Source organism: Caretta caretta, chromosome 13 (assembly GCF_965140235.1).
Source record: "Caretta caretta isolate rCarCar2 chromosome 13, rCarCar1.hap1, whole genome shotgun sequence".
Lineage (NCBI taxonomy): Eukaryota > Metazoa > Chordata > Testudines > Cheloniidae > Caretta > Caretta caretta.
In genome coordinates, this window is record NC_134218.1 from 34,629,313 (window position 1) to 34,698,137 (window position 68,825).

General features: G+C 53.6%; 5 protein-coding genes and 2 pseudogenes across 6 annotated transcripts; all 7 read right to left on the minus strand.

Annotated features, from left to right (window-relative positions):
- Window positions 1-5,553: 5,553 nt before the first annotated feature.
- LOC125622648 (ribonuclease-like) lies at window positions 5,554-6,382 on the minus strand. The gene has a single exon (XM_048820777.2). It carries the CDS (start codon window positions 6,365-6,367, stop codon window positions 5,933-5,935), a length of 435 nt encoding a protein of 144 aa, XP_048676734.2. The 5' UTR covers window positions 6,368-6,382; the 3' UTR covers window positions 5,554-5,932.
- A 6,044-nt stretch (window positions 6,383-12,426) lies between these two features.
- LOC142068285 (ribonuclease) lies at window positions 12,427-14,460 on the minus strand. The gene is made up of 2 exons (XM_075118554.1): window positions 14,318-14,460; window positions 12,427-13,399 (listed from the first exon to the last, which is right to left on the minus strand). The coding sequence occupies exon 2, from the start codon at window positions 13,374-13,376 to the stop codon at window positions 12,945-12,947; it is 432 nt and encodes a 143-aa protein (XP_074974655.1). The 5' UTR covers window positions 13,377-13,399; window positions 14,318-14,460; the 3' UTR covers window positions 12,427-12,944.
- Window positions 14,461-17,007: 2,547 nt separating this feature from the next.
- On the minus strand, window positions 17,008-19,391 carry LOC125622639 (ribonuclease-like). The gene is made up of 2 exons (XM_048820768.2): window positions 19,282-19,391; window positions 17,008-18,699 (listed from the first exon to the last, which is right to left on the minus strand). Exon 2 carries the CDS (start codon window positions 18,691-18,693, stop codon window positions 18,256-18,258), a length of 438 nt encoding a protein of 145 aa, XP_048676725.1. The 5' UTR covers window positions 18,694-18,699; window positions 19,282-19,391; the 3' UTR covers window positions 17,008-18,255.
- Window positions 19,392-22,562: 3,171 nt separating this feature from the next.
- LOC125622638 (ribonuclease) lies at window positions 22,563-24,759 on the minus strand. Its single transcript, XM_048820766.2, has 2 exons — window positions 24,718-24,759; window positions 22,563-23,899 (listed from the first exon to the last, which is right to left on the minus strand). Exon 2 carries the CDS (start codon window positions 23,873-23,875, stop codon window positions 23,432-23,434), a length of 444 nt encoding a protein of 147 aa, XP_048676723.1. The 5' UTR covers window positions 23,876-23,899; window positions 24,718-24,759; the 3' UTR covers window positions 22,563-23,431.
- A 4,950-nt stretch (window positions 24,760-29,709) lies between these two features.
- LOC125622640 (ribonuclease-like) lies at window positions 29,710-30,396 on the minus strand (annotated as a pseudogene).
- A 3,429-nt stretch (window positions 30,397-33,825) lies between these two features.
- On the minus strand, window positions 33,826-38,316 carry LOC125622642 (ribonuclease). 2 transcript variants are annotated; one of them, XM_075118555.1, is made up of 2 exons: window positions 38,274-38,316; window positions 33,826-34,593 (listed from the first exon to the last, which is right to left on the minus strand). In XM_075118555.1, exon 2 carries the CDS (start codon window positions 34,568-34,570, stop codon window positions 34,139-34,141), a length of 432 nt encoding a protein of 143 aa, XP_074974656.1. In that variant the 5' UTR covers window positions 34,571-34,593; window positions 38,274-38,316; the 3' UTR covers window positions 33,826-34,138. The 2 variants fall into 2 exon arrangements, with proteins under 2 accessions (XP_074974656.1, XP_048676728.1); XM_048820771.2 differs by lacking the exon at window positions 38,274-38,316 and adding an exon at window positions 35,807-35,865.
- A 19,735-nt stretch (window positions 38,317-58,051) lies between these two features.
- On the minus strand, window positions 58,052-68,465 carry LOC125622512 (ribonuclease-like; annotated as a pseudogene).
- Between the last annotated feature and the right edge of the window lie 360 nt (window positions 68,466-68,825).

Sequence of the window (68,825 nt, forward strand, 5' to 3'; positions counted from 1 at the left end):
CCTCTAGGGGTGCTCACCGCATCCTGTATTGGAGAAGCTGCAGAACCCAGCCAGAGCAGCCGTTTGTGTATGTGTGTGTGTGTATGCACATGCGTGTGTGTGCCCCAACCGGGCGTATTTGTGTGCAGTTAGTTAAGACGGCTGTTTGGGACCCAGCTGGCCCCGTGTGTGTTCTCCATGTTGTTGCTGTGTAAAAAGCAAATGACCCAATGGTGTCCAAATCCCCTAGGCAACTTCAGGAACCTCGCCCGGGGGGCTAGTCTTTGTGGGGTGGTTTGAATCTTCAGGGAGTGGGTTTGAGCAGCTGGGAAAGCGGAGAAGATGAGTCCAGGGTGAGGTTAATAAGGGGAACAGCTAGGGTTAGAGGGAGCTATTATCTGTCCCTCGCTGGCTATTTGGTCCTATCCCTGAGCCTTGCATTGGGGCAGTTAGGTACCCCTGCCCTTAGAGTCCATTTGCCAGCAATGTGCTGGAGAGGTCCTGAGAGAGGGAGGGAGATGGGAAGAGACTAGGAGAGGCAGATGGATAGAAGGGGAGGGTGGAGAGAAGGGAGAAGGGAAAAAACAGGAGACGAAAGATAATTAAGAGTGGAGAGTGGAAGGGAGCTCAGGGAAGGGAAGGAAAGGAGGGGGAAGTGGAGGGGAGACAGAGAACTAAAGAGAGAGGAGGGGGACCCAGAGGCTATAACCCATGGGCCAGGTTCTTGAAGGGCTGGGGTGCAAGTGTCTGGGGTCCCTCCTGGAGAATCACCAAACTGGTCCAAGCCCCCTCCAGAATTCTGGGGAGGTGGGCAGGGAAAGACACAACCCTGTTTTTCTCTTCCCTCTTACAGGTTGGTTTCCCAACTCGTCCGTTGGGCCCCAGGGACCAGCTGAGCTGCTGGGAACATGAACACACATTGCATCCACCCCCAGACTGAGCTGAAAGGAACGTCAGGGCCTGATTTCATCTCCTCCTTAGCCTTGAAAGGCCCAGTCTGTAGTTGATCTGCATGGTGGTGTAGGATCATAAAGAAAGCTAGCTTCTCGAGCTGGCTAGGAAACATTTTGTTGTTGTTGTTTTTTCCTCCTATGGAAAATGTTGACCTTTCACCATAAAACATGGAACAGATCAAAATTTTGGCCAAAATAATCCCAAAAAAACCCACAAATAATTTTCAGCTGAAACCAGAAAAAAACCTTTGGCTGAAAACAACAAAACCCAAAACAAAACAGTTGGCCCAAAAATGATAGCTATTGTCCATAAACAGTGAGAAACCAAAACGTATTCCGGTAGGGGCTACAATTTTTCAGTTTTGTGGACTGTCAGTGTCTCAACAAGAAGCTGGAAATGTTCTTGGGAAGCAGAAACTTGTGTGCTAATCATTTCAACAGCAGTGTAACCTGTCTGATGGTCCCGATGCAGGTGCTTCTTCTGGCCCTCGGCGGGGACCTAGCCATTGGGGCTGTGAAGGCAGCGCTTGGACTGTACCCAGAGCCACTGCCCGGAGTCGGAGATGTTGCAGAAGGACACGTGGGCAATGACAGCTGTGAATGCCAGGAGAGGCTGGCCAGAATCAAACCAGATGGTGAGAGGTCCCCCGCAGCAGGCCCGGATCATCGAGTGCAGCCAGTCTGTGCATCTAAACAGCCAGGCCAGCCTATGAGATATTCAGAGGTTATTAAATATGACAAACCTCAACGTTAAAAATAGTGATTTCCTGAATCAGGTGTTTGTGGGGGGAGGGGTGGACAGTGATGCTCAACATCATCCTGGTTATAACAGACAAGCAAGGGCCAAATCACCAGCTGGTGTCAAGAGCCGTCCACACCAACTCAGGGCTGGATCCACTGACATTCATGGGACCACTGTACATCTCCACCGACTGGGGACCTGACCCCTATCGTCTGTAATGGCCATTCACCTGCTAGCTTTCTATGCAGGGCCGGATTTACACATCACTGGGCCCTAGGTGACACTGCTCAGCTTTGGTCCGGCCGCCCCTCCATCATAACAGGGGCGACTGGGCCAAAGTTTAGTGAATGGCATCGCCCAGGGTTACCAGGTCTACCCAAGCGTTCCTGTGCGTTGATCTGTCCCTGTCCCCACGTGTGGATAATCTGCCTCGGTTCTTCAGTATCTCCTATTCCCCTGCACACCCTGAAGGCTGCTCAGTGAAAGTCATTAGATTTAATCCAAGAGTGTAGGGGCCACAGCCACCATATTTAGAGGAAATACAGCCCACTGTGTTTGCTTCGCCATTTAAATACTTGTTGCTCTCTAGACATGGGATGAATTATGTGGCGGGAGAAGAAATATGGAGAGGTATGAACAGTGACTAGGACACAGGATTGGAACTCAGGACCCCAAATTCTATTCCTGGCTTTTCCACTGTCCTGCTGGGTGACCTTGAATCAGTCACATTCCCGCTCTGTGCCTCAGTTTCCTGACCTGTAACTTGTTACTGACTTCCTTTGGAAAGCGCTTTGTGCTCTATTGATGTGAAGCGCTAGAGAAGAGCTTGGGATTGTTATTCTATTAACATGATTAGTTTTGAAATGTTAAAAGAAATTGCTTGAAAGGGGGAAACCTATCAACAGTCCCAGCTAATCCAGAAGCAACTACAACTGAAATGAATAACGCATTAATAATCCCACTAGGCAAACGATCAAATGCAACATGGCTTTCACCATCGCCATCTCTCGGCTATCGGTGGAAGTAGCTGGTAAGCAGAGGAAGCAGGTATCTCAGAGTCCATCAGCAAGTGTCCAGTAGGGTGTAGATCCCCGTTTGCTGTCCAAGAAGCTGCAGAACTGGCAAAGTGCTGCTGGGCCCTCAGACAAGCCTCTTCCTCCCCAGGCCTTCGAAGAAGTGGGGAGGCTTCATAGCGGAGTGTGCGTGTCTCTTTAGTTTGATTTGATCTGAGTGGTCCCTTGCTGAGTCTGCAGGCTTCCTAGGAAGACCTGGAGGGACCGGACCGAGTGATGCTGGGTGCGAGTTTCTCCTCCGTCAGCCCAAGCACACTGGTCTGAGAGAACCTCAGCAAATGACTTGTAAGCAATTTCTTCTGATGCTTTAAACCAGTGGCTTTCAAAGCAAACACTAGCAATAACAGGGGCTGCCTTGTGAGAGGCCCTCAGACACAGCACAGGATCACTACTTAGGGAGCGGCCTGGCCCGTGAGAATGGGGTTAGGGATACAGGACTGGTGACCAATGATTATAATAAATGGAATGAAAAATCATGGGGATCTGTTGCTCTGGGGTATAGCCACTTGATGTTAATTGCTGGCCATTGCTGTGCCTGGTTCATGCCTACAAACTTTGGTGCCCACAAACTAGATCTGCAAATCTCTTGATTCTCAAACTTTGTGACTCTTGATGAATGAATAAACCTTATGGATCGGATCAAAATCACTCTGTGTCTGGGCTCAAGCTGTGGTGAAAGGGCCCAGACCAACTGACCCCCGACACCGTGCAGGCCTGGGCTCTCTCCTGCACCTCCAAACCCATCTCCTGAGCTCTCTACTGAACCAGGAGCACTCTCCAAATTCCCCCCTCCCACGACGCCTCCTTCTTCTCTCATGCAACCTCACCATCTCCCATCACCCTTTCTTGCATCCCCTCTTTCTCTGGCACCATCCAACTGGCCTCCTGCATCCCCAGGTGTGTTCCCAACTCCCCTGGGAGACAGGAGAGGTGACTAAGTGTGGGGGGAGCCTGTGTGTGTGTGGGGGGGGGCTTTACATTGCTGAAGTTGATTTAGGACAAACTGATGAGAGATTTACCTGCAAATTCCCACAGTCTGATTTTTTTTTTGTCCACCCAACCTGCCTTCTACAAAGTACATTTTACCCACTCCCACTATGATGGCAACAGGTCCTGTGGGACGCACGGGATCCCAGTCCCACTGCAGGGCTCTCCACTGGGCTCCCACCTCCAGCTTTCAAGGCCCCAGCTCCCCTGAGTTAGGCTATTATAGGGGGCTTAGGAGCCTGCAGGGATTGAAAGGGGCTGGCTGGTGCTTGCAGGGGGGCTGGGCTAGGGGGAAATGCAGGAGAGGGGAGCCAGCAGGCATTGAGATGGTGGGGGGATTGTGGGCACAGCAGAGGATAGAGACAAAGAACGGGGGAGACTGACAGTCCCCCAGACTGTGTGGGGAGGGGGTTGAGGGAGTCTGGATCTCAGCTGTAGGCTCCCCAGTCTGAAAAACAAGGGATTGCCCCAGTCACCCCTAGAGAAATGAAGCCAGCAGCGAGGCAGGCAGGGAAGTAGCCCCTGCTTCATCGGATTGGCAGTGAACTGGTCCCTGGCGGAGCACTCAGAGGTGGTGATTGGCTAGCTCAGCGGCTGACCCACTGGCCTGACACGCCATTAAGAGCTGGAAGCTCACTAAAATCTTGTGATTTTTAACAGTGGGGAGAAAGCCAGCTAATTCTTCTGCACACCACCTCCCCAAACACAGGGGCCAGGCTGCATGGGCAGGAAGTGATTTATTGCGAGAAACAGCAAGAGAATGTGAGCCCAGTAACAGCACCCAGGGCTAAGCCTGAGACACACTTCTCCCAACATCAACCCCACCACCGCATGGGTAAGGGATGGGGAGGGGCGGCTATACTGTATACTGGGCACTAGGGGGCAGCAGAGGGTGGGGGTGGGGAAGGGGCGGCTATACTGTATACTGGGCACTAGGGGGCAGCAGAGGGTGGGGGTGGGGAAGGGGCGGCTATACTGTATAATGGGCACTAGGGGCAGCAGAGGGCGGGGGTGGGGAAGGGGGGGCTATACTGTATCATGGGCACTAGGGGGCAGCAGAGGGTGGGGGTGGGGAAGGGGTGGCTATACTGTATCATGGGCACTAGGGGCAGCAGAGGGCGGGGGTGGGGAAGGGGGGGCTATACTGTATCATGGGCACTAGGGGGCAGCAGAGGGTGGGGGAAGGGAAGGGGCGGCTGTACTGTATCATGGGCACTAGGGGGCAGCAGAGGGCGGGGGTGGGGAAGGGGTGACTATACTGTATCATGGGCACTTGGGGCAGCAGAGGGCGGGGGTGGGGAAGTGGGGGCTATACTGTATCATGGGCACTTGGGGCAGCAGAGGGCGGGGGTGGGGAAGGGGCGGCTATACTGTATCATGGGCACTAGGGGCAGCAGAGGGCGGGGGTGGGAAGGGGCGGCTGTACTGTATAATGGGCACTGGGGGGCAGCAGAGGGTGGGGGTGGGGAAGGGGCGGCTGTACTGTATAATGGGCACTGGGGGGCAGCAGAGGGCGGGGGTGGGGAAGGGGCGGCTATACTGTATACTGGGCACTAGGGGGCAGCAGAGGGTGGGGGTGGGGAAGGGGCGGCTGTACTGTATAATGGGCACTGGGGGGCAGCAGAGGGCGGGGGTGGGGAAGGGGCGGCTATACTGTATACTGGGCACTAGGGGGCAGCAGAGGGTGGGGGTGGGGAAGGGGCGGCTATACTGTATAATGGGCACTAGGGGCAGCAGAGGGCGGGGGTGGGGAAGGGGCAGCTATACTGTATAATGGGCACTGGGGGGCAGCAGAGGGCGGGGGTGGGGAAGGGGCGGTTGTTCTATAATGGGCACAAGGGGCGGCAGAGGGTGGGGTGATTACCCTGAGTAGCTGCAGAAGGATCAATGGGGATTACAGTTGATCCTGGGGCACTAGACATCCAGGAGGGTTTTTTTTGCACTGGGGACTCAGTGGAAGTCGTGCTAGCCGAGCGCTCGCCATGGTAGGTCACTCTGCTGTCAGGGTCCTCACCGTGGACTCGGACGCCTGGCTTGAGCCCCCCCCGGTTCCTGGATCTCATGCCGGGTGCCTTGTGCGGAGGGCGGATCCAGGAGGGGGCAGGGACAGAGCCGGGGAGCCCCAGCCATGGAAGTGTTCGTGGAGAGTGAAAGCAGCAGGACGCCCTGGCTCCCGCCCCAGGCCTGGCCACCCCGCTCTAGAGGGTCTTGTCGTAGTGCACGGGCAGCCTCCTGACACAAGCCACACGGATCCGACGGGTGCTGCTGCCCCCTCGGTAGTTGCAGGGCGGGCGGGGTGACCCCCTAGCCAGTCGGCAGGTGGTGATGCGATAGCGGTTGTTGCTGTTGTGCAGATTGCGGCCGGCGCGCTGGCCCGCCCGGCCACAGATGCCTTGGAGCTGTCTGGCGGGGGCATGGACGAAGGTGTTGGTGCGTTTGCAGGGGCTGGCCATGCCCCGGCGCCGCATCATCATGTTGCAGTAGGTCCGGTCATCCCGAGCCCTGGTCTTGGGGTTGTCAACGTGCTGCCTCAGGAACTGCGGGTAGCTGGCTCCTTGGCCGAGCCGGGCCAGCCAGCCAGCCAGCAGCACCAGGGCCAGCAGCAGCATTGGGTGGGGTCCCTTCACAGCCATCGCTGCACCTGGCCCGGCGTCTACCTGCAGAGGAGAGGGAGGGGGACATAGACAGGTGGGACTCGAAAGGACAGCCGGGGTCTCTGTCGCAGGCTACCCACTGTACCATCCTCGTCGTAATGGATCAAGTGCCCTCTCCAAACCAGTTAGGTCATTCGCCCCCGGGCTGTCCCTTAACCCTCTCCCCTGCTGCTTAGAACCCGTCTCATTTCCAGCCAATGGTGCTTCATGGCCAGTTTCTACCCATTTGCTCTCGTGCCAGCGTTGTCCTTTAGCTGCAATAGCTCCTCTCCCTGCCTGGTATTCTCTGCCCCCTGCCCCCAAGGTATTCTAGTTTCCTCTCAGAAGATTGGCCCTCTGCTCTGCTGAGCATCCTAGCAGCCCTGCTCTTGCTACAGTCTGAAGTCTTCTCTCTTGAACAAGGGTGACCAGAATTGTCAGTGGGATTCCAGACGAGGTCTCACTGGTGCCGTGTACAATGGCATTAATACTTCCCTACCTTTCCTGGAAATGCCTCACCGGATACGTCCTGGGATCGCGTTTGCCTTGCTCGCAGCTGCATCACACTGGTGGCTCATAGTCCTGTTGTGATCAACCTGTGCACCCGGGTCTTTCTCCTCCTCTCTCATTTCCAAGTGATGAGCCCCCCGCTTACGGCAGAAATTCTTGTTAGTCCCTACATGCATGACCGTGCACTTTGTACCATTGAACTTCATCCCCTTTCCGTCACTCCATTCCTCCAGGTCATCCAGGTCTTCCATTAGGATATTCCAGTCTCCTCTTCGCTGACTTTGTGTCATCAGCCAATTTCAGTAGCACACCCCTGCTTTTTGTGCCAATGAAAATATTAACTAAGATTGGTCCCAAGGCCAATCCTTGAGGCGCTCCTCCAACCTAATCTTTCCCCTTTCAGCACAGCCCTTGTCATCTCCCCTTCAGCCTGTTCCTTACCCACCCTACAGTTTTGAACTGAGCCCCAACTTTGCTAGTTTAGTTAATAATTTCCCAGGTGACACCATGTCAAATGCTTTACTGATGTCCAGACAGATTGGATCTGCCGCATTTCCCTGGTCTAGTGAATCAGTTTTCTTCTCAAAGAAAGACATCAAGCTAGTCTGGACCGAGCTACATTTGATAAACCCATGTTGTGTTACATCCCCTTTTCCTTTCACCTCCGTGTCTTTAATGATTGTTTCCTTCAAAATTTGTTCTAAAGCCTTCCATGCTCCTGAGGTCAGACTAATGGGCTGGGAGCTGCCTGGATCACTTTTCTCCCTTTCTTAAATACGGGTGGCACATTTACTGATCTCCAGTCATACAGCATCACCCCAGATTTGGTAGATTTATTAAAATCTTTGCTACTGGACTTGTAATCTCACGTGCCAGTGTTCTGGGATGGAAATTACCCAGTCCCCCCAACCTGAGTGTCTTAAACTCTATGAGTTTTGCTTCCACAGGAGATACACTCATACACTCATTCCCATTAGCCATCCTGGCTGCGTCCGCATCATCATCCTTACTGAAAACTGAGGCAAAGTATTCCTTTGGTTTGGGGCCATCCCTGGACTGTTCCTAACCTTGACATCCTCATCTTCGTCCACCCTCCCTGCAGAGCAGTCCCACATCTTCTCTTCTCGTTCTCTTTTTATGGATGTGGCTGAAGAACCGGCTACTAGCTGTTTTCATTGCGAGTGTAACTCATCCAGCCTTTTGGCAATTCTCTCTATCCCTGCATCCCCTTAAATACCAGTGTTCCAGCTATTCCGCCGTGGTTCTGTTACTCCTCGAGTGTCCGGTCTCATCTCCTGCACCACTTGGTCCAGTGCTTCCCCCCAGGCCCCTCCCATTCACATTGCGGCTGTTTCTCTCTGCCCTTGCCCGGGGTTCTAGCCAGATTGGGCACTGTCCCTCGGTTGCCTGTGTTCCTGCCCTCTGGGGTTCTTTACTAGAGCCTCATCTGCCTGATTTTCCTCTCCCTGTGTAATAAAACCGGGAGACGTGTCTCTATGTCCTAGTTTAACACTCGCTATCAATCAAGGCGAGAGGACATGGAGACAACGTGAGCTGGGAACCTGCTTCCACCATTCATGGTACCAAAGCTGCTCCAATTCCCATCACCCCCTCATGCACCCCTGTGCCCCTCTTTGGCCCCATCCCCCGTCCACTCCACATGGCTCCAACCCCATCCCCCTGTCACTCTGACCTTCTCATCAACTCTGCTCTCCCGGTGTCTTCACCCCCAGCTGGGGAGATGAACCCAGCCGCTGATGGAGCAGAGAGTCCCCTGAATCTCCTGCTGCTCCTGGCTCCATTATATTGGCCCCAGCAGGGCAGGGCAGAGTGGGGTGGAGTAGGGGCAGCTGACTGGGCAGCACATGTGTCTACATGGCAGCAAGGAGCTATCAGGAGGGGTGTTAAACAATCCCCCGCCTTCACTGACTGGTCTTATTGTCCTGGCCCAGGAGCCAGAACAGGCTGCAAGTACTCCAAGGTCTTGTAACCTGCCCCGAACACCTGGGTTCTCTCCATGCAGCTTGGCAGCTCCAGGTGGGACTGGAGCCAGCTTGATCTGTGTTGTCTGGCCAGGGACCAGCGGCTCCAGGGTTTATGGGCAGCAGGACTGGGTGAATTGCACTGAGCAGGGAAGGCCTGGCTGGCTCAGAAGGGCCTTTGATGGGGGAACATGAAAGCGACGGGGCTGGGGCATTTATGGGGGCAGAGAGGAATAGGCTGATGGCTGAGCACCTGATAGGTGTGGGGGCATCTTGGACACTTGAAATCCAGCTCCTGAGGATGAGCCATCCAGCCTCCCACCGACAGGGAATGTTCACAGTGTGGCTAATGTTAGCCCAGCTACAGTCAGTCTTGAAAGAGAGACCATTGCCTAACAGTGAGGGGAGTTCAATGCTGGTATAGCGTCCCCGGGGACACACCAGCTGGGGGAGTCTTTATGACACAAGATGATATCTTTCGAACAGATCCAGCTGCTGGAAGAAATTTGCCAGGGGTCAGGCTGGGTGATTGTGGGGTCCCGTCTGGCTCTGAAATCTGAGAACCTCAGTCTCTCTGTTCAGCCCCTTCTGTTATGGGCCATGGGGAGAACAGCACCTCTGCATTGCCCACAACATCCTCACTCACAGCACAGCATCCTCACTCACAGCACATAACATTCACAGCACTGCTGTAGGATCACAACTATCATCCAATCTCAGACTTCAGGGCTTCAGCTTGCAGGGGTCAGGAAGGCTTGGTGTATTCTGGGGATTTGAGTGCGTGTGTTGGGGGGGATGGGGAGGGGGGCCCATCTTCTTCTGAAGCATCAGGGATTGGCTATAGCTGGAGAAAGGACCTCGGATGGTGTGGTCCAGAGACTTCTGACTGGCTGGTGGGTTTTGCTCCCATGCACAGGTCCGACCGACGGCCAGCTTTGGGTTAGGGAAGGAATCTCCCCCCTGTGGGGGATGACATCTGGGCATGTCTCAGTTAATCAATTCCCTGCCACGCGGGGTCCCCTTGGTCTCCTCCTGGTTCACAACACTTCAGTCTCCCAAGGACGACAATGTTTTCCTCTCATTAAAGTCTTTAGCTTCAATGCAAGGGCACCTGGCTGGCGTTTAACAGCCTGTGCTGTGCAGGAGGTCAGACGAGGTGATCTAATGGCCTCCCCTGGATTTAAACCCTGCAGAACTGTGAATCTCTGCCAGTCTAACTCTCCATGTGGGCAATCTTATTCCCAAATGAGTCTGCCTTTTTCTGGCTTCTCAGGCCCCATCTGGGCTTGGACGAGCACAGAGGTGGAAGCGTACAGGGGCTTAAAGCAAAACAGCATGATACCGGGCGCAAGCTACCAACATGTGCTTTAGTTAGGCTTGAGAAAACACAATATTTATTTGTCTGTAATGTTGACAGATAATCTCAATGTTTATTTGTTAGCAAATTTTCTATATTTATTTAAATTTTCACAGTTGCTTAAAATTATGGATTTTATTTTTATCCATTTCCATTTCTCCAGTTGTGGGAAATTAGATGGGGTCAGACATTCAGTTTGGGGGTGGGGGTGGGGGTCAGACAATAATTGTTTAATGCCAGAAGTCACTGCGATTCAAAAAGCTCAAATTTATCACCATTAAAACACAAATTGGCAGAATCACATGTGAAAATGTACAGAGTAAATCTCCTTAAATCAAACACCCAATAAGGTCTCAAGCTGCATTTTTCTTACTTTTACCTGTTTGTACATTTTGATTGTTGTTGATGGCTGGAAGTTGGAGCTAGACAAATTCAGCCTGGAAATAAGGGGTACATTTTTAGCGGGGGGGGGAGTAATTAATCAATGGAACGATTTACCCAGGGTCCTGGTGGATTCTCCATTGCTGACGATTTTTCAATCAAGATGGGATGTTTTTCTCAAAGCTCTGCTGTAGGGATTATTGTGAGGCAGATCTCTGGGCTTGGCTATAGAGGGGATCAGACTGGAAGATCACAGTGGTCCCTTCCGGCCTTGGGATCAACACCTGCCCCCAGTCTTCTGGTGTGTCTCTCTTCCATGGGGAAACAGCCACTTTGCTCCTTGAGACATTCTGTCTCCAGTCTGTAGGGGTGGGATTAGACACCCCCCCAACCCTAGAGAGACGGGTATGTTAAGCTCCTGCCTTAGCCCACTCCGCCAGCTGCAGCAGGTTCTCGGGGCTACCTCCTGGTGGTCTCTCCTTCCCCAGCCCCTCTCCCTGGCACATCCAGCTGCAGCACCGACCCCAGAGGAGTTTGCTACTGGGGGAGCCCAGTTCCTGCTCTCCATTTCAATGGGCATGCCCCCCGCAGCAGGGGATCCCTGAGACACCACGGGGTGGAAGTGCAAAGAGGGCTCAGCCGAAACACAGGCGGCTGTGGTTGTAAGGGGGACAGCAGGAGATAAGGGCGGTGCTTGCGACTCCTCCCAGTTTCCAGTACCGGGTTTACAATGGTGCCAAGGGGGCCGTGGCACCAGGCCCACACTCAAAAGGGGCCCCGCCACCCAGACTGGGGCCCACCCTCCTGCTCCACCCCAAAGCCCTGTTTCTGCTCGGCTTCTTCCCCCAAGACCACACCCACTGCTTGGTCCTCTCTGCCCCTTCCCCCCCCTCACCCCCTGCACACTCCTCTCCAACCCCTCCCTTCATGCAGGGCCTCAGGGGGAAGAAGCCGAGTGGGGGCAGGGCCTTGGGGCAGATGACGGGCAGGGCCTCGGGGGGAAGAGGCCAAGTGGGGGAAGGGCCTCGGGGCAGATGACGGGCAGGGCCTCAGGGGGAAGAGGCCAAGCAAGGGTGGAGTTGTGGGGCGTAGTGTGGGGCAGGGCCATGCCAGCTTGGCATCATCCATAAATGTTATCAGCACACTCTCCGCTCCATTACCCCAGTCATTAATGAAAATATTGCCTAGCACCGGACCCAGGACTGAGCCCTGCTGGATACGCCCTCCCAATTGGACAGTGACCCATTGATAACTGCCCTTTCAATCAGGTCTTCCCACCAGATGTGCACTCACTTTATAGGAATTAAATCTAGACCCAATTTCCCTTGTTTGCTTGGGAAAACGTCATGTGGGACTGTGTCCCAAGCCTGACTTAAATACTTATTAAAAGCAGGTGTGGGGGGTCCCTTCTAGCCCTATGGAGACTTGAAGTGGAAGCAGAGGTGCCATAAATCTCAGACAATCTCATTCCCAGAGCGCCTTCCCTGACACATACCCCTGGAACCAGCTTAGCTGGGACCAGATGACACTTGGCGTTCCAGAGCCAGAAGGAACTGAACCCTTTCCCCCAACCCCACTGGTGCCCTCAAAGGGGAAAAGCCCCCCTAACTCATTCTTTGGCCCCCTGAACCACACGTCCAACAGACAAGGGGTTGGACCGGAACCAGAGCCCACTAGAGAGCCAAACACCTGTATCTGATGCCCCAACACCTCCTAGCCCTGCTGTCTGCAGAACTTGGAGGAGACTAGACAGGTGAGGATGGAGGAAGAGACACAGAGAGAGAGACAGAGGGCAGACTAATTACGCTGCATCACCTTCCAAGCCAGGCTGCATTTGCTGTGCTTTATTGCAGGAAATAGCAAGAAAATCCAGGTTGTAACAGCACCCAGGGGACATCTGGAAGCAATCGTCTCCCCACAGCATGTTCACAGGACAAAGACTGAAAAAGCACTGTAATGCACTATGCCGGAGAGTGGGGGCAGGTTATGGGCAGCTATACTGTATAATGGGCACTAGGGGGCAGCAGAGGGTGGGGGTAGGGAAGGGGCGGCTATACTGTATAATGGACACTAGGGGGCAGCAGAGGGTGGGGGTGGGAAGGGGCGGCTATACTGTATCATGGACACTAGGGGGCAGCAGAGGGCGGGAAGGGGCGGCTATACTGTATCATGGGCACTAGGGGGCAGCAGAGGGCGGGGGCGGGAAGGGGCGGCTATACTGTATAATGGACACTAGGGGGCAGCAGAGGGTGGGGGTGGGAAGGGGCGGCTATGCTGTATCATGGGCACTGGGGCAGCAGCGGAACAGGGTCTGGGGGGACTGACAGTGCTGTGCAATGGGCCCGAGCTATATCGCTCCGTCGTAGTGCACAGGGAGCCCCCCATCACAGGCGATGCGGATGCGTTGGGTGCTGGTGCCCCCGTTGTAGTTGCAGGGCGGTCTCTGTGATCCCCCCTGCAGCCGGCAGGTGGTGAGGGCGAAGGAGGCTTTGCTGACTCGCAGGTTCCCACCTGCCGGGGTCCCCCCAGGGCCGCAGATGGTGGTGATGCTGGCAGCGCTGTCATGGATGAAGGTGTTGGTGAACTTGCAGACTGGCGAGGTCATGCCCCTGCGCTGCATCATCTGGTTGCAGTAGGTCCTGGCGTCCGGAGCGGCAGTCCTTGGGTAATCGACGTGCTGCCTCAAGAACTTCTCATAGCGCGTCTCCCCCCTGGCCAGAGCCAGGCACGCGGCCAGCAAGACCAGCAGCAGTGTTGGGTGGGGTCCCCTCTGGGCCATGATACCTCTGCTGCTGGCTCGCCCTGCAGTGGGGAGGAAATGGAGGAATGGACAAGGGGGAGGGGACCTGTTTGCACCATGGAACCTGCACCCACTCATCCCTTCCAGGCCTTCCGCCCCGCCGGGGAGCTCCTTGCAGATTGCAGGCTAAGGCTGGCAGGCAGGCAGTCGCTTCGTGCCAAACTCCAGAACCTTATTTGCAGAGCATTAAAGTTACCCAGAATTGCCTCATCCTCTGCCAGAACGTCAAATGCTCCTGAAACCGCTAATTAAAGAATTAAGTGGAGCACACCAGCTCCGCCCCACAACCATCACTCAAAGAGGGCAGAGTTAAGGGTACAGGGCTGGGCTGCATTTACTAGGTTCCAGAAATTTGAGGGCTTTCTTTCTTTCTTTCTTTCTTTCTTTCTTTCTTTCTTTCTTTCTTTCTTTCTTTTCCCATATCTATCTATCTATATATCTATCTAGCTGAAGACACCCTTCCCAGCAGCCTGGTTCTGTGATACTGCCCTTCTCCATGGATTAAGGCAGCTCTCTCTTTCTGCCACGTGGATTCTGATTGGCTAGTGGCCAGTGGAGAATAAGAGAAGAGGGATTCCCACATTAGACCAGCTTGAGGGTCCAGCTAGCTCAGTATCTCCTCCCAACCTGTGGCCAATACCACCTGCTTCAGAGGAAGACCTCTGCCCTCTCCTCTCTCTTCTCCCCCACCTCTCATAGACTTTACAGCCAGAAGGGACCATCATGATCTCTGCACATTGCAGTCTGACCTGCAGGCCACAGAACCTCACCCACCCACCCCTGTGATAGACCCCAAATTTCCAACTGAGTTACTGACGTCCTCAAATCATGGTTTAAAAACTTCAGGTTCCAGAGAATCCTCCATTTACACTAGTTTAACCCCTCAAGTGACCCATGCCCCATCCTCCTGCGGTTCTGACCTTGTCACAGACTCTCTGACCTTCTCAGCTCCCAGTGCCTTCGCCCGAGCCTGAGAGATGGACCCAGTCGCTCACAGAGCTGAGAGTTCCCTGAGCCTGCAGCTATCCAGGTTCTGTTATACAGCCGCGGCCAGGTGGGGTTGGAGGAGCAGCACCTCTGGCTACGTGGCGGCACGGACCCAAGGCATCCGGGAGCAACAGGAAGAACCAGCTGGGTTGCAAACAATCTCATTCTTCCTGGCTTGGTCTCCGTGCCCTGACCCATGAGCTGGAACAAGTTGGAACTTCTCCAAGGTCCATGTGTGGATAAGGTCGTGGTCACACTGGACTCCCAGCTCCTCTGATCAACCCATGACACCTGGGTTCGTTCCATACAGCCTGGCAGCACCAGGTGTGCTTGGAGCTAGTTCAAGCCTTGCTATTCAGGGAGGAATGATTGGAGTATAAAAATATTTATCTTAAACAGGGAAATAATTAAGTTATCTGGCAGCTCTCAAGCCACTTCCTTAACAAATTCAGAAAGCCAGGAGTGACCTCTCCAAAGATTGTTGAGAAAACTCCATATGTTTACAGCCTGTCCAAGTATCATTTAAGTTTTAAAAGTCTTTAAAAAAAAGAAAGCTGAAATACTTTTAAATGGAAAAGAGGAAACTGAGTTTCAACTCCTGGTAAAAATGGCAGGGTAGCTCAGGTGATGAAATGAATACAAGACAGAGTTACAACTTTCACTTGAAAGAAGTTCTGAACATTTCCTGCTCCAGAGACAAAAGCCACATAGCCGTCAAGTTGGAGAAGATGTACTGTTGCTAACACATTAGCAGGTTTAATAGATTCATAGATTCCCATGCCAGAAGGGACCATTGTGATCATCTAGTCTGTGACAGGGTGTGCATACCCCGCACTAGGCAGGAGAGGGTTAATCCCACACTTTGGGCAGACGAAGTCCCACCCCTCTGACCATGCTGGGCATGCTCCAACAGCTGTGCTAGTATAAAGAAGAGCAGCCCAGCTCAGTCTGGACTGACTGCTGAGGAGGAAGGATGCTTGGTGGAGGCTCTAGCCCAGGAGCCATTACAGCTCTTACATGCGGGAGCTGGAGATCGTGAGATTTAGACGGGACACCTGTTGCCTACAGATGATTGGCAGGTGTTGGAATCCCAGGGAGTAACCTGCATCAAGGAACCCTGACACCACATGGATGAGAGCTGCAGGAAGTAGTCCAGGGAAGTGGAGTGAGTAGTATTTGCTGCCCATGGAAGGTCAGCGTGTTGCAGTTGAATTCCCCACTGACCCAGTGGTGGACCACTCTGCCACTATTAGGGCCCTAGGTCAAGAAGTGGTGGAGTCAGGTGGGCCCAGGTCCTGCTATCCTGCCTGCCACACCCATTCTGGTAGAAGCCCCCCAGATCTGGCCACTAGACCACGCTGCCCTGCACTCGAGGGCTGCTGTGTTGACTCTGGCCACTAGGCCATGCTGCCCTACACTCGAGGGCTGCTGTATTGTCTCTGGACATTGGGCCGCACTGTTGTGAGGCCCAGAACAGTCTGATAGACTGTAACCACGGTGTCACCACACCCACGATACACCCCACAGGGGGACGGGGTGTGCAAACACAGCCACATAGTCTGCCCTCTTGTAGAACATAGGCCAGAGGACTTCCCCAAATAGTTCGTAGAGCAGATCTTATACAAAAACATCCAGGCTTGATTTAACAATTGTCAGTAATGGAGAATCCACCACGACCCTTGGTGAATTGTTCCAATGACTAAATACACCTCCTTTGCCTCTGCATCACCATCTCAGAACTGCCCCTGGAACCCCTGGAGATTCACAGGTCTGTAGGGAAAACCCAAAGCTTGGCACTTGGACCCCCATCTCTGAAGAGAGTGGAACCTAAATCCACACTCCCCGCTGCTGCAAAGTCTCTTCGAATCATAGAATCATAGAATATCAGGGTTGGAAGGGACCTCAGGAGGTCATCTAGTCCAACCCTCCGCTCAAAAGCGGGACCAATCCCCAATTAAATCATCCCAGCCAGGGCTTTGTCAAGCCTGACCTTAAAAACTTCTAAGGAAGGAAATTCCACCACCTCCCTAGGCAACGCATTCCAGTGTTTCACCACCCTCCTAGTGAAAGTTTTTCCTAATATCCAACCTAAACCTCCCCCACTGCAACTTGAGACCATTACTCCTTGTCCTGTCCTCTTCTACCACTGAGAATAGTCTAGATTCTAGTCTAGAATCCCGGCTGCTCAGCCCTTTCCCCTCCCAGACGCCAGCGGAATTCTCCACTGGCTCAACCAACCTGGCTCACTGTCCAGTTTTTTATCCCATGTGGAAGGATCTGGGTGCAACAGGGTGTGGAAGCATGTCCAGGACTGTGGGAGAGAACTGAGCTGGGAGTCCCAGCTCCCTGAGTCAATGAGTACCCCAAGGGCTTACTCTCCACTGATTCCCGAGTAGACCAAATGGATCCTGCTGCTCTTGGCACAGACAATATTTCCCCACGTGCCAGGAGATGATAGCAAACAGCTGCTCCTGTAGCTTGGAGACTAGATTGCTAAACAAAGGGCTGTGGGTTGAAATCTCACTGCAGGATTTCCCCAAGGCATTTCATGCTGAGTGCTCTTGTTACACTTCCTGACTTTCCCCTAGGACACACAGATCCCCATAAACACAGACCACAGCCCTTTCTAGCAAAGTGCTTTATTGGAGGAAGCAGCAAGAGACTGAAACTCAGGAAAGGAAATTCCAGGATTCAGATCGATACATCTCTCTGATTATTTATTAATTGTAGTGGGTTAGTGCCTAGACGACCTGGTCACTGACCATGGCCCAAGTTCTGAACAAGCACAGAACAAAAAAGATGCGCCCACCCCCGAATAACTGATACGATTTGAATGACAGTACCACTTAGAGACCTCAACTGAAACAGAGGCATGTTTGTGGTCTAGTTATGGTACAGACACAAGATGAGAGCCAATCCGTGCCACAAGGAGCTTCCATGCTAAAGAGACTTGATGGACAACATATGGGGAAACTGAGGCACAGAGACTTCAAGTGATTTGTGCAGAGTCACAGAATTGGGTCAGAGGAAGAATAAAAAATAAGACTCAGGTATCCTGAGTCCCAGGTTTGTCCTTGAGCCACTGTACCAGCAGCACATAAAGGATGGGGAAGGGGTGGCTATACTGTATAATGAGCACTAGGGGGCAGCAGAGCGTGGGGGTGGGGAAGGGGCGGCTATACTGTATAATGAGCACTAGGGGGCAGCAGAGTGTGGGGGTGGGGAAGGGGCGGCTATACTGTATAATGAGCACTAGGGGGCAGCAGAGTGTGGGGGTGGGGAAGGGGCGGCTATACTGTATAATGAGCACTAGGGGGCAGCAGAGTGTGAGGGTGGGGAAGGGGCGGCTATACTGTATAATGAGCACTAGGGGGCAGCAGAGTGTGGGGGTGGGGAAGGGGCGGCTATACTGTATAATGAGCACTAGGGGGCAGCAGAGCGTGGGGGTGGGGAAGGGGCGGCTATACTGTATAATGAGCACTAGGGGGCAGCAGAGCGTTGGGGTGGGGAAGGGGCGGCTATACTGTATAATGAGCACTAGGGGGCAGCAGAGCGTTGGGGTGGGGAAGGGGCGGCTATACTGTATAATGAGCACTAGGGGGCAGCAGAGTGTGGGGGTGGGGAAGGGGCGGCTATACTGTATAATGAGCACTAGGGGGCAGCAGAGCGTGGGGGTGGGGAAGGGGCGGCTATAGTGTCGAGTGGGCAGTGGGGCAGAAGAGGGTGCGGGTGGGGTAGGGATCTAAGGGATTTAAGCTGCTGAACTCCCAGTCGCACCAGCGAGGGACCTGGCCCCATTGGGTCCTAATTTCTTTAAACTCAGATGAAATTGCCAACCTCACTGTCCCTCCCCCCTCTCGCCTCCTTGCCCCTAGAGCTGTGTTTTATAGTGCACGGGCAGCCCTCCCACGCATGCCACGCGGATCCGCTGGGTGCTGGTTCTCCCGCGGTAGTTGCAGGGGGGTCTCTGAGCGCCCCCTGCCACCCGGCAGGTGGTGATCTCAAAGGGCGCGTTGCTGTCGTAGTAATTCTCGGTGCTGGGGGTGCCCCCTGAGCTACAGACGCCGTCCACCTCGGCTGGCCCCGCGTGGATGAAGGTGTTGGTGGGTTTGCAGGCATCAGCTGTCAGGTTCCTCCGCGGCATCAGGAGGTTGCAGTAGCGCCGGGCGTCCGGGGCGCTGGTCTTCGGGAAGTCCACGTGCTGCCGGTGGAATTTCTCGTGGCGCGTCTCCCTCCGGCCCAGAGCCAGCCAGGCGGGCAGCAAAACCAGCAGCAGCAGCAATGCTGGGCGGGGTTCCTTCAGAGCCATGGCTGTCTGGGGGGGGGAAGCATGGGCAGAGGTGGAGGTCTAGTGGATGAGAGCAGGGCGGGCTGGGAGCCAGGACTCCTGGGTTCTCTCCCCAGCTCTGCGAGGAGAGTGGGGGCTGGTGGGTTAGATCGGAGGGACTCCGGGGTTGTATGCCTGCCTTGGGGAGGAGAGGGGTCTACTGGTTAGAGCAGGGGGAGCAGGGAGCCAGGACTCCTGGGTTCTCTCCCTAGCTTTGGGAAGGGAGTGAGTTCTAGTCAGATTGCAGGGCAAGGCGGGGAGTTAGGAGCCCTGGATCTGGGGCGACTGCTCTCTTTCACCCCTAGTTTCCTCAGGTGTACAATGGAGCTAAACCCATTGACCCCAGCTGGGGATCTGCCCCCACCAATTTTAAACTTCAACTCATGGAGCTGTTTCTTCTCCACACAGTGAATATTACGTGACAGGCCTTTTGGATCCGTGTTTCACTCTTTAGACCTGTTCCATATTACTCTATTTAGCACACTTCCTACGGATCATCTACAATACGAGGTTCCCTGAGCCTTCTTGCCTAAATACACTGGTCAGCTTAGGCCCCGATCTTCAACTCACCCCAGTCCTGATGCCTCGGTTTCCCTTGGAGTATGGATCAGCTGCCTGCAAAGTGTCTGAGGCTCCGTACTTTCTGGGTGGGTGTTATATACCGAGCCTGGCTGGAGAGAAAGACACTGCGGGGGCAGCTGCACTCAGAGAAATATCCTACTGGCCAGCGTTGCACAATCCGTGACCCTGGGAAACACTGAGGCACCAGCCCAGGGGGAAGCTGAATAAACAATGCTGCTAATGAGGGTCAAATTCTTCTGTCTGTTACATGGGAATCTGGCTTTGGCGCTGTGTAATGGTCTCCTACTGCAGCCACCTCTAGGGTGGAGCCTGGAAAATGGGGAACAGCTGCCCAGGTCAGGGCTGGAGGTGAAGATATCCTCTTGACAACACGGCAGGAATTTGGGGAGGGGTAATGTTCTGCCCTGAGCTGGGAGCTAGCCAGGACACTGGGCTTTGTCTAGGGGATTTGGGAGCCCCAATCTCATTCATTTTAATAGGAATTGGGGCTCCAAATCCCTGTAGCAGCTTTGGAAATAGCCTGAATCACCGTTCTTCAGTTTCCCCACTGGCCAAATCCCATGGCAAGGATACTCTCAGCTTGAATGGCCGCAAACAGAGACGAAGGCCTACCGGAAATGCAGCATAGCACCTCTCCGGGGCATTGAGGTCAGTGCTGATTGTGCAGGGAGAGCTCCCCCTACTGAGTCACTTGCACCATACAGTCCAATATTTGGTTGTCCCATCATGACACCGATCCAGACTGCACCTGGCCTGTCGTAAAAACCAACTCAGCAGAGGAGAGATCATCAGCCCGCTCTGAACCCCTGGGAAAAGTTCACAGGGAAGAAATGTTTGGAAATGTGGCTATTTGCGAGGCCCTCTGGCAATGTGGGCTCGTCCCCCGGCCAAGTGAGGCCCCACCGGGAAATCAGTGTTTTGAGAAAGCAGAGATAATTAATTCCAAACTTCCCAGAGCTGGGACTTGCTTTCTGCGGAGAATCCTGGGAAATGGAAGGAACACAGTCCAGCCGCCAGTGCGGCGATTAATGGTGGGGTCATAGCAGGACTCTGAGTCCCTCCTAAGACACTGGATCTGGGGGGGTTGGTCTGTGTGGGGAGTGTGGGTCCCACTTGGGAGGTGAAGGGATCCGGGGTGGGCCGGCCCGGTGACACAGAACAGCTGTGCCTAGAGAATGGAGGGGGACAACGGGTCTCTAGCAGCTGAGACATAGCTGGCCATGTGGCAGAGCTGTGTCCAACTGGGGCTTTGTCTGGTTGCTTATAACAGGGCTACCCATTCCCCTGAGTCCCCGAGCCAGTCACGGGCAGAGGATTGGCGAAGGGGGGAGTGGGTGCCAGAGGGAAGGGCAGGGGTTCACTCCAGTGCCATGAGGCTGTATTGTCACAGTGAGGTGCTGTGTAGTTAATGCTGCTCAGGGGTCTGTCCGAGATGGGTACGGGGCCCCAAGGGAGGGATCAGGGCAGTACCAGGGTGGCGGGACAGCTCCTGAAAAAAAGGGCCAGGCCGGTGGTCCAGAGTGTCCTGGCACCACATGAGCACTGGTAGGGATACATGCTGTGTATGGGGGCTCTAATCAGTAGGGGGCAGTCTCCTCTGGCAGTCAGTGCTGACCCCCATGCCCCAGCATGGCATTAGTGGGTGCTGTGCTGCAGGGAGCGGGGAGGGAGATCATTAGAAGGCGCTCTCCCCTGGCGGTCAGTCCTGGCCCAAATGCAGGGTTAGGGGGCACTGTGCTGCAGGGATTAGGGCAGGGGGCTCAGTAGGGGGTGCTGTCCCCTGGCAGTCAGTGCTGGCCCCAGTGCAGTGTTAGGGGCCTGTGCTGCGGGGAGTGGGCAGGGGGGATCAGTGGGGGGTGCTGTCCCCTGGCAGTCAGATCTGGCCCCAATGCCCCAGCATGGCACTAGGGGGAGCTGTGCTGCAGGGAGTGGGCAGGGGGATCAGTGGGGGGTGCTGTCCCCTGGCAGTCAGATCTGGCCCCAGTGCCCCAGCATGGCACTAAGGGGTGCTTGTGCTACAGGCAGTGGGGCAGGGCCTCAGTAGGGCGCGTTCTCCTGTGGCAATCAGTGCTGGCCCCAATGCACTAGGGGGCGCTATGTTGCAGGGAGCGGGGTTGGGGGCTCAGTAGGGGGAGCTCCCCACTCACATTCACTGCTGGCATTACTGACCAGGTCCACTTGCCATCCCCCTCCACTCTAACCAGGTGGCATATCCCTCCGTGGCACATGCCAACTCCCAGGGGTGGGCACAATCCCCCCCCCCCCGGTGCCTTATATAATTCCTCATCCTTTGTCTCCCACTTTGCTGTGACTTGGCTATAGTGGGCGGGTTCTCCTCTGCCTGGCTCCTTGGGCTGGGGTACCAGCCACATGTGTGTCCGCGATGCAGAATTGCTTTAGGGTGTGATGGCACCCAGCATGGGGGGTGCTGTGGGGGCAGTGGGTGCAGAAGGGGAGTCGCAGGAGCAGGAGGGGCTGAAATGGGGGGAATGTGGCAGAGAACCACAGGAGAAGGGCTTGGGGGGTGTGTGAGGGACTCCAGGGTGGGGGGAACTGAGTCTGATGTCTCAGCACGTTGGTATCTTCAATGAAATCCGTGAAATCTCCAAGAGTTTCCTCTGCCCATGGCCCAGAGTCGAGTGCGCATGGTGGGGCAGCACCTGGCAGGGGAGGGGTGAATGACCCTAGGAGCCCTGGCTCTGTGCTCAGGGGTTAACACCCAGGGCTGCTAAACCAGGGGTTGGAAATTCAACTCTCCAAGGAGCCCTGTGTCGCCCTTCAGTGAATTTGTCTAGTCCATGTTGCCCTCCACCCAGAACTGGCAACAATCCCAGCCATGCCCGTGCCCTTGGCACCATGCTTTGCAGATACAGAGCATGTGACATTGCAGATCATGCTTCCAGGGTCTCCCTCTGTAAGTGGCCTCCCCACTGGGAGAGGGAAATATAGGCTGAGCTGGGGTGGGGGGGGAAATAGCTCCCCAACCTTCAAAGGGCGATCTCAAGCCAATCGCCCGCTGTGGGGCTGGATTGTAGCTGGTGCCCCCTGAGCCAGCCAGTGCCCCCTGATCTGGGGCTGGATTGGAGCCAGCGCCCCCTAGAAGGGAAAGACCCTGTGTCCCATTCCCTGCCAGCCAGTCCCCTGGCCTGTGGCCAGATCAGAGGTTGGGCCCCCTAAATAACCCCACGACAATCCAGCCGTGCTCTCTGAAGGTCATTGGGGCAGCTGTTCACCCCGTGCCAAGTGCCCCACAAACAGGCGCCAGGCCGTTCTGCGTTGGCAGCATTGTATTGCTAGTGGCAGCCAGAGAATCGAATTCCCCAACAGCATCACCCAATGCCACCACAGAAATAACCTCCCCTTCCGCTTTCCCCTTCAGCTCAGGTCACAGCCTCATCTTATACCCACATGAGAGATGTCAGAGCCAGGGACGAGACCCCAAGCGCCTCCCAGTTCTGCCCTAGCTCCGGCCTAGCAAATCTCATTGCCTGGGGAGCTCCGGGGGGAAGGGAGGACAACGGAACAGGTGTTAACCTCTCCCACAGTGCCCCCCATTTCTACCCGGACCAGCAGCCCCCTTCCCATCTTAGTCCTGTGGTGTCTGGCCACACAAGGCTCAGCTGGTTCCACATCCCCCAGTGACAGGGCCAGATCCAGTCATGCAGATTTAGACAAATCCAAGGGGGTTGTGGGAATTTTGATCATATTTGGGGGGCTAAAACTGGCCCCTCAATGAAATGGGTCTGAGGTTTCAGAGCTGCTCGGCCTCTTCCACTCCTGGTGGGTTCGGGGCAGCTCCAGCCCAAGTCCAGGCCAGTTGTGTTTGGATCCTGCCCAGTGAGGTGGGTCCTGGGCTCAGACTGAGGGTCTCTGTGCCAGCTGAGGGGGCTGGCACCCGGATCTTCATTTGTGTGGATGGAGACTGGGCACCCAGCGTGGGAAATCCCCCCCCGCAGGCCCCAAGCTGCTGACCTGTGGGATAAGGGGAGGCACTGAATGTCCCTGTGGAGACCCATGGCGGGCGTTGCCCAGGAGGGGCAGGTAAGGGCAGGTATGGGGACAGGGAGCCCCCAGCAACAGAGGGCTGCTCAGGATCAAAGCGGGGGTGGGGGGAAGAAGGGGGATCCCTGCTCCCCGCTCATGGCAGGTACGTTGGCTGTAAGTGCACAGGCAGCCCCTTGGCACAGGCCACGCGGATCTTGGTGTTGCCGATTGCAGCCCTGTATCTACAGTGCCCCGGACGGGAGCGGGGCAGCGCCCGGCACGTGGTGACGTTGAAGGACTCCAGGCTGTCGTAGAGGTTGAGGCTAACGTGTGTCCCTCCATGGGCACAGATGGCCTGGAGCTGGCCAGCGGGGGCATGGATGAAGGTGTTGCGGAGCTTGCAGAAGACGCGGGTCAGGCCCCGGCTCTGCATCATGCGATTGCAGTAGATCCGGTCGTTGGCAGCCCTGGTCTTGGGGCTGTCGAAGTGTCGGATCACGAACTGCCGGTAGCTGGCACCTTTGCTGAGCTGGGCAAGGCTGGCAGCCAGCAGGACCAGGGTCAGGAAGAGCAAGGGGCGGGGTCCCTTCAGGGCCATGGCCGTGTCTGTCACTGGATCGACCTGCAGTAGGTAGTGGAGGGAGATGAATGGAGAGAGCGCTGGGTGGGGATCTGCCTCCTCCATGGAACCACCTGGGCCGAAACCTCACCCCCTGCCAGTCCATTCTACCCTTAAAGCCTCATTAACCTGACCAAGATCAGGGCCCACATTGTGCCAAGCACTGCACATATCCAGAGAAAAACTCTTACAGTCTAAATGGGCAAAGCACACCAAGAAAGGGTTGTTCTTCCCATGTTACAGATGGGGAAACCGAGGCACAGAATGGTTAAGGCTCAGTTTTGCAGCTCTAATTTGGAGGCTTGGGTCCCAGGGGTGTACATGAGGGTTTGGCCTCAAGACTCCTTTAAGGGGTTTGAAAATCCCATCCTAAGACACAGAGAATGAAACCCAGGTCCCCTAAACCCCAGTGGGAAGCCTTGGCCACAACCCCAGCCTGCCACTAACTCTCTGCTTTACCTGTTTGTCCACAGTGCATCCTTCGTCCGCACTCCCAGCTCTCCCACTTCTGCGACCCTAGATCCTACTCCTCTCCCAGAGTGGGAGAGAGAACCCAGGAGTCCTGGCTCCCAGCCTCCCACTTCTAACCACTAGACCCCACTGCCCCAGGAGAGATTCAAAGGAGTGCTGACTCTGGATCTCACCTCCTCGTTCTTTTACCGTCTTGCCAAGATTGTGATCTCAGCTGCCTGGGGGTCAATCCAGAGTCACCCCTGCGTACAGTGAGATCAAGGCCGGATTCTGTGCCCAGCCCCTCTGGGGTCAATCTGCAATGACCCTCCCTCTGCATTTCCCCCCGGCTGGGTCTGTTCTCAGCTCACCCAATTCCTGGGGCTCCCGTCAGAGATGGATCCAGCTGCCAGCAGAGCTGAGAGTTTCTGAGTCTCCTTCCCCTTCGGGTGTCATTATATAGAGCACGGCCAATCAGCTGTGGGTGGGATGGGGCAGCTCCTCCCACCCAGGGCCCCAGAGATTCTGGGTGTGGCATGGAGTTAGGGGGGAAGTGGGCACAGGGCAGGGTCCTGAGACACTGTGAACCCCACAGCCACAGTGCCTGGTGCATCTCCCCCTGTTATCCTCAGCCCAACTCCAAACTGTGGAGAGAACCCAGGAGTCCTGACTCCCAAACCCCCTGTTCTAACCCACTAGCTGCCACTCCCCTCCCCGAACCAAGTTAGAACCCAGGATTCCTGGCTCCCAGCCTCTCTAACCACACAGTCCTGGTGCCCTGTTACAGGTTTTGCCCCTAATTGGGTGCCCTGGATACCCCATAACCACAACCCCCAGCCCTGGCCAGTCCCTGGGAGCTGCAGAGCCAGCACTTGGGTGCCCTCGATACCCGCTAACCAAAACCCCCATCCCTGGCCAGGTCCCTGGATAGGGTCCCAACTTTCTAATTGCACAAAACCGAACACCCTGCCCCACCCCCTGCCCCAGCACTTCCCTGAGGCCCTGCCCGCCTTCTACAAGGCCCCACCCCCAACTCATACCTTTCCCCCTCCCTCCATCGCTGACTCTCCCCCACCCTCACTCACTTTCACCAGGCTGGGGCAGGGGGTTGGGGTACAGGGGGAGCATGAGGGCTCTGGCTGTGGGTGCGGACTCTGGGTGGGGCCAGAAATGAAGGGTTCAGGGTGCGGGAGAGGGCTCTGGGCTGGGGCAGGGGGTTGGGATGCGGGGGGGGGGTGATGGCTCTGGCTGAGGGTGCTGGCTCTGGGGTGGGGCTGGAGATGAGGGACTTGGGGTGCAGGACGGGGCTCCGGGCTGGGGCAGGGGGTTGGCATGCAGGGGGGGCGAGGGCTCCAGCTGGGAATGAGGGCTCCGGGGTGGAGCCGGGGTTGGGGAGTGGAGGGTCCGGGGTGCAGGCTCTGGGAGGGAGTTTGAGTACAGGTGGGGACTCCGGGCAGGGGGGTGGGGTCCGGGGTCCGGCGGCACTTACCACAGCTCCCAGGAAGCACCCACCTGGTCTCTGTGGCCCCTAGGCACAGGGAGGCTCCGTCCAGGAGCTGCCCTCACACCTGCAGGCGCTGCTCCCACAGCTCCCACTGGTCACAGTTCCTGGCCAATGGGAGCTGCAGAGCCGGCACTCGGGTGGGGGCAGCGCGCGGAGCCTCCCTGCACCTAGGGGCTGCAGGGACCTGGCGGCCGCTTCCTGGAACCATGAGGAGCCAGGGCATGCAGGGAGCCTGGCACCCGCCTTAGGCCCGGGCCCCTGCTGTGCCACTGACCGCACTTTTAACGGCCCAGTCCGCCAGGGTCCCTTTTCGACCGGGTGTTCCAGTCGAAAACAGGACAACTGGCAGTCCTAGCCCTGGGCGTCGCAAGGGGCAGCGACCCAGCCAGGGGAGGGACAGGCCTGGCTGCTGGAAATGCCCGTGCCCAGCAGAGCCAGTGGGAGCCGGGGCCTGGCTCCCCCAGTGCCACCTGAGCCCCAGGGCCTGAGGGAAGGGTGAGGGCATGTAGAGGGGGGGACTGGCTGCCAGCACCAGCCTGGCCTTGGAGCTTGGAGTCATCTCTCCTGGGTCTGGGGCCTGCCCACTGCTGGTGAGGGCTGGGAGCCAGGACTCCTGGGGTCTATCCCAGCTCTGGGTGGGCAGTGGGGTCTCGTGTGTGTTTGGGAGGTTATGAGACAATGTCCCTTTGGGGTCACCTGCTCATCGCCCTCTGTGCTGTCACAGCGGCTGCCAGCCCTGCTACAGCGAAGGTTAAGGCCAGCTCCCCGTTCAAACCTCAGCTCTCTTAAGTGCTCTAAAATCCACACAGGTACTTGGTGTGGGCCCCTGGGGACGGGGGGAAGCTGGGGTGACTGACCCAAACTTAGGGTCTTTTGAGGAAGGGGTTCCTCATCCCTGAACAAAACAGCCTGGCTTAAAGTGCCTGGATTGCCCAACTTGGTGCGGAGCTGGGGCTCAAACCCAGACCATGACCATAACCCTAGGGTCTCGGGGCCCCCCAAACCCACAGAGCAGGCCACACACTAGCCCTTTGTGGGGACAAAACTGAGAATGGTACGAGACAGAGAGTTTGAATCTCATGACAGGCAACGAACACACCTAACGCTCATGCCCCAGACGGATCACACGGAACGTGCAGAGAGGGCTGAGCTAGCCAGCCCTGCCATGCGCTGGCTGGGCCCAGGAGCAGGCTGGGCTGGGCTGGGCTGGGCTGGCTGGGCCCAGGGGGATCCGGTGCAGGTAGGCTGGGCTGGCTGGGCCCAGGGGGATCAGGGCCCAGGAGGGATCTGTCTCCACTGGCACCAGCTATGGGGGTCCTGCCAGGCCCCTCTGTGCCAGATCCTGTCCCAATCACCCTGCAGTGTCTCAAGGTGCTCATGGGCTCGGGGCTTTGACACCCCCCAGTCCCCTGGCCAGCCCAGATCTGGCCCAACAGGGCTGACCACGACCCTGTCAGCCTGGACCGGCCCCCTCCCAATCTGCACTGCCCAGCCCGCTGGCATGCTGGGTGTCGATTGATGGTTTGGCCGTTGCTGGATCCCTCCCTGTGGTCTGGGGCAGGCTGCTCTCCCTGGGACTCGGGGGAGGGGGGCAAAACCCTGCATGTACAGAGGAAGTTTCAAAACCTGGGATGGGGCAACGGGCTAACGGGTGGTGACTCCATAGGCCGGTGGGATGTGCCAACGGCTGCTCGTTCCCCGCTGTTAACGGCAGAGCCCTGCTCCCACGTGGAGTGTCGTTGTGGTGTTGGGAGCGGGGCAGAGGAGGGAATGATGCCAGGTTAACAATGTGATGCAGTGGCAGGAAAGGCTGGTGTCCTCCTGGGGTGGATTACCAGAAGTGTCATTTGGAAGACACGGGAAGGAATTTTCCTGCTCTACTCGGAATTAGTGAGGTCCCACTTGGGGTCCTGTGCCCAGTTCTGGGCACCAAACTTTAGGAAAGATGTGGACAAACTGAAGATAGTCCAGAGGAGAGCAACACAAATGATCAAAGGGTTAGAAAACCTGACCTGTGAGGAAAGGTTAAAAACTAGGCAGGTTTAGTCCTGAGAAAAGAAGACTGAGGGGGAGCTGAGAACAGCTTTCAAATCTGTGCAGGGCTGTTCTGGAGGAGACAGACATCCATCATTCTCCGTTTCCAGTGGGGACGGGACAAGAAATAATGGCCTGAGTCTGAAGCCAGGGAGATGTAGGTTGGATATTAGGAAAAAGTTTCTAATGCTCAGAGTGGTGAAGCTCTGGACCAGGCTCCCAAGGGGGGTGGGGGTTTGGTATCACTGGATAACCCCCTGTCAGGGCTGGTCTAGGGTTACTTGGTCCTATCTCTGCACAGGGGTCTGGGCTTGATGCTCTCTCAAGGTCACTTCCAGCCCCACATTTCTGTGCTTCTATGGCTGCTCTGCTTGCCCTGCTGTTTGGGGGAGCTGCAGGGCAGTGGGTGAAGGGGGAAGGGGTAGGAGATGCCAGCTGTGCCTCCGTGCTGTAAACCCCTTGGGGACAGAGCCTTGTAGATGGTCATGAGTCCCAAGGAAACATCGAGCCCCATACAGACTTTGGCTACAACTAGATGAGCCATTCACTGGAAAACCTCAGATGAAACCTCTTTGCTCCCGGATCCCCCTCCCTGACACACACCCACAGCTAGCCAGGCCCTGCAGAGCTGGGCCCAGACTGTACCTGGTGCTCCAGAAATAAACATTTCCTGTGCCCCATTCCCCAGCGGCCACTGAGCAGCCCAATCTGGGGCCACGCTGGAGCCCGTAACCCATGGGGACTGGTGCCCCCTTGTGGGGAATGGCCCTGTGCTGCATTCCCCGTCCTATTCCCTCACCTGCATCTGGACTGGAGCCAGATTCCCCTAAAGAGAAGAGGCCCCGGAATCCAGTCCCCAAACCCCTGAGTGAGCCAGGACCCCTGATCTGGGATTTGATCATGGTCACTGCACCGCAATGAGTCATATCTGCTCCTTCACTCATCCCTTTAAATAACTTAGCCATGTTCCCAAAATAGCCCGAGGGTTTGAGATCTCCAGATGCAGTGACTCTGCCCCAGCCCCCCAAACACACCGACTTGTTCTGCATTGGCAGGAAAGTGTTTTATTGCAAGAAGCAGCAAGGAAACAAAACTCAGGGACAGCTTCCAGGGCCCCGCCTGGGACAATCTTCTCCCCACAACCTGCCCCCAATACTTAGTAGATGCGGGATGGGAGTGGGGTGGCTGTACAGTATAATGGGCAGTAGGGCAGCAGAGGGTGGGGGTGGGGAAGGGGCGGCTGTACTGTATCATGTGCACTGGGGCAGCAGAGGGTGGGGGTGGGGAAGGGGGGGCTATACTGTATCATGGGCACTAGGGGGCAGCAGGGGGCGGGAAGGGGCGGCTATACTGTATCATGGGCACTAGGGGGCAGCAGAGGGCAGGGGCGGGAAGGGGTGGCTATACTGTATAATGGACACTAGGGGGCAGCAGAGGGTGGAGGTGGGAAGGGGCGGCTATGCTGTATCATGGGCACTGGGGGGCAGCAGAGGGTGGGGGTGGGAAGGGGCGGCTATACTGTATCATGGGCACTAGGGGGCAGCAGAGGGCGGGGGCGGGAAGGGGCGGCTATACTGTATCATGGGCACTAGGGGGCAGCAGGGGGCGGGAAGGGGCGGCTATACTGTATCATGGGCACTAGGGGGCAGCAGAGGGCAGGGGCGGGAAGGGGCGGCTATACTGTATAATGGACACTAGGGGGCAGCAGAGGGCGGGGGCGGGAAAGGGCGGCTATACTGTATAATGGGCACTAGGGGGCAGCAGAGGGTGGGGTGGGAAGGGGCGGCTATACTGTATCATGAGCACCAGGGGGCAGCAGAGGGGAAGGGGCGGCTATACTGTATAATGGGCACTAGGGGGCAGCAGAGGGCAGGGGCGGGAAGGGGCGGCTATACTGTATAATGGACACTAGGGGGCAGCAGAGGGCGGGGGCGGGAAAGGGCGGCTATACTGTATAATGGACACTAGGGGGCAGCAGAGGGTGGGGGTGGGAAGGGGCGGCTATGCTGTATCATGGGCACTGGGGCAGCAGCGGAACAGGGTCTGGGGGGACTGACAGTGCTGTGCAATGGGCCCGAGCTATATCGCTCCATTGTAGTGCACAGGGAGCCCCCCATCACAGGCGATGCGGATGCGTTGGGTGCTGGTGCCCCCGTTGTAGTTGCAGGGCGGTCTCTGTGATCCCCCCTGCAGCCGGCAGGTGGTGAGGGCGAAGGAGGCTTTGCTGTCTCGCTGGTTCCCACCTGCCGGGGTCCCCCCAGAGCCGCAGATGGTGGTGATGCTGGCAGTGCTGTCATGGATGAAGGTGTTGGTGAACTTGCAGACTGGCGAGGTCATGCCCCTTCGCTGCATCATCTGGTTGCAGTAGGTCCTGGCGTCCGGAGCGGCAGTCCTTGGGTAATCGACGTGCTGCCTCAAGAACTTCTCATAGCGCGTCTCCCCCCTGGCCAGAGCCAGGCACGTGGCCAGCCAAGACCAGCAGCAGTGTTGGGTGGGGTCCCCTCTGGGCCATGATACCTCTGCTGCTGGCTCGCCCTGCAGTGGGGAGGAAATGGAGGAATGGATAAGGGGGAGGGGACCTGTTTGCACCATGTGACCTGCACCTACTCATCCCCTGCACAGCAATGGGGCATATAAGTGGCAAACAGCAGAGAGGCTAACAGAGGGAGTTTTCCTTAGAGCTGGCCCGGGGAGTGCCCACAGAGGCTTACATCTTGCCGGCTTCTCTGAGTAGTTATTACAACTCCTGAGGAAGCTCGTAGAAGGAAGGTAATATGGATGGGGAACGTTCAGCTGTTGTGACCTGCACTGGATGTGCCATGTTTGTCTTTCTTCCACAGGACAGAAGCGACTTTATCTGTACAAAGTGCAAGCTGGTCTCCATACTGGAAGTGAAGGTTCGAGGTCTGGAGAAACAAGTGTCGACCCTGTGTTGCAAAAGAGAAACTGAAGATTTCCTGGATGGACGTCAGGATATGCTTCTATGGGCACAATGTTCTGAAGATTCAGAGCAGGCTGTGCAGCGGGGAGAGGATAATGGTGAAGAAATCTGGCAGCATGTGACCTCCAGAAGAAGAAAGGGGAGTGTCCATGTACCAGCAGATACAGGTAAACAACCATTTTCATGTTCTCTCTACAGGTACTAATGCGGAGAATGGACTAGATGATACATCTGAGGGAAGGGAACAGAAGGAGACTCTGCCAATTGGAAGGCATTCACCAAGGACAAGTCATGCCTGACTAATCTAATTGCCTTCTAGGACGAGATAACTGGCTCTGTGGATGAGGGGAAAGCTGTGGACATGTTGTTCCTTGACTTTAGCAAAGCTTTTGACACGGTCTCCCACAGTATTCTTGCCAGTAAGTTAAAGAAGTATGGGTTGGATGAATGGACTATAAGGTGGATAGAAAGTTGGCTAGATTGTTGGGCTCAACGGGTAGTGATCAATGGCTCCATGTCTAGTTGGCAGCCGGTATCAAGTGGAGTGCCCCAAGGGTCGGTCCTGGGGCTGGTTTTGTTCAATATCTTCATTAATGATCTGGAGGATGGCGTGGATTGCACCCTCAGCAGGTTTGCAGATGACACTAAACTGGGAGGAGAGGTAGATACGCTGGAGGACAGGGATAGGATACAGAGGGCCCTAGACAAATTAGAGGAATGGGCCAAAAGGAATCTGATGAGGTTCAACAAGGAGAAGTGCAGAGTCCTGTAATTAGGACAGAAGAATCCCATGCACAGATTAGGGACCGAATGGCTAGGCAACAGTTCTGCAGAAAAGGACCTAGGGTTACAGTGGACGAGAAGCTGGATATAAGTCAACAGTGTGCCGTTGTTGCCAAGAAGGCCAATAGCATTTTGGGATTGTGACGAAGCGGGACTGTTCTTAATGTTTCCTCTGAATATTGTGGTGTTGCCTCAGTTTCTCCTAGGCAGTTCTTAAGTATCTAGGTGGTGGGATAAGGGTGTATGATCATTGCAGAGCCCTAGAGGGCAGGTGTGTGCAGGGGTCTGGACACAGAATGGCCGACACCCTGTTTCCTGGCAACTGATGGCCTTGGCCCTTCCCCCCTGCAAGATAAGAGCTAAAGGGTTGGAGAACAAAAGACTCAGGTGACCTCCTGGCCTGGGAAAGGGACAAAGCCCGGGGGAGGGGCGGGGGGGGCTGGAGAGAGTTTCAGTTTGGGGCTGGCTGGGGAGGAGGAGTGAAGTGCAGACGTGATTCTCTGGCTCACAGCCCCCCAAAATGGAGCCAGCTGAGGGGTCCTGTTCTCTGCACCTACAAGCTCTGTGTTAGGCCATGTTCCTGTCATCTAATAAACCTCTGTTTTACTGGCTGTCTCAGAGTCACGTCTGACTGCGGAGTTGGGACCCTCTGGCTTCCCCAAGACCCTGCCTGGGCGGACTCGCTGTGGGAATAGCACGAAGGGGCAGAGGATGCTGAATGCTCTGAGGTCAGACCCAGGAAGGTGGAAGCTGTGTGAGCTGTATGTCCTGAAGACAGGCTGCTCACAGAAAGGAGACTTCCCCAGAGTCCTGACTGGCTTCATGGGGAGCAGTTCCAGAGCATCACCCGGGGACTCCTTGACAGGGATGTATAACTAGGGGCATTGCCAACAGATCGAGGGACGTGATCATTCCCCTCTATTCAACATTGGGGAGGACTCATCTGAAGTACTGTGTCCAGTTTTGGGCCCCACACTACAAGAAGGATGTGGAAAAACTGGAAAACATCCAGCGGAAGGCAACAAAAATTATTAGGGGACTGGAACAGATGACTTACGAGGAGAGGTGAGGGAACTGGGATTGTTTAGTCTGCAGAAGAGAAGAATGAGGGGGCATTTGATAGCTGCTTTCAACTACCTGAAAGGGGGTTCCCCTAGATTGTTCTCGAGTGGTAGCGGATGACAAAACGAGGAGTAATGGTCTCAACTTGCAGTGGGGAAGTTTAGGTTGGATATTAGGAAAAACTTTTTCACTAGGAGGGTGGTGAAACACTGGAATGCATTTTTAAGGTCAGGCTTGACAAAGCCCTGGCTGGGATGATTTAGTTGGGGATTGGTCCTGCTTTGAGCAGGGGGTTGGTCTAGATGACTTCCTGAGGTGCCTTCCAACCCTGATATTCCATGATTCCATGTCTGCTCCTTCATTCATCCCTTTAAATAACTTAGCCAAGTTCCCAAATAGGCCGAGGGTTTGAGATCTCCAGATGCAGTGACTTTGCCCTAGCCCCCCAAACACACCGACTCGTTCTGCATTGGCAGGAAAGTGTTTTATTGCAAGAAGCAGCAAGGAAACAAAACTCAGGGACAGCTTCCAGGGCCCCGCCTGGGACAATCTTCTCCCCACAACCTGCCCCCAATACTTAGTAGATGCGGGATGGGAGGGGGGTGGCTGTACTGTATAATCGGCACTAGGGGCAGCAGAGGCTGGGGGAGGGGAAGGGGGCAGCTATACTGTATAATAGGCACTAGGGGCAGCAGAGGGCGGGGGTGGGAAGGGGCGGCTATACTGTATAATGGGCACTAGGGGCAGCAGAGGGCGGGGGTGGGGAAGGGGAGCTATACTGTATCATGGGCACTAGGGGGCAGCAGAGGGGGGGGTGGGGAAGGGGTGGCTGTACTGTATCATGGGCACTAGGGGGCAGTAGAGGGTGGGGGTGGGGAAGGGGGGGCTATACTGTATCATGGGCACTAGGGGGCAGCAGAGGGCGGGGGCGGGAAGGGGTGGCTATACTGTATCATGGGCACTAGGGGGCAGCAGAGGGCGGGGGCGGGAAGGGGCGGCTATACTGTATAATGGACACTAGGGGGCAGCAGAGGGTGGGGGTGGGAAGGGGCGGCTATACTGTATCATGGGCACTAGGGGGCAGCAGAGGGCAGGGGCGGGAAGGGGCGGCTATACTGTATAATGGGCACTAGGGGGCAGCAGAGGGTGGGGGTGGGAAGGGGCAGCTATACTGTATCATGGGCACTAGGGGGCAGCAGAGGGCAGGGGCGGGAAGGGGCGGCTATACTGTATAATGGGCACTAGGGGGCAGCAGAGGGCGGGGGCGGGAAGGGGTGGCTATACTGTATCATGGGCACTAGGGGGCAGCAGAGGGCGGGGGCGGGAAGGGGCGGCTATACTGTATAATGGACACTAGGGGGCAGCAGAGGGTGGGGGTGGGAAGGGGCGGCTATGCTGTATCATGGGCACTGGGGCAGCAGCGGAACAGGGTCTGGGGGGACTGACAGTGCTGTGCAATGGGCCCGAGCTATATCGCTCCATCGTAGTGCACAGGGAGCCCCCCAGCACAGGCGATGCGGATGCGTTGGGTGCTGGTGCCCCCGTTGTAGTTGCAGGGCGGTCTCTGTGATCCCCCCTGCAGCCGGCAGGTGGTGAGGTCGAAGTAGGCTTTGCTGACTCGCAGGTTCCCACCTGCCGGGGTCCCCCCAGAGCCGCAGATGGTGGTGATGCTGGCAGCGCTGTCATCGATGAAGGTGTTGGTGAACTTGCAGACTGGCGAGGTCATGCCCCTGCGCTGCATCATCTGGTTGCAGTAGGTCCTGGTGTCCGGGGCGGCAGTCTTTGGGTAATCGACGTGCTGCCTCAAGAACTTCTCATAGCGCGTCTCCCCCATGGCCAGAGCCAGGCATGCGGCCAGCAAGACCAGCAGCAGTGTTGGGTGGGGTCCCCTCTGGGCCATGATACCTCTGCTGCTGGCTCGCCCTGCAGTGGGGAGGAAATGGGGGAATGGACAAGGGGGAGGGGACCTGTTTGCTCCATGGGATCTGCACCCACTCATCACCTCCAGGCCCCCCGCACCGCCGGGGAGCTCCTTGTAGATTGCAGGCTAAGGCTGCCAGGCAGGCAGTCGCTTCTTGCCAAACTCCAAAATGTCATTTAAAGTTACCCGGAATTGCCTCAGCCTCTGCCAGAACGTCAAATGCTCCTGAAACCGCTAATTAAAGAATTAAGTGGAGCACACCAGCTCCGCCCCACAACCATCACTCAAAGAGGGCAGAGTTAAAGGTACAGGGCTGGGCTGCATTTACTAGGTTCCAGAGATTTGAGGGCTTTTCTTTCTTTCTCTCTTTCTTTCCCCATATCTATCTATCTCTGTGCCTAGCTGAAGACACCCTTCCCAGCAGCCCAGGTGTGTGATATTGCCCTTCTCCATGGATTAAGCCAGCTCTCTCTTTTTGTCACGTGGATTCTGGTTGGCTAGTGGCCAGTGAGAAACTCTTACAGTCTAATTGGGCAGCGCACACCGAGAAAGGGTTGTTCTTCCCTTGTTACAGATGGGGAAACAGAGGCACAGAATGGTTAAGGCTCAGCTTTTCAGCTCCCATTTGGTGACTTGGGTCCCACGGGGGTACATGAGGACCCCTTTAGGGGGTTTGAAAAATCCCATCCTAAGACAAAGAGAATGAAACCCAGGTTTCCTAAACCCCAGTGGGGAGCCTTGGCCACGACCCCAGCCTGCCACGAACTCTCTGCTTTATCTGTTTGTCCACAGTGCGTCCTTCGTCCGCATTCCCAGCTCTCCCCCTTCTGCGACCCTAGATCCTGCTCCTCTCCCAGAGCGGGGGAGAGAACTCAGAAGTCCTGGCTCCCAGCCCCCCTTGTTCCAATCCACTAGACCCCACTACCCCTGCCGAGCCAGTAGAAAACCCAGGAGTCCTGGCTCCCAGCCTCCCGTTTCTAACCACTAGACCCCACTGCCCCAGGAGAGATCCCAGGAGTGCTGACTCTGGATCTCACCTCCTCTTTCTTTTACCCTCTTGCCAAGATTGTGATCTCAGCTGCCTGGGGGTCAATCCTGAGTCACCCCTGAGTGCAGTGGGATCAGGGCCGGATTCTGTGCCCAGCCCCTCTGGGGTCAATCCGCAGTGACCCTCCCTCTGCATTTTCCCCCTGGCTGTGTCTGTTCTCAGCTCACCCAACTCCTGGGGCTTCCGTCAGAGATGGATCCAGCTGCCAGCAGAGCTGAGAGTCTCTAAGTCTCCTCCCCCTTCGGGTGTCATTATATAGAGCACGGCCAGTCAGCTGTGGGTGGGATGGGGCAGCTCCTCCCACCCAGGACCTCAGAGATTCTGGGTGTGGCAGGGAGTTAGGGGAGAAGTGGGCACAGGGCAGGGTCCTGAGACACTGTGAACCCCACAGCCACAGTGCCTGGTGCATCTCTCCCTGTTATCCTCAGCCCAACTCTATCCCCAAGCTGTGGAGAGAACTCAGAAGTCCTGACTCCCAAACCCCCTGTTCTAACCCACTAGCCGCCACTCCCCTCCCCGAGCCAAGTTAGAACCCAGGATTCCTGGCTCCCAGCCTCTCTAACCACACAGTCCTGGTGCCCTGTTCCAGGTTTTGCCCCTAATTGGGTGCCCTGGATACCCCATAACCACAACCCCCAGACCTGGCAAGTCCCTCTGTGCGTTCCCTGCCCAGGTCCCAGGGTAGGGTTGCCAACTTTCTAACTGCACAAAACCGAACACCCTGCCACACCCCTCACCCCCTGCTCCAGCCCTTCTCTGAGGTCCTGCCCCCCTTCTACAAGGTCCCACCCCCGACTCGTACCTTTCCCCCCTCCCTCCATCGCTGACTCTCCCCCACCCTCACTCACTTTCACCAGGCTGGGGCAGAGGGTTGGGGTACAGGGGGAGCATGAGGGCTCTGGCTGTGGGTGCGGACTCTGGATGGGGCCAGAAATGAAGGGTTCAGGGTGTGGGAGAGGGCTCTGGGCTGGGGAAGGGGGTTGGGATGCGGGGGGGGGGTGAAGGCTCTGGCTGAGGGTGCTGGCTCTGGGGTGGGGCTGGAGATGAGGGACTTGGGGTGCAGGACGGGGCTCCGGGCTGGGGCAGGGGGTTGGTATGCAGGGGGGGCGAGGGCTCCAGCTGGGGGTGAGGGCTCCGGGGTGGAGCCGGGGTTGGGGAGTGGAGGGTCTGGGGTGCAGGCTCTGGGAGGGAGTTTGAGTACAGGTGGGGACTCCGGGCAGGGGGATGGGGTACGGGGTCCAGCGGCACTTATCACAGCTCCCAGGAAGCACCCACCAGGTCTCTGTGGCCCCTAGGCGCAGGGAGGCTCCGTCCAGGAGCTGCCCTCGTACCTGCAGGCGCTGCTCCCACAGCTCCCACTGGTCACAGTTCCTGGCCAATGGGAGCTGCAGAGCCGGCACTCAGGGTGGGGGCAGCGCGCGGAGCCTCCCTGCACCTAGGGGCTGCAGGGACCTGGCGGCTACTTCCTGGAACCATGAGGAGCCAGGGCATGCAGGGAGCCTGGCACCCGCCTTAGGCTCGGGCCCCTGCTGTGCCACTGACCGCACTTTTAACGGCCCAGTCCACCAGGGTCCCTTTTCGACTGGGTGTTCCAGTCGAAAACAGGACGACTGGCAGTCCTAGCCCTGGGCATCGCAAGGGGCAGCGACCCAGCCAGGGGAGGGACAGGCCTGGCTGCTGGAAATGCCCGTGCCCAGCAGAGCCAGTGGGAGCCGCGGCCTGGCCCCCCCAGGGGGGAATGGTGAGAGCTGGACAGGACATGTAGGGGGCAGGGCCTGGCAGCCGGCACCAGTCTGGCCTTGGGGATTGGAGTCGTCTCTCCTGAGTCTGGGGCCTGCCCACTGCTGGTGAGGGCTGGGAGCCAGGACTCCTGGGGTCTATCCCAGCTCTGGGTGGGCAGTGGGGTCTCGTGTGTGTTTGGGAGGTTATAAGACAATGTCCCTTTGGTGGCACCTGCTCATCGCCCTCTGTGCTGTCACAGTGGCTGCCAGCCCTGCTACAACGAAGGTTAAGACCAGCTCCCCGTTCAAACCTCAGCTCTCCTAAGTGCTCTAAAATCCACACAGGTACTTGGCTTGTGTCAAGGTTCCTTCCCCACTTTGAACTCTAGGGTACAAATGTGGGGACCTGCATGAAAACCTCCTAAGCTTACTTTTACCAGTTTAGGTTAAAACTTCCCCAAGGTACAAACTATTTTACCCTTTGCCCTTGGTTTTCCACTGCCACCACCTAACGTTAATCTGGGTTCCTGAGAAAGCGTTGTTTGGAAAAGTCTTTCCCTCCAACCCTTGCACCCTACTTCTTGGGGGCGGTTTGGTAAAAATCCTCACCAATTTGTATAGGTGACCACATACTCAAGCCCTTGGATCTTAGATCAATGAAAAAAAGCATTCAGTTCTTGAACAGAAACATCTTAATAGAAGAAACAGTAAAAAGAAAAGGATCACCTCTGTAAGATCAGGATGGTAAATACCTTACAGGGTAATTAGATTCAAAACATAGAGAATCCCTCTAGGCAAAACCTTAAGTTACAAAAAGACACAGAGACAAGAATATTCATTCTATTCAGCACAACTTATTTTCTCAGCCATTTAAACGAACAGACTCTAAAGCATACCTAGCTAGATTACTTACTAAGTTCTAAGACTCCATTCCTGTTCTGTCCCCGGCAAAAGCTTCACCCAGACAGACACAGATCCTTTGATGTTCTCCCTTTTCCCAGCTTTTGAAAGTATCTTGTCTCCTCATTGGCATTTTGGTCAGGTGCCAGTGAGGTTATCCTAGCTTCTTAACCCTTTACAGGTGAAAGGGTTTTTTCCTCTGGCCAGGAGGGATTTAAAGGTGGTTAGCCTTCCCTTTATATTATGACAGCTTGCCAAGAAATTTGCTGTGGGCCCCGAGGGAGCGGGGGAAGCTGGGGTGACTGACCCAAACTTAGGGTCATTTGAGGAAGGGGTTCCCCATCCCTGAACAAAAGAGCCTGGCTGAAAGTGCCTGGATTGCCCAACTTGGTGCGGAGCTGGGTCTCAAATCCAGACCATGACCATCACCCCAGGGTCTTGGGGCCCCCCAAACCCACAGGGCAGGCCGCACACTAGCCCTTTGTGGGAACAAAACTGAGAATGGTACGAGACAGAGAGTTTGGCTCTCATGACAGGTAACGAACACACCTAACACTCATGCCCCAGACAGATCACACGGAACGTGCAGAGAGGTCTGAGCTAGCCAGCCCTGCCATGTGCTGGCTGGTCCCAGGAGCAGGCTGGGTTGGGCTGGCCTGGGCTGGCCTGGGCTGGCCTGAGCTGGCTGGGCCCAGGGGGATCCGGTGCAGGCTAGGCTGGGCTGGCTGGGCCCAGGGGGATCTGAGCCCAGGAGGGATCTGTCTCCACTGGCACAAGCTATGGGGGTCCTGCCAGGCCCCTCTGTGCCAGATCCTTTCCCATTCACCCTGCAGTGTCTCACGGTGCTCATGGGCTCAGGGCTTTGACACCCCCCAATCCCCTGGCCAGCCCAGATCTGGCCCAACAGGGCTGCCCACGACCCAGTCAGCCTGGACCGGCCCCCACCCAATCTGCACTGCCCATCCCCGCTGGCATGCTGGGTGTCCGTTGGTGGTTTGGCCGTTGCTGGATCCCTCCCTGTGGTCTGGGGCAGGCTGCTCTCCCTGGGACTGGGGGGAGGGTGGCAAAACCCTGCATGTACAGAGGAAGTTTCAAAACCTGGATGGGGCAACGGGCTAACGGGTGGTGACTCCATAGGCCGGTGGGATGTGCCAACGGCTGCTCGTTCCCCGCTGTTAACGGCAGAGCCCTGCTCCCACGTGGAGTGTCGTTGTGGTGTTGGGAGCGGGGCAGAGGAGGGAATGATGCCAGGTTAACAATGTGATGCAGTGGCAGGAAAGGCTGGTGTCCTCCTGGGGTGGATTACCAGAAGTGTTATATGCAAGACACGGGAAGGAATTGTCCTGCTCTACTCGGCATTGGTGAGGTCCCACTTGGGGTCCTGGGCCCAGTTCTGGGCACCAAACTTTAGGAAAGGTGTGGACAAACTGAAGATAGTCCAGAGGAGAGCAACACAAATGATCAAAGGGTTAGAAAACCTGACCTGTGAGGAAAGGTTAAAAACTGGGCAGGTTTAGTCCTGAGAAAAGAAGACTGAGGGGGAGCTGAGAACAGCTTTCAAATCTGTGCAGGGCTGTTCTGGAGGGGACAGAGATCCACCATTCTCTGTGTCCACTGAGGACAGGACAAGAAGTAATGGCCTGAGTCTGCAGCCAGGGAGATGTAGGTTGGATATTAGGGAAAAGTTTCTAATGCTCAGAGTGGTGAGCATTAGTCGTTCTGCGGGGCCCTTCAGCCCTTTCTTCCTCTTTTAATCAACTACAGCCCATTCCGTTCCTCACCTCAGAGATGGAACCCAGGAGTCCTGACTCCCAGCCCGCAACTCTCTTCCCAGAGCTGGGCTAGAACCCAGGAGTCTTGACTCCATCTCCATCTCCCGCAATCAGAAACAGAATCCAGGAGTAGAGCTGGGTGAGTAATGAATTTTTTGGTTCCGAGCAATTGAAAACGATAGTAGAACCTCAGCGTTACGAATGCCAGAGTTACAAACTGACTGGTCAACCACACACCTCGTTTGGAACAGAAAGTATGCAATCAGCCAGCCTCAGAGACAAAAAACAAAAACAAATCCAGTGCTGTGCTAAATGTAAATGACTTAAAAAAAAGGGAAAGTTTTAAAATTAGTATTTGACAAGGGTAAGAAATTATTTCTTTTAAATTAAGAGGGTTAAAAGCAATTAAGTTAATTTTAAATTGTTTCATTTAAATTAAGAGGGTTAAAAGCAACATTTTTCTTCTGCATAGTAAAGTTTCAAAGCTGTATTATGTCAACATTCAGTGATAAACTTTTGAAAGAACCACCAAACACTTTGTTCAGAGTTACGAACGTTGCAGAACTATGAACAACCCCTATTCCCGAAGGGTTTGTAACTCTGAGGCCCTACTGTGGTTTTGTCTTGGGTTGAACCAAACCCCATATTATTCCAAATTTTTGGCGAAATAAAAAGTCAAAAAATTCCACGTCACCTGGACAGAAAAGATTTCTGTTTGACCTGACTGGAAATGTTTTTTTTTCAGTTTGGGGCATTTGGACAAAGGCAGAGGCCTAAAGCCACAAAATGGCCGGTGGGGACGGGTTCCCTTGTAACTTTCAGCCCAGCAGTTAGAGCACTCACCCAGGGCTGTGGGAAAACCCAGTTCAAATCCCCCCTCTGCCTGCCAAGGGGAAGGGATTAGACCAGAGATCTGCCCCCTCTCAGCTGGGGACTCTTCACTCGCTCCACTTGGAGCTGCCCTGCTCCACTTTGGCTGGATCGCTGTTGGAGCAGAGCCTGGAAACTGGGTCACCCACATCTGAGGTGCAGGCGTTAACCAGAGTCATTCTCAAGGGCGGTCCCAGGCACAATGGCTACTCAGCGTCACCATGCTTGACAATTGGGGTGAATAAATTCATACAAATTTTGCCCTGTTCTACCCAGGAGTCCTGGCTCCCTGGTCTAACCCACTAGACCTTCTAGCCACCCCAGGATAGGGCTAGAACCCACAAATCCTGGCTCCCATCCCTCCCTGCTCAACCCCACTAGACGCCCCAGAGCAAGGCTAGAACTCCAGACTCCTGGCTTCTAATCCTCCTGCCCCGACCTCACCACTTGAAACCAGGTAAATACCAGCTGACTCTGAAATTGCAATCTCCTGCTTGAATGGTGGCTTTTATACTCTAGGGTCTCTGCTGCCGGGATTGTCCCTGGCGCTGTGTTTGTCCAGCACCGAGCACATGGGACCCAGTCATGACGGGCGATGCTGGGACTACAGCACAGCAATGAAATCTCTCCCCCCTCGGACAAGGAGCCACCTGCGATACCCTGTTAATCTCCCAGTAATTGCTTATGGGTGCCCTTTCCCGGGCCAGGAGGTCACCTGATTCCTTTGTTCTCCAACCCTTTAGCTATCACCTTGCAGGGGGGAAGGGCCCAGGCCATCAGTTGCCAGGAGACAGAGTGTCGGCCATTTACGTACATGGGCCCTTTGCTCTGCAACAATTACACCCTCCTCCCTGATCAATGGCCATAAAAAGTAGACACCATATTCGGTAAATATTTGCTGTCAGATATCTGGGATCTGCCTATTTGCTGTCAGATATCTGGGATCTGCCTTTGATCTGCAGTAAAAACATTTTATTGCAGCCAGAGCAGCAGATTTCCCTCTGAACCAAATCCTAGCGGGAATATCCAGCAGAAGGAGGCGGGTAAACCTCAGTACTGACATAAAAAGGGTTATCTATTTTTTTAGAATGTTACCTCAGTACAAACTTGCCTGTGCCTTCACTGAACTAAAGAGACACTCACAATTATTTTTATCTAGCATATTTGGAGAATGTAACAACTGGCATGCCTAGATTTTAATTGCTCAGGGTAAATAAAGAAATTCAAGGAGGATTTTTCTTTCTGTCTGTTACATTCATGGCACACACACAGAGAAATTAGATAAAATCATACAATACTCTTGCTGGAAGGTAGCAACTTTATTTCTTAGAATCCAGAACCGCAACACATAAGAATCCAAAAACACAGAGAGAGAAACAACAGGCTGCTCCCCAAGGAACAATTCACCCCACCTTACTCCAGGCAGGCTCTCTGCAGACTGATGGTGCTGAAGACCCAGATCAAATGCTCCCCTCCAGAGCCCCCTAGCCTGTCAGCAGGATCAGGGAACCCCTTGCACTTGAAGTGACAGCTCTCTACCACACCACACTGTCACCCAGGGATAAGCCATGCGTGAGGAAGACAGCATGTCTCTAGTCATAAAACCATCTTTATGACACTCAAGTGTGTTTACACAGGCTCTAAAACATAACTTGTATCTTCCTTTGGCGGTTTAGACTATCTTCTTTTCTGCTGTTTTGCAAAGGTTGATAAGCATTGTTTGTTGTCTGCAATAATTACTTGAAGTCTTTAGTGGCAAGTTGTAAATACACTGTGAATGGCAGATGTTAAAGCCACTTGGGTCAAAAGGCAAACAAACCACTTGGACCTTATCAAAGACCAGGACAGCAGTCTGGTAGAGGGATGAGATTATCTCGAGAACAAACCCAGCAGGATGTTTGTGGTTTAAAGAGAGTCCTGACTTGAAAGGAATGTCTCTTTATTCAGCATCGGAAAGGATCCTTATCAGAAGCCATAAAAAGAAGCTGTAAAAGTGGGACAAAAGTTTTACAAAAGGTAGATCCTGCCATACCAACCTGATCTCCTTCTTTGAGAAAGTAACAGATTTTTTAGACAAAGGAAACACAGTGGATCTAATTTACCTAGATTTCAGTAGGGCGTTTGATACCATGCCACAGGGGGAATTATTAGTTAAATTGGAAAAGATGGGGATCAATATGAAAATTGAAAGGTGGATAAGGAATTGGTTAACAGGGAGACTACAGCGGGTCATATTGAAAGGTGAACTGTCAGGCTGGAGGGAGGTTACCAGTGGAGTTCCTCAGGGATCAGTTTTGGGACCAATCTTATTTAATCTTTTTCTTGCTGACCTCGGCACAAAAAGTGGGAGTGTGCTAATAAAGTTTGCGGATGATACAAAGCTGGGAGGTATTGCCAATTTAGAGAGAGACCGGGATATCATACAGGAAGATCTGGATGACCTTGTAAACTGGAGTAATAGTAATAGGATGAAATTTAATCGTGAGAAGTGGAAGGTCATGCATTTAGGGATTAATAACAAGAATTTTAGTTATAAACTGGGGACGCAACAATTAGAAGTAACGGAGGAGAAGGACCTTGGAGTATTGGTTGATCACAGGATGACTATGAGCCGCCAATGTGATATGGCCGTGAGAAAAGCTAGTGTGGTCTTGGGATTCATCTGGCGAGGTGTTTCCAGTAAAGATAAGGAGTACCGTTATATAAGGCACTGGTGAGACCTCATCTGAAATACTGTGTGCAGTTCTGGTGTACCATATTTAAGAAGGATGAATTCAAACTAGAACAGGTACAGAGAAGGGCTACTAGGATGATCCAAGGAATGGAAAACCTGTCTTTTGAAAGGAGACTCAAGGAGCTTGGCTTGTTTAGCCTAATGAAAAGAAGGTTAAGGGGAGATATGATTGCTCTCTATAAATATATCAGAGGGATAAATACCGGAGAGGGAGAGGAATTATTTAAGCTCAGTACCAATATGGACACAAGAACAAATGGATATAAACTGGTCATCGGGAAGTTTAGACTTGAAATTAGACGAAGGTTTCTAACCATCAGAGGAGTGAAGCTTTGGAATAGCCTTCCAAGAGAAGCAGAGGGGGCAAAAGACCGATCTGCCTTTAAGATTAAACTCGATAAGTTTATGGAGGAGATGGTATGATGGGATAACATGATTTTGGTAATTAATTGATCTTTTAACTATTCATGGTAAATAGGCCCAATGGCCTGTGATGGGATGTTAGATGGGGTGGGATCTGAGTTACTACAGAGAATTCTTTCCTGGGTATCTGTCTGGTGAATCTTACCCAATTGCTCAGGGTTCAGCTGATCGCCATATTTGGGGTCAGGAAGGAATTTTCCTCCAGGGCAGATTAGAAGAGGCCCTGGAGGTTTTTTGCCTTCCTCTGTAGCATGGGGTACAGGTCACTTGCGGGAGGATTCTCTGCTCCTTGAAGTCTTTAAAGCATGATTTGAGGACTTCAATAGCTCAGACATAGGTGAGAGGTTTATTGCAGGAGTGGGTGGGTGAGATTCTGTGGCCTGCATTGTGCAGGAGGTCAGACTAGATGATCATAATGGTCCCTTCTGACCTTAATATCTATGAATCTATGACTTTCTTCCTTCTCTCTTTCTAGTAATAACCCTCCTTTTCGACCAGGGGTGGGCAAACATCTGAAAATAGAAACTGTATGGCGGGCCATGAATGCTAACAAAATTGGGGTTGGGGTGCGGGAGGGGCTGAGGACTCTGGTTGGGGGTGCGGGCTCCGGGGTGGGGCCAGAAATGAGGAGTTCAGGATGCAGGAGGGGGCTCTGGGCTGGGGGAGTGGGGTGGGTGTGCGAGAGGGGGGGTGAGGGCTCCAGCTGGGGGATGCGGGCTCTGGGGTGGGGCTGAGGATGAGGAGTGTGGGGTATAGGAGGGTGCTTTGGGCTGGGACTGAGGAGGTTTGGAGGGTAGGATGGGGATCAGGGCTGGGGAAGGTGGTTGGGGTGCGGGAAGAGGTGCAGGCTCTGGCTGGCGGTGCGGGCTCTGGGGTGGGGATTTGGGGTGCAGGAGGGTGCGCAGAGCTGGGATCGAGGGGTTTGGAGGGCGGGAGGGGGATCAGGGCTGGAGCAGGGGGTTGGGATGTGGGGAGAGGCTCAGGGGTGCAGGCTCCGAGCGGCGCTTACCTCAAGTGGCTCCTGGAAACAGTGGCACGTCCCTTTTCCAGCTCCTGCGTGGAGGCGCAGCCAGGCGGTTCTGCACGCTTCCCCGTCTGCAGGCGCTGCCCCCACAGCTCCCATTGGAGTGCCGGAGGGGGCCATTGGAGCGGGGCCATTGGAGCCCGTAGGAGCTGGAGTGGGGCCATGCCGCGGCTTTTGGGAGCCATGTGGTGCAGCCCCAGCCCCTGCTCCCCAGCTGGAGCGGTGCAGGCCCCAAAACCCCGCTCCCTGCAGGAGCTCACTGGCCAGTTTGCCCAACCCTGTTTTAGACCCTTACCTATTTCTGATTGAAAGTAAAACCTTCTGTGAGCGCTCTCAAAGGCTGTATCCCTGCAATCTGAAGAAAGACACTGATGCTTGGAAAATGTTTTGCAGAGAGTATGGGTGATTTCCATCTAACTCCTGTTTCCTCCCAGTGGTGCAAGCTTTGGTTGCTACTTATATGCCTGAAGACGGCTCTAGCTTCTTTGGAGATGCGTGTTCGCAAATACTTTACCTACGTGCAAAGCTTCTGATATCACGGCTATGGCAATGGTGGGATGCTTTATGTGCCATGGAATCCAATGACCCTACTGGCCTGCGGTCTAATCAAGAATCCATTGGAGTGTGGGCTATTTATCATCCTTGGGGAATCTACACTTAAAACAATGCACTGGCGCAGCTTCAGTGATTCCAGTGCAGACAAGCCCTGGGAAAGACGACAGCCTCCTCTCCAAAGACCATGATGGAGAAGTGACAGTCATGGCTGTTCAAATTTCGTGGTTGTCTTTAAGAATTAATAATGTTTATGTGAGCAGGGGAATGGTCCCACTATTGTGGGGAACTTTCCTGCCTTATACGCTACTCCACTGAAATGGACTAGCGAAAGGATCTGAGGCATCGCTCCTACTTCCTTTAGCCAGAGGCCGGCCTGACCTCCAGGGCTCCCCTTCCACTCTCCTGTGTGGCAGAGTCCTCGTAACCCCAACAAGGCTGGGCCCAGGAGTCCTGGGGGGCTTGACCCCCAACCTTGTTGTGGTCACTTAGGGCGGGGTCTAGGGTGTCCCTACTCCGGGGTGCTCTCTCTGCACCGGATGCTTCCCTGACCCCCGATCATCAAATACAGTTCAAAGCAAATACAATTTATTAAACAGCAACCAATTAAAAAAATAAGGAAAAAATGGGAAAGGTGAAAGGAAAACCTGTCACCCCGCTCTGTGGCATGGGGATATCACAACCAGCATTTCTGGGATGTCAGGGAAGTTCAGTCTGTTCCTCACAAGTCCCAGGCCTTTTCTCAGGCCCTGGCTGCGCTGCAGGGATGCTGCGGGTCGGACACTTGCTCTGGCGGTGGCCACATGCCCTCAGTGTCTAGGTGGCAGGACCCTTCTTCCCAGCGTTAGCCCCCTTCACCCCCGCCCCCGTTGGGGTTACGATCCCCCTCCAGGTCTGGCCTACAAGGCCTCTCTTGGCTGGGGGCATCTCCCTGTGCTAGGCCTGCTGCCCAGGGTCCCCCTCGCTCTCCCCAGCTGCTCACCGCACCCCACTCCAGACTGCTCCAGCCCCAGCTCTAGGGTTGCCAACTTTCTAATCGCACAAAACCAAACACCCTAGACCTAGGCCTTCCCTGAGGCCCTGCCCCCTTCTCCAGCCCTTCCCCGAGCCCCTGCCCCCCGCTCACTACATTGCCCCTCCCTCAGTGGCTTGATCTGCCCCACCCTCACTCACTTTCACTGGGCTGGGGCAGGGGGTTGGGGTGTGGGGGGTGAGGCCTCTAACTTGGGGTGCAGGCTCCGGGTTGGGGCCAGAAATAAGAGGTTCAGGTTGTGGGAGGGGGCTCTGGGCTAGGGCAGCGGGTTGGGGTGCAGGAAACGGAGGGGGCAGTGCGTGGAGCCCTGTGGCCCCCTCCCCTAGGACCTGCTGCTGGTCACTTCTGGGGCACAGCATGGTGCCAGGACGGGTAGGGACTAGCCTGCCTTAGACCCACAGCACCCCCGACCGGACCGGACACCCTATCGAGCTCCAGCTCCACTCTGCCTCAGCACGGCTGCTGCTCTGCCTCCAGCTCCCTGGGCTGCTTCTCTGGCTCCCCTGGCTCTGCTTGCTGCAGCTCTGCTCCCAGAACAGGTCTGCTCCCCCTGGGCTGCTTCTGTGACTCTGCTCCCAGCACGGACCTGCTCCCCCTAGGCTGCTTCTGTGACTCTGCTCCCAGCACGGACCTGCTCCCCCTGGGCTACTTCTCTGGTTCTCTCTGGCTGCCTCTCTCCTCAGCTCGGCCCCACTCTGTCTGACCCAGGCGATTCCAGCTCATTTGCAGGACAGAAAGCCCCTGGTCTCCTGACTCCCTGATTAGCCTGCCTGCCCTGTCAATCGCGCTGACCTGGAGCATTGACTCTTCGCATTGTTCCTGGGGACTGTCAGTCTCAGGGACTTGATTTCCCATTGACCCTTCCCCTTCCTTTTGGTACTGGGAACGAGCCAGCCAAAACACCCCCACTGAGTTTTAGTAAAAGGGCCAGCAGTCCCCTTACATTTGCAAAGAAATTTGAAGTGGCAAGTTTGGACCAGTTTGAGGCAGATTTTAAGCATCTGTAAAACCCTGATGAAGCAAACAGGATAGCTCCAAAAATGAACTGGATTTTAATGCAGCACCAGTTCTGTTATAACTGCTGTTAAGAACTCTTTTCTGTTACATCGGTGACTTTTCTAAAATGTGCTCCATTATTTAGATGGACTTGAAATGTGTGTCATCTCTTGGGGACGTGGGGTAGGATTATTAATCCAAATTTGGGGTTACTTGATGCTGTGGTTCCTGAGATACAACCCTGGGAAAAAAGCTTCTCTTAAGGTTGACTGATTCTACCAATTCTTTTAAAACAGATTTTGGGATCAACCCATGTCTCTGATCATACCCCAGATGGTCTTAATCATTCATCCTTGATCCCCCTAGTGTTTGCCATCCCCTCCCCCTTTGGGGGACATGACAGAATATACCCCATGTCCATAACCCACACACTATTGTAATAATCTTTGTAGATAGGATGCCTGGTGAGGGATCATTTGAAAACTCATAATTTGCTGATCATTGTTGTCCGGATAAAATGTGTGTGGCAACGTTGTGTATGAAGTTATAAGATTCCACTGTATGGTGTTGTTACCACATGTTCCAAACTGAGGTCGGCAAACAGGCCTGTCTCGAACAAAGGAACATGTGCTTTGCTGAATTTACACTTAAGCAGTATACAGAGTCATCAAGCAGGAAGGGATAGGAGAGGCCAGCTCTGCCTCTGCACTGCAAACCCCTCTGGGACAGAGCACCATAGGTGGCCGTGGGGCCTGGGAATCCTTCCAGCCCCATGGAGACTTTGGCTGCAAGCAGACAAGCCATTCACTGGCAAACCTCAGATGAGTCCTCTTTGCTCCTGGATCCCCCTCCCTGACGTTCACCCGGAGCCAGGCAGACCCTGCCGAGCTGGGCCCACACTGTATCTGGTGCTCCGGAAATAAACATTTCCTGTGTCCCATTCCTCTGCAGTCACTGACCAGCCCATCTGGGGCCATGCTGGGGCCCGCAACCTGTGAGGACTGGTGCCCCCTTCTGGGTAACGGCCCTGTATTGCATTCCCCGCCCCACTGAGTAAGTGAGTTGCCCCAACCTGCATCTGGATTGGAGCTGGTGCCCCATAAAAAGGCAAGGCCTCAGACTGCATTCTCCAATCCCTGGAGCCAGCTGGGCCCCTTGACCTGGTTTTGATCATGGTCACTGCTTAGCAAAGGGGCACGCCCCCAAATCCCTTCCCTGGTCCCTTTGAACAACTTAGGGCACGGCTACACTGGAAACTTCAAAGCGCTGTCGCGGGAACGCTCCTCCGGCAGCGCTTTGAAGTGTGAGTGTGGTCACAAAGGAGTGCTGGGAGAGAGGGTTCTCCCAGCACTCCTGGTGATCCACCTCCATGGGGGGATCAGCTCCTAGACCTGGGAGCCCTGCTCCCTGCGCTCAGAGCTTGTTTACACTAGCGCTTTAAAGCGCTCTGACTTGCTGCACGCAGGGGGGTGATTTTTCACACCCCTGAGCCAGCAAGTTAGAGCCCTATAAAATGTAAGTGTAGCCAAACCCTTAGTCATATTCCCAAAATAGCCCGAGGGTTTGAGATCCGCAGATGCACAGTGACTCTGCTCCCAGCCCCCCAAACACACCGACTCGTTCTGCATTGGCAGGAAAGTGTTTTATTGCAAGAAGCAGGAAGGAAACAAAACTCAGGGAGAGCTTTCAGGGCCCTGCCTGGGACAATCTTCTCCCCACAACCTGCCCCCGATACCTAATGCATGCCGGGTGGGAGGGGGTGGCCGTACTGTATAATGGGCACCCAGCGAGGCGGGCTCTGGGCTCAGGCTGAGGATCTCAGTGCCAGCTGGGGAGGCTGGGTGCCCAGATTTTCACTCGTGTGGATGGGAACTGGGCACCTGGCTTGGGAAATCCGCCCCACAGGCTCCAAGCTGCCGGCCTGTGGGATAAGGGAAGACACTGAATGTCCCTGTGGAGACTCATGGCAGGGATTGCCCAGGATGGGCAGGGACGAGGCAGGAGAGCCCCGAGTGACAGAGAACTGCCCAGGAGTCAAAGTGGGGGACCAGGGGCCCCCCTGCTCCGCCTGTGGCCAGCGCCTGGGCAGGACTCTGTCTAAGGACTCTGTCTATAGGACTCTGTCTAAGTGTGCAGGCCGCCCCTGGGCACAGGTCACATGGATCCTGCGGGTCCGGATTCTAGCCTTGGAGATACAGTGCCCTAGTGGGGAAATGGATGTTAGCTGGCATGTGGTGATGTGGAAGCGTGCAATACTGTTATAGACGTTGTCGCGGACCCGTTTCCCTCCACTGCTGCAAACACCCTGGACTTGGTTGGTGGGGGCTTAGATGAAGATGTCGCCGGTTATACCGAAAGGGCGGGTCAGGCCCTGGCGCTGCATCATGAGTTCGCAGGAGATCTGGTCACTGGAGGCACTGCTCTTGGGGAATTCAATGTGTTGGTTCAAGAACTGTGAGTAGCTGGTGCCTTCTCTAAGCTGGGCCAGGCTGGCGGCCAGGAGGATGAGGGGCAGCAGGAGCGCGGGGTGGGGTCCCCTCGAAGCCATGGCTATATCTGTCACTGGATCTACCTGCAGTGGGGAGAGGGGGGAGATGGATGGAGACAGGGTTGTTGCCGGCACCCAGTGCCGAGAGGCAAAACAACAGCAGGGTTTGGTTCGCTACCCGGTGTGCTTTACCCAATAATTACAATGGGGTGGAAAAGCAGAAAAGTTTATTTGAAGCTTTAAAAAGGTACAGGGAGAATAGAATCTCAAATCCTGCACACAGAGCAGGAAGTTTCACAGGCTTTTATATATATATATATTTAGCATATTTATTTAATAGCAGGCTGCCCTAAGTATCTATATAGCCAGCCAATTTAGTCACCAGATAGTTTTTTTGTTTTTTGTATTCTTTGTTAAATTATACATAAAGCTGCTTTATTTAGCTTTTTTTTTTATATATTTGCCCTGTTTGGCCTTGTTTAGTTTCAGGCAGTCTGACTCTGCAACATATTGTTGCAGATCCTTAGCATAACTGCTGTGAGTGCCTCCAGGCGGGGGGGCCAAGGACATTTGGGCCTAGTACGCAGAACTGCTGCGAGTGTCTCCAGGCGGGGGGCGGAGGGGGGGAGGGGGCAAGGACACTTGGGCCTAGTGCGAGGGGGCTTCATCAACACTCGTGGTCTTCCATCCCCTCGAGTTACCTAGTGGCCATGCCCCAGTGTCCCCAACAACTCCCTCCTTTGAGAACACTTAACAGCTTTGGCTCTGAGTTTTTTTACTTGGGCTACTTATTTTTTTATAATAGGATTTTGCATAAGCACTTTGTGATAGCCCTGAAGAGAATGACTTATTAACTTTTGCAAAAGGGCCCTGACACATGATACTGCACAGCATAATACCATTAATACAAGCAATACAGGAAAGAGAAATTTTAATAACAGGCTAAATAAACCACCAAGCCAAGATGACAAACCCCAGCCTGAAAACAAGGTTTGCAACCAATCGCTCTCTGGGGCAGTATAGGCAACCTGTGCTCAGGCATGGGCCTCAGCCTGTACCACCTTTTTATAGATTTTATAACTGCTATTATTTATATACATATATATATAACATTGGGGCCCAACGAGGGCACAAACCCCTCCTTGGGATGCCAAGAAATAGTCCAAAGCCAGCCTGTTTTGCAGGGAAAACGTCCTGAGCTGCTGTACCTTTTTATTTAATATTTTCACTGCTGACTTTAAATTACTAACCGAGTCCTCTAACTCAAAGTCAACTTTCTTAAGTACCATTTGCAGCCTTACAGTATAGCGGCTTATGCATGCCATGGCTGGCCTGGAAAACAGTGGCGCTATTTCCAGTACAGAGCACCCTACAAGCTTCTCGGTTGTGAGGGAATTCTTTATATTGACCTTTAATGCCATAGTCAGTTGCCGCAGGGTCTTTTTTTGTGACTTAACGGAGGTGTCTCGGGCATTTCTAATTTTTTTTTTGGGCAGTGTGGCAGTTATTGACAGATGAGGAACTCCATGAGCTATATAACAGCTACCTGTCCAGTTGGCTGGCAGCACCTTGTAAGCCTTTCGGCCACACACAAAATGGTGACCCTGTAGGGCCCAGTAAGGACTGTTTTTTAAGGGGATTCCTGGGATATTTAAGGCTGCTTTGGCTGTTTATCCAACAGTTCATATGCCCCTAAGGGGGCATCCCATCCTTCTGATTGGGTACAAGTGGGGGCGTTTCTAATTGTGCCGTTCAAATTACACTTGCCATAGGGACCACTACAAACCCACCATTGGCTTGCTACACTGGAGATATTAACTGGACGGCAAGTTATATTTCCAAACCTTTTTTTTTTTTTTTTTGTGGTAAGATTATTTGTAAGAGTTTTTCTAAAAGGGGAGGAACAATTACACCCACACTGCTGTCCTCCCCTGTTGGTCTTTATTTAATACCCATTAGCCCACTGTGTAATAACACAGGAGCTTTTTTCCACAGGACGCCCATAGTAATCAGATTGGTTTCGGGTAAAACATAACACTCCCTCAGTGAGTACTGCAACTGAATACTCCTGGTCCTGATAGGTGGCTTGCTGTAAAGAGGTCTTATTTCAGAACGGCGAGTCCGTTCTTTCCTGCTCTTTGCTGGCGGCTAATTCTGCTGGGGTCAAGGGCAGCATGTCAAGGGGCATTCCCATTTTGGGGGACCGTGGAGTTGGAGCACATACCCAGCAATCAGTTTGGTTTGTTAAAGTAGCAACATGGTGCGCAAGCGAAACAAAGGAGTTATGCTCCCGATATGCACAGTTTGGAAATACCAATACAGAGAATAACAATGTTACCCAATTAATTATTACCAGAGTCTTCCCAACCCAGGGTCTCCAGTACCTGGGTGGCCCCATTTTAGCGTTAAGGTGCCCACTATTTGTGTCTTTTAAACAGTAGCTTTAGCCCGAGATCGTCACTAGATGAGGAGTCAGCAGGTTGGACGATCCACTGTTCTGCTGACGAGGGGGCGGGTACTGCCTTCAGACGAGAGTGATGGATCCAGTTCTTGTGTCCCTCGATCTTTGCCTCTGTATGGGAGACCAGCAGGACGGTATAGGGTCCTTTCCACTTTTCCTGGAGAGGCTCGTCTTTCCAGGTACGAACAAGCACAGAGTCACCGGGCTGTAAGAAGTGGATGGGAGAGTCCAAGGGGAGAGGCTGGGAATCCTTGGTATACCTGTGAAGAGACAAGAGAACAGCAGACAGGGAACACATATACTGTGACAAAAAAACATTACCTAGCTCCCATTCCCCTGACAGAACCGGGGTGCCATTCATGCCCTTCCAAACATAATTTTAAAGGGACTAAGCCCTAATCTACCCTTAGGGAGAATGCGGATACGAAGTAGGACGAGGGGCAAAGCATTAGACCATCGCAGTGAGGCTTCTTGGCACACTTTTGAGAGATGCCGTTTAAGGGTCTGATTGGTACGCTCCATTACACCACTGGCTTGCGATCTCCAGGGCGTATGGAGTTTCCAGGGGATCTGTAAAGCATGTGAGATGCTTTGAATGATTTTTGACGTGAAATGTGTCCCGTTGTCAGATTCCATCCACAGGGGGAGTCCAAAGCGAGGAATGATCTCCTTAACAAACTTGAAGGCCACTGTTCTGGCAGTGCAATTACGGCACATTTATTCTTTTAAATGGACACAAATCAGACATCAAGAATTATAACATTCATAAACCAGTCGGAGAACACTTCAATCTCTCTGGTCACGCAATCACAGACATGAAGGTCGCTATCTTACAACAAAAAAACTTCAAATCCAGACTCCAGCGAGAAACTGCTGAATTGGAATTCATTTGCAAATTGGATACTATTAATTTAGGCTTAAATAGAGACTGGGAGTGGCTAAGTCATTATGCAAGGTAGCCTATTTCCCCTTGCTTTTTTCTACCCCCCCCCCCCGACGTTCTGGTTAAAGCTTGGATTTATGCTGGAAATGGCCCACCTTGATTATCATGCACATTGTAAGGAGAGTGGTCAGTTTGGATGAGCTATTGCCAGCAGGAGAGTGAGTTTGTGTGTGTGGGGGGGTGGGGGGTGAGAAAACCTGGATTTGTGCTGGAAATGGCCCACCTTGATTATCATGCACATTGTAGGGAGAGTGGTCGCTTTGGATAAGCTATTACCAGCAGGAGAGTGAGTTTGTGTGTATGGCTTTTGGAGGGGGGTGCGGAGGGGTGAGAAAACCTGGATTTGTGCTGGAAATGGCCCACCTTGATTATCATACACATTTTAAAAAGAGTGGTCACTTTGGATGGGCTATTACCAGCAGGAGAGTGAGTTTGTGGGGGGGGGGCGGAGGGTGAGAAAACCTGGATTTGTGCTGGAAATGGCCCAACTTGATGATCACTTTAGATAAGCTATTACCAGCAGGAGAGTGGGGTGGGAGGAGGTATTGTTTCATGGTCTCTGTGTATATAATGTCTTCTGCAGTTTCCACAGTATGCATCCGATGAAGTGAGCTGTAGCTCACAAAAGCTTATGCTCAAATAAATTGGTTAGTCTCTAAGGTGCCACAAGTCCTCTTTTTCTTTTTGCGAATACAGACTAACACGGCTGTTACTCTGAAACCTTTCTCTCTCTAGACTCTCTTCTTTTGTGCTATGTTTTGAAAAGGTAGATTAGCATTGTTTGTTGTGAGCAATAATTAATTGAAGTCTTTAGTTGCAAGTTGTAAAGAGACTGTGAATGGCAGGTGTTAAAGCCACTTGGGTCAAAAGGCAAACAAACCAATTGGATCTTATCAAAGGCCAGGACAGCAGTCTGGTAGAGGGATGAGATTATCTCAAGAACAAAGGAAGGAGGATGTTTGTGGTTTAAAGAGTCCTGATTGAAAGGAATGTCTAAGTACTCTGTATTCAGGACCAAAGAGGTGGGGGTAGGGATAGCTCAGTGGTTTGAGTATTGGCCTGCTATACCCAAGGTTGTGAGTACAACTCTTGAGGGGGCCATTTCTGGATCTGGGGCAAAAATTGGGGATTGGCCCTGCTTTGAGCAGGGGGTTGGACTAGATGACTTCCTGAGGTCCCTTCCAACCCTGATATTTTATGACAACTTCTATTCTAGGAGGCTGACACTGAAGATCCTTATCAAAAGCCATAATAGCGGGAATTTCTCCCTTCTCTCTTTATAGCAATAAACCTCCATTTAAACCCCTACCAATGTCTTATTGAAAGTAAAACCTTCTTAAATAAGCACTCTCAAAGGCTGTATCCCTGCAATTTGAAGAAAGACACTGATGCTTGGAAAATGTTTTGCGGAGGGTATGGGTGATTTCTGTCTGACTTATTCCCAAATAAATCTGTTAGTCTTTAAGGTGCCACTGGACTCCTCGTTGTTTCTGTCTAACTTGTTTCTGTTCAATGGTGCAAGCTTTGGTTGCTCCTTATATGCCTGAAGACGGCTCTAGCTTCTTTGGAGATGCGTGTTTGCAAATACTTTACCTAAGTGCAAAGCTTCTGATATCCTGGCTATGGCAATGGTGGGATGCTCTATGTGCCATGGAGTCCAATGACCTTACTGGCCTGTTTTCTAATCAATAAGTCACTGGAGTGTGGGCTATTTATCGTCCTTGGGGAATCTACCCTTAAAACAATGCAGTGGCACATTCAAGCCCTGGGAAAGATGAGAGCCTCCGCTCCAAAGACCGTGATGGAGAAGCGACAGTAACGGCTATTCCAATGTCACAGCTGTCTTTAAGAATGAATAATGTTTTTAAAGAACTGTGATGTGGAACGTTTGGACCTATTTGAGGCACATTTTAAGTTTCTGTCAAGTCCCGATGAAGCGAACAGGATAGATTCGAAAATGGGCTGGATGTTACTGGAGCTATAATTATATTTAAAAACTCCTTTCTGTTACATGGTAAACTATTCTAAGATGTCCTCCATTATTTAGATAGACTTCAAATGTGCACTATAAAAAGGAGGGACAAACATCCTAATGGGCCCCATTCCTGTCTCCCTGACCATCGCATTCACGGCACCAGAAGAGACAATGGAAGCATTCGTTCAGCTGGAGAAGGGGCCATTCCCTGAGTCGTTTGGTCACTAAAACAGGTGGAAGCACATGGTGAGAAACTTTGCTTAAACTGGATCTAGTTTGTTAAGTTAGGCTCCAGGTGTGTTTTAACTTTTATTTTCCTGAAAACATTTCTGTCTTGTATGCCTCATTGCTTGGACTGACTTCAAATCTCTCTCTTTGACTTAATAAACTTGTTTCATCGTTTGATCTGCTCCAGAGTGTTGACATCAAAGTGTCTGGGAAACTCCAATTTGGAGTGGCAGGTTACGTGCCTATTGTTTCTATGAAAGCAATAACAGACTTTACATAAACTTGTACAGTGCAGGAGAGGGCTGGGGGTCGGTCGGGGACTGGGGCTGTTCTGGGGTCACCCTGCAGCACAACCGAGGCTGGTAGGAGCCAAGGCGTGGCTGTCTGGCTGCAGCATACACACAGACACAGCTGGCAGTGACTTGCTTGCTGGAGGCTGTTTGGGAGCAGTCCAGGCTGGAGGCTGCAGCAGCAAAGCAGTGTAAAGGGCCAGAAGGCAGAAATGATCCAGCTACTCATCGGTCTGGACTGTACGCTGGGTATGTCACAGGGACCAGCACTGAAAATGCGGCACAGAACAGAGACGCGACAGACCCGACGTCCCACAGGAGAACCAAGAATGGAACCAAGAAGTCGTAATTCCTTAGCTAGTGCCCGATAAATGAGCCTTCAGCACTGGTCTGGCTAGAATTAAACATATGGCTTTGCAGGGGACGTTTTTCTCTTTCCAGTCATGTGAAAAATGCCATTTGGTGACAACAGCATCTCTTAAGGCCTGAGCCACCCACATACTGCTGAGGAAATGAACCTGGGGGAAAATATTCTTGAAAACACTCATCTAGAGCCCAGTGAAAATTGAATTCACAGCCCCTGGCTTACAACAGCAGGGCTCTGTGCAATGGATCCACAAGGGGACAAAGGTCACCCCTGAGAATATTTTCACCTCCAATGGGCTGCAGGGAGCACACTGGGCAGTGCCACTGACTGTACGCTGCCTGGCCCTGACTGAGCCACAGCCCCATCTCTGCCTCAGTTTCCCACACCTGTGGAATCGGGGTGAAGATCCTGGCTTGGTCTGTGTAAAGGGCTTAGAGGGGCCTGGGATGGAGGCCGAGTGCTACAAAGGGGCACTGCGGTGCTGATGGTGGCTGTATGTGCTCTGCTGTTTGTGGGAGCTGCAGAGCAGTGGGTGAAGGGGCCACTGGTAGGAGAGGCCAGCTCTGTTTCCATGCTGCAAACCCCTCTGGGACAGAGCCTCATAGGTGGCCATGAGGCATGGGGGCCCTTCCAGCTCCACGGAAACTGTGGCTGCAAGCAAATGAGCTATTCACTGGCAAACCACAGATGAAAACTCTTTGCTCCCTGACACACACCCAGACCCAGCCAGACCCTGCCAAGCTGGGCCAGCTTTGCCTCTAGTGCTCTGGAAATAAACGTTTCCTGTGCCCCATTCCCCAGCGGCCACTACCAGCCCTACCTGGGGCCACGCTGGGGCCTGCAGCCCATGGGACCTGCTGCTTCCTTCTGGGGAACGGCCCTGTACTGCATTCCCCACCCTGTTCAGCCAGTGAATTGCCCCACCTGTATCTGGACTGGAGCTGGCATCCCATAAAAAGGCAAGGTCTCAGACTGCAATCCCCAATCCCCTGGGGAAGCCAGGCCACTTGACCTGGGGTTTGATCATGGTCACGGCATAGCAATGGGACATTTCTCTAAGCCCCTTCCTGATCCCTTTAAAAACTTAGCCACGTTCCCCAAATAGCCCAAGGGTTTGAGATCTCCAGATGCACAGTGACTCTGCCCCCAGCCCCCCAAACACACCGGCTCGTTCTGCATTGACAGGAAAGTTTTTTATTGCACGAAACAGCAAGGAAACAAAACTCAGTGAGCGCTTCTAGGGCCCCACCTGGGACAATCTCCTCCCCATACCCTGCCCCCAATACCCCATGGATGCAGGGTGGGAGGGTCAGCTGTACTGTATAATGGGCATCCAGCGAGATGGGCACTGGGCTCACCCTGAGGGTCTCAGTGCCAGATTGGGGGGGGGGGGGGGCTGGGTGCCCGGATTTTCACTCATGTGGATGGGAACTGGGCACCTAGTGTGGGAAATTCCCCCGCAGGCCTCAAGCTGCCGGCCTGTGGGATGAGGGGAGGCACTGAATGTCCCTGTGGAGACTCATGGTGGGCGCTGCCCAGGAGGAGCAGGTGCGGGGACAGGGAGCCCCCAGTGGCAGAGAGCTGCCCAGGAGTGAAAGGGGGTGGGGGGCAGAAGGGGGATCCTCTGCTCCCTGCTCACGACAGGTACGTCAGCTCTAAGTGTACGGGCAGCCACCAGAGGCAGGCCACGTGGATCTTGGTGTTGCCAATTGCAGCCCTGTATTTACAGTCCTCCAGTACAGAGCCGTACAGTACCCGGCATGTGGTGATGTTGAAGGACGCCTTGCTGTCGTACAGGTTTGCGGAGACGTGGGTCCCCGTTGGCTGCAGATGTCCTGGAGCTGGCTGGGAGGGGCGTGGATAAAGGTGTTGGTGGGGTCACAGGAACGGCAGGTCAAGCCTCGTCGCTTCATCGTTATGTCGCAGTAGTGCCGATTGTCGAAGGCAAAGATCTTGGGGTTGTCCTGGTGCCAGTCCACAAAATCAAAGTAGCTGGTCCCTTCACTGAGCTGGGCCCATCTGGTGGCCAGCAGGACAAGGAGTAGCAGGAGTATGGGGCGGGGCCCCTCAGAGCCATGGCCGTGTCTGTCACTGGATTGACCTACAGTGCGGAGTGCGGGGGAGATGGATGGGGAGAGCACGGGGTGGGGATCTGCCTCCTCCATGGAACCTCCTGAGCCTGAACCCCGCCCCCTGCGAGCCCATTCAACATCTAAAGCCTAATTACCCACAGTGTGATCAGGACTGCACACACCCCTACTGAGATCAGGGCCCCCGTTGTGCCAGGCGCTGCCCAGACCCCAACTGAGATCAGGCCCCCAATTGTGTCGGGTGCTGCACAGACCACAGAGAAACTCTTACAGTCTCAGTAGGCAAAGCAAATAGGGAAAGGAAGACATAGACAATCCAGGAAGTTTTTGGAAAGCGTAGGGGACAATTTCCTGGCGCAAGTGCTAGAGGAGCCAACTAGGGGGGGCGCTTTTCTTGACCTGCTGCTCACAAACCGGGTAGAATTAGTGGGGGAAGCAAAAGTGGATGGGAATCTGGGAGGCAGTGACCATGAGTTGGTTGAGTTCAGGATCCTGACGCAGGGAAGAAAGGTAAGCAGCAGGATACGAACCCTGGACTTCAGGAAAGCAGACTTCAACTCCCTCAGGGAACAGATGGCCAGGATCCCCTGGGGGACTAACTTGAAGGGAAAAGGAGTCCAGGAGAGCTGGCTGTATTTCAAGGAATCCCTGTTGACCATGAGTTGGTTGAGTTCAGGATCCTGACGCAGGGAAGAAAGGTAAGCAGCAGGATACGAACCCTGGACTTCAGGAAAGCAGACTTCGACTCCCTCAGGGAACGGATGGCCAGGATCCCCTGGGGGACTAACTTGAAGGGGAAAGGAGTCCAGGAGAGCTGGCTGTATTTCAAGGAATCCCTGTTGAGGTTACAGGGACAAACCATCCCGATGAGTCGAAAGAATAGTAAATATGGCAGGCGACCAGCTTGGCTTAATGGTGAAATCCTAGCGGATCTTAAACATAAAAAAGAGGCTTACAAGAAGTGGAAGATTGGACATATGACCGGGGAAGAGTATAAAAATATTGCTCGGGCATGTAGGAATGATATCAGGAGGGCCAAATCGCACCTGGAGCTGCAGCTTGCCAGAGATGTCAAGAGTAACAAGAAGGGTTTCTTCAGGTATGTTGGCAACAAGAAGAAAGCCAAGGAAAGTGTGGGCCCCTTACTGAATGAGGGAGGCAACCTAGTGACAGAGGATGTGGAAAAAGCTAATGTACTCAATGCTTTTTTTGCCTCTGTTTTCACTAACAAGGTCAGCTCCCAGACTGCTGCACTGGGCATCGCAAAATGGGGAAGAGATGGCCAGCCCTCTGTGGAGATAGAGGTGGTTAGGGACTATTTAGAAAAGCTGGACGTGCACAAGTCCATGGGGCCGGACGAGTTGCATCCGAGAGTGCTGAAGGAATTGGCGGCTGTGATTGCAGAGCCATTGGCCATTATCTTTGAAAACTCGTGGCAAACGGGGGAAGTCCCGGATGACTGGAAAAAGGCTAATGTAGTGCCAATCTTTAAAAAAGGGAAGAAGGAGGATCCTGGGAACTACAGGCCAGTCAGCCTCACCTCAGTCCCTGGAAAAATCATGGAGCAGGTCCTCAAAGAATCAATCCTGAAGCACTTGCATGAGAGGAAAGTGATCAGGAACAGCCAGCATGGATTCACCAAGGGAAGGTCATGCCTGACTAATCTAATCGCCTTTTATGATGAGATTACTGGTTCTGTGGATGAAGGGAAAGCAGTGGATGTATTGTTTCTTGACTTTAGCAAAGCTTTTGACACGGTCTCCCACAGTATTCTTGTCAGCAAGTTAAGGAAGTATGGGCTGGAAGAATGCACTATAAGGTGGGTAGAAAGCTGGCTAGATTGTCGGGCTCAACGGGTAGTTATCAATGGTTCCATGTCTAGTTGGCAGCCGGTATCAAGTGGAGTGCCCCAAGGGTCGGTCCTGGGGCCGGTTTTGTTCAATATCTTCATAAATGATCTGGAGGATGGTGTGGATTGCACTCTCAGCAAATTTGCGGATGATACTAAACTGGGAGGAGTGGTAGATACGCTGGAGGGGAGGGATAGGATACAGAAGGACCTAGACAAATTGGAGGATTGGGCCAAAAGAAATCTGATGAGGTTCAATAAGGATAAGTGCAGGGTCCTGCACTTAGGACGGAAGAACCCAATGCACAGCTACAGACTAGGGGCCGAATGGCTAGGCAGCAGTTCTGCGGAAAAGGACCTAGGGGTGACAGTGGACGAGAAGCTGGATATGAGTCAGCAGTGTGCCCTTGTTGCCAAGAAGGCCAATGGCATTTTGGGATGTATAAGTAGGGGCATAGCGAGCAGATCGAGGGACGTGATCGTTCCCCTCTATTTGACATTGGTGAGGCCTCATCTGGAGTACTGTGTCCAGTTTTGGGCCCCACACTTCAAGAAGGATGTGGATAAATTGGAGAGAGTCCAGCGAAGGGCAACAAAAATGATTAGGGGTCTGGAACACATGAGTTATGAGGAGAGGCTGAGGGAGCTGGGATTGTTTAGCCTGCGGAAGAGAAGAATGAGGGGGGATTTGATAGCTGCTTTCAACTACCTGAAAGGGGGTTCCAAAGAGGATGGCTCTAGACTGTTCTCAATGGTAGCAGATGACAGAACGAGGAGTAATGGTCTCAAGTTGCAGTGGGGGAGGTTTAGATTGGATATTAGGAAAAACTTTTTCACTAAGAGGGTGGTGAAACACTGGAATGCGTTACCTAGGGAGGTGGTAGAATCTCCTTCCTTAGAGGTTTTTAAGGTCAGGCTTGACAAAGCCCTGGCTGGGATGATTTAACTGGGAATTGGTCCTGCTTCGAGCAGGGGGTTGGACTAGATGACCTTCTGGGGTCCCTTCCAACCCTTATATTCTATGATTCTATGATTCTATGATTCTAAAGGGTCCTTATCCTCCTGTTACAGAGGGGAAACAGGAAAAAAGATATTAAGACTCAGTTTCCATGTCCCTTGGATATTTTATACTCTATACTGTATAATGGGCACTAGGGGCAGCAGAGGGTGGGGGTGGGAAGGGGCGGCTATACTGTATAATGGGCACGAGGGACAGCAGAGGGTGGGGGCGGGGAAGGGGCGGCTATACTGTATCATGGGCACTAGGGGCAGCAGAGGGTGGGGGTGGGGAAGGGGCGGCTATACTGTATAATGGGCACTAGGGGCAGCAGAGGCTGATAGGTGCGGAGGGGTCGGCTTTACTGAATAATTAGGACCGTACAAAATTCATGGTCCATTTTGGTTAATTTCACGGTCATAGGATTTTTAAAATGGTAAATTCCACGGTCTCAGAAATTTAAATGTGAGGTTTTGCAGTGTTGTAACCGTGGGGGTGCCAACCCACAGGGGAGTTGTGGGGCGCTTGCAAGGCTGTTTTAGGCATTTTGAAATATTGTCACACTGACGCCTGCGGTGCTGCTGGCGAGGGCGCTGCCTTTAGAGCTAGGCTGCCGGGCAGCAGCTCCCACTCTCCAGCTGCCTGTGTCTGAAGGCAGCGCCACGGCCAGCAGCAGGGCAGAAGTGAGGGTGGCAGTTTTGTGAACGACAATAACCAGTTTTCATGGTCTGCGCAATGGCAGGTTAATGATTTTGCCACCCCTAGGCCCTGAAACAATTGCCACCCCACCCCAGCAGCTGCCCAACCCAGCTCACCTCCGCTCCGCCTCTGCCTCCTCCCCTGAGTGCGCCTCCGGGTCCTGCTTCTCCCCGCTCCCTGCCAGCACTTGTGCCCCAAACAGCTTCGCACAGCCGGGAGGGACGGGGAAGAGCGGGGAACGCGGCCTGCTCAGGGGAGGAGGTGGGGCCGGGGCGGGGATTTGGGGAAGGGGACCAATAGGGGGGTGGTGTTGGGGTGGGGACTTTGGGGAAGGGGTTGGAATGGGGGCGGGGAATGGAGGCAGGGAAGGGGTGAAGTTGGGGTGGGACCGGGGGGCGTGACCACCCAGCGGTGCCGGGGGAAGTTGGTGCCTCTGGCTGCTCTTACAAATTTGCCGCCTCTGCAAATTTGTCGGCCTTAATACGCCGCTGGGTCTGCAATGCGCTTTTCACGGCTGTGAGTTTGGTCGGGCCCTATATACATGGGCGCTGGGGCAGCAGAGGGTGAGGCGTATGAGTGACTCCAACTGATTGATGTCTGTTTTATGGTGAAGCATTTTATGTTAGATGACTTTTTGTTGATTTTAAGCTGGACAGGACCCTGATGATCGTCTTGTGGGAACTCCTGCATATCGCAGGCCAGACAAACTGATCCAGCATTTTCTGCATCTAGTTCCTAGCTCTGTTTGAACTGGAGCACATCTTTTAGAAAGACAGCTATGTCCCTTTGGAGATGCCAGTGATGGGGAGGGCACCCAGTCCCGAGCTCAGTGATCCCCACAGTTAATTTCCCTCACTCAATAATTTCCACTTTATTTCTAGTCTGAATCAGTCCAGGTTCAACTGCCAGTCACTGGGTCTCATTCTGCGCTTTTGCTGTCTGATGAGAAAGCTGCCTAAATGTCTGAAATCATACGACATCCAAGACTCTTGTGATCTCTCTTCGTTCCAGCATCAGGTTAGCCGTCTAATGTCTCGTCCATCCCCATGGTATCAGGGCACTTTGCAATCTCCTAATGTTACACACCTGCAGTCTAAATACTTTAAGATTGTGGTTGATGAGAGTATACAAGGACCTTCACGGGGAGGAAACACCAGGCACTCTATGTCTGTTTAATGTAGCAGAGAACGGCAGAAAAAGAACGAAGGGCTGGAAGTTGAAGCCAGACAAATTGAACTTAGAAACAAGGCCCCAGTTTTTAATTGTGAGGATGAGGAATCGTGGCAACAAACGATCAAAGGGAGCAAACGCCACCTTCTCCATCTCTGGGTGGCTTCCAGTCCAGACTAGGCAACTTGGTGGAAGGTGCTTTAGCCAGACACAAGTGATTGGGCTCAGTGCTGGGGTAACTGGGTGAAATTCTCTGGCCTGGCTTTAAAATGTTTAAATTGTTCTGGTGTGAATTCACGAAGGCTGGTTCAGGGTGTGAACTCCCCAGCTCTACAGGGCTTCTTGTGAAAATGGGCATGGAAGGGATGCATCAAGGCAAGGTCCAAAATTTCCCCCTGGGGTAGACAATGGATCCCACCCCAAAACTAATCCCCAGAGAGATCCCCCTACTCAGAACCTCTTTGTAACCCCCTCCCAGCATGTCCTCCCATCTCTCTCATAGCTGATCCCCAGAGGTTTATGAGTCTGTCAGACGGGGGACCTGAGCTGGGATTTTGAATGGAGCCTTCCAGAGCTAGGTGCCCTAATCCCACAAGAGATCCCCTAACTCCCTTAGGCCCCTTTGCAGACCCCAGCCACAGTCCTCCAGCAGTAAGATTCTTAGGCTTTGTTACACTAGCACTTCTGTTGGCAAAACTTTGTTGGTTAACAGTGTGAAAAAACGCCCCCCCCCCCCCCCCCCGGCTGACAGAAGTTTCACCAAGAAAAGCGCCGGTGTGGACATGGCTATGTCGGCGGGAGATGCTCTCTCCCATGCTGTGCTAGCGCTGGTCGGACGGTCAGCCCAGCTTTGCACAGCATGGGAGGCTGAATGTCGCCCCGTGGCAATCGGATCCTCCCAACCCGGCCTTTTTATTTTATCCTCCTTTAAAGAAACGAGCTGCTAGCCTGAGCTCTGAGCTTCCCTCTCCACATGAACTGACCCTGCCACTCTCACCTGCTTTGCCTTCTGAAATTCTGCAGCTCAGAGGTAAGATCTAAACTGGTGGAAATTCCTGCTCCAATTCTCAGAGGAGCCGTGGTGGGGTCTGCCAAGCCCTCTGCTCGAATCTCTGGGTGACAAGTTCTTTCCTACACGCAGGAGTCCCAAAACCTCCCCACCCCACCTCTCTAACCCACTAGACCCCATTCCCCACTTAGAGTTGGAGATAGAACCCAGGTGTCCTGGATCTCAGCGCCCTCGCCCCACACAAACCACTAGACTCCATTCCTCACCCCCTCAACCAGAGCTGGGGAGAGGACCCAGGAGTCCTGACTAAAATGGATTCCACTCCAAAACTAATCCCCAGAGAGAATCCCCTTGGAGGGGCTGCTCTAACCTACTGGACCCCACTCCTATTCTAGACCTAGGGATAGAACCCAAGAAGCTGGGAGAGCAATACAGCGGTGCATAGACAATCCAGGAAGTTTTTGGAAAGCGTAGGGGACAATTTCCTGGCGCAAGTGCTAGAGGAGCCAACTAGGGGGGGCGCTTTTCTTGACCTGCTGCTCACAAACCGGGTAGAATTAGTGGGGGAAGCAAAAGTGGATGGGAATCTGGGAGGCAGTGACCATGAGTTGGTTGAGTTCAGGATCCTGACGCAGGGAAGAAAGGTAAGCAGCAGGATACGAACCCTGGACTTCAGGAAAGCAGACTTCGACTCCCTCAGGGAACGGATGGCCAGGATCCCCTGGGGGACTAACTTGAAGGGGAAAGGAGTCCAGGAGAGCTGGCTGTATTTCAAGGAATCCCTGTTGAGGTTACAGGGACAAACCATCCCGATGAGTCGAAAGAATAGTAAATATGGCAGGCGACCAGCTTGGCTTAATGGTGAAATCCTAGCGGATCTTAAACATAAAAAAGAGGCTTACAAGAAGTGGAAGATTGGACATATGACCAGGGAAGAGTATAAAAATATTGCTCGGGCATGTAGGAATGATATCAGGAGGGCCAAATCGCACCTGGAGCTGCAGCTAGCCAGAGATGTCAAGAGTAACAAGAAGGGTTTCTTCAGGTATGTTGGCAACAAGAAGAAAGCCAAGGAAAGTGTGGGCCCCTTACTGAATGAGGGAGGCAACCTAGTGACAGAGGATGTGGAAAAAGCTAATGTACTCAATGCTTTTTTTGCCTCTGTTTTCACTAACAAGGTCAGCTCCCAGCCTGCTGCACTGGGCATCGCAAAATGGGGAAGAGATGGCCAGCCCTCTGTGGAGATAGAGGTGGTTAGGGACTATTTAGAAAAGCTGGACGTGCACAAGTCCATGGGGCCGGACGAGTTGCATCCGAGAGTGCTGAAGGAATTGGCGGCTGTGATTGCAGAGCCATTGGCCATTATCTTTGAAAACTCGTGGCAAACGGGGGAAGTCCCGGATGACTGGAAAAAGGCTAATGTAGTGCCAATCTTTAAAAAAGGGAAGCAGGAGGATCCTGGGAACTACAGGCCAGTCAGCCTCACCTCAGTCCCTGGAAAAATCATGGAGCAGGTCCTCAAAGAATCAATCCTGAAGCACTTGCATGAGAGGAAAGTGATCAGGAACAGCCAGCATGGATTCACCAAGGGAAGGTCATGCCTGACTAATCTAATCGCCTTTTATGATGAGATTACTGGTTCTGTGGATGAAGGGAAAGCAGTGGATGTATTGTTTCTTGACTTTAGCAAAGCTTTTGACACGGTCTCCCACAGTATTCTTGTCAGCAAGTTAAGGAAGTATGGGCTGGAAGAATGCACTATAAGGTGGGTAGAAAGCTGGCTAGATTGTCGGGCTCAACGGGTAGTTATCAATGGTTCCATGTCTAGTTGGCAGCCGGTATCAAGTGGAGTGCCCCAAGGGTCGGTCCTGGGGCCGGTTTTGTTCAATATCTTCATAAATGATCTGGAGGATGGTGTGGATTGCACTCTCAGCAAATTTGCGGATGATACTAAACTGGGAGGAGTGGTAGATACGCTGGAGGGGAGGGATAGGATACAGAAGGACCTAGACAAATTGGAGGATTGGGCCAAAAGAAATCTGATGAGGTTCAATAAGGATAAGTGCAGGGTCCTGCACTTAGGACGGAAGAACCCAATGCACAGCTACAGACTAGGGACCGAATGGCTAGGCAGCAGTTCTGCGGAAAAGGACCTAGGGGTGACAGTGGACGAGAAGCTGGATATGAGTCAGCAGTGTGCCCTTGTTGCCAAGAAGGCCAATGGCATTTTGGGATGTATAAGTAGGGGCATAGCGAGCAGATCGAGGGACGTGATCGTTCCCCTCTATTTGACATTGGTGAGGCCTCATCTGGAGTACTGTGTCCAGTTTTGGGCCCCACACTTCAAGAAGGATGTGGATAAATTGGAGAGAGTCCAGCGAAGGGCAACAAAAATGATTAGGGGTCTGGAACACATGAGTTATGAGGAGAGGCTGAGGGAGCTGGGATTGTTTAGCCTGCAGAAGAGAAGAATGAGGGGGGATTTGATAGCTGCTTTCAACTACCTGAAAGGGGGTTCCAAAGAGGATGGCTCTAGACTGTTCTCAATGGTAGCAGATGACAGAACGAGGAGTAATGATCTCAAGTTGCAGTGGGGGAGGTTTAGATTGGATATTAGGAAAAACTTTTTCACTAAGAGGGTGGTGAAACACTGGAATGCGTTACCTAGGGAGGTGGTAGAATCTCCTTCCTTAGAGGTTTTTAAGGTCAGGCTTGACAAAGCCCTGGCTGGGATGATTTAACTGGGATTTGGTCCTGCTTCGAGCAGGGGGTTGGACTAGATGACCTTCTGGGGTCCCTTCCAACCCTTATATTCTATGATCTCTGCTCCCAGACCCCTGCTTTTCCAATTACTTTATTGTCTTCTCCTCCCAGAGCTGGGGTTAGAATCCAGGAACCCTGATTCCCAGCCCCACTGCTCTAATTCCCAGGACTCCCTTCTCATCCCTGATAGAACCCAGGGACCTGGACTTTCAGCCCCCCCATTCCAACCGCTAGACCCCCACCTCCTCCCACAGCTGGGAATAGGACCCAAGTGCTCTGACACCCAATTGCACCTGCCCTCACCACCTGAAGTCCTGCCCTCCAGCAGCCAATTAACTGAGCCATGTCTACACCTGTGGGCTTTCCAGCATGAAGATTCAGAGCCTCTCAGGAACTAACTGTGGTGTGGTCTCCTCCTGGCCAAAGTCTTGCTTCCTCAGCTCCTGTCCCCTTGGATAATAGATGAGCTGTCTGCAGAGCGTCGCTGATGCCGTCCTCCCGTAGCTGCCGGTTATATACAGCCCGGGGTGGTGGGAGGGACTCCTGGGCTCAGCTAACACTGCGGAATGGGCAGCGCTGTGCAACCAGTGCCGGTAATGTTAGAGGGCTTCGTCCTTCACCCTCTCACGTCCCTGGTCCTTCTCGCATGAACAGAGAGCAACAACACCTGAAGTCAGAAGGTGCAAACAATTCAATGTTTATTGGGGTGAACTTCCAGCAAGCTTAAATCCAAGTTCTTTTTCCCTTATTTTCAAATCTCAACTTACTTCCTGTTTGCCCCTAATTTATATAGTAATATTCTCAGCTATACCTTAACCAATCATTTTACTGAAATGTACCTAACCAATCCTAACATATTGTAACATAATTCTCTAACCAATTATATCCCACTACCCTAATTAACTTACACCTAGCAAAATTAATTATACAGCAGACAGAAACAATTAGAGAACCAGACAGATTTACAATAGAAAAGTGGGGGCCATAAAGATAAAACATACAGAAATGAGGGTTTCACAACCACAACTATTGAGAAGTGATTTCTTGTCAGACAGGATGCTATCAAACTAAGTTTTCTTTAACCATCTTTCTCTGGAGGTGGTAGGCATTATCAGGACAGGATTGTATTCCTAACAGCCCAATAGCACCTGATTTCATTGTGACTAGTTTGGAATGTGAGGAGGTGACCGGTCGCTTCCCAGCTCACGGCTGCCTCTGCTGCTTAGCCAAAGGCCTCAAGAACAGGGCCTCAGACTGTCACTGTGAGAGAAGGCCCTTACACAGGCAGACAGTGATTGTCATTTTTTTTTTATACCTTTATAACTAGCTAAATGTTAAACATATACCTAAATTCTTAAAGTAATAGGCCTTTACAGACAGGCCTGAATATCTATATCCTAACAGGCAACGTCAATTGTGAAACAAACAGACCTTGGAACAGACACTACCGCTGTCTGTTCATTCAGGCCCATAGTGCGGGGAGCTCTCCTCGTCAAAACGGGTTTAGCACAAGTCAGCCACGTGCCTTAGACAGAACCAAGGGGGAGTCTCCCAACTTGTGCCATCAATGCAACGTCCCTGGTCAGGAGAGAGGAATAACTACGTCTTCTTTTGCTATTCAGAGGGGCTGAGCTATTCCAAGAGACCTAAGGGAATGAGGTGCCCAACTCCCATGGACCATCTCCGGGAGCTAGATTCACAAAGGGGCTTAGGCACCTAAAGGCCCCTAGAGCTGAGTGCTGACAAGGAGTTTGGCTCATTGCACTTGAAGTGATAGCTTTCTACCATGCCACGCAGCCACTCAAGGGTAAGCCACTTGGGAGGAAGACAGC

Excerpts from the sequence above, each read along its gene's own strand:
- LOC125622648 (XM_048820777.2), bottom strand. The coding sequence starts at position 6,367 with ATGGCTGTGAAGGGACCCCACCCAATGCTGCTGCTGGCCCTGGTGCTG.
- LOC142068285 (XM_075118554.1), bottom strand. The coding sequence starts at position 13,376 with ATGGCCCAGAGGGGACCCCACCCAACACTGCTGCTGGTCTTGCTGGCC.
- LOC125622639 (XM_048820768.2), bottom strand. The coding sequence starts at position 18,693 with ATGGCTCTGAAGGAACCCCGCCCAGCATTGCTGCTGCTGCTGGTTTTG.
- LOC125622638 (XM_048820766.2), bottom strand. The coding sequence starts at position 23,875 with ATGGCCCTGAAGGGACCCCGCCCCTTGCTCTTCCTGACCCTGGTCCTG.
- LOC125622642 (XM_075118555.1), bottom strand. The coding sequence starts at position 34,570 with ATGGCCCAGAGGGGACCCCACCCAACACTGCTGCTGGTCTTGCTGGCC.